Below are 72,089 nucleotides of genomic sequence, written 5' to 3' on the forward strand. Positions count from 1 at the left end.
ATTATCAAATACAAAATTATAATTTCAAACTAAAATTATACAACCTAATTATGTTTATGAATATAATTGGAGTACAACTAATAGTTATAAATGAAACTCATGCACATCATTAAATTAAAAAAATAATATTAAACGAATTCCATAGGCACCATTAAGTAAGAAAAATATATAATTCCAAACATAGGAATACAATTTTGCAAAGAATAATGCAAATTATAATTATAGTAATTCTAACTAAATAAATACAGAAATTTTTAAAAAAAATAGGAGAGTATATATAGGCGAAATAAAAACAAAATGAGGGTAATATAATACTCGCAAAGCAAAATATCAACAAACTGGAACCCGAAGAGACACAATAAGTTGTAGTCTCTAGTGTGCTACCATGAATGTGTCACTGTTATAAGCTAAAGGAAAATATTTATGTTTTCAATGAAGATGGAATGGTTCTTTAAATCAAAAAATAATCAATAATAGCACGTATCCTATAAAAGCTGTCACAATCATTAATAGGAAGATTACAACTCCGAGACATCGATTCAATGCGTAATCTTAGCATTCAATTTGTATTACTAAATAATCTCATTTTTCTTGTTCGTAGACAAAGATGATTCGGAATTGTCTTTACCTCATGGATGGATAGATAAATGTTTGGATTTTTGCGATTATTTTTTAATAGGAGTTGCTGAATATCAAAACTGTCAGGCTTTAGAGCGTATGAATCCATTGTGCCTTCCCCGGTGATCTTGCAATGAATTTATCTTTGTTCAAGAGCGGAATGAGACGACTCTTTCTTGAGTGTATTGATGAGGGTCTACGTGATACCTATCGAAATCCAATAGAACACTTTAGGAAAGCTGAAAATCAAGGTGTTTTTGGTAACCTGAGCCAAGCTTCAAAACGATTTACTGTAGCAAGAGCACAAAAAATTGAGCGTTTCTTAATAAGAATTAATTTTTAAATTGCTTTATCTATTTTCAATAATTTCTATACGTTAAAACAAAATGAACCCACATCTACTTGTATCCAAATATTTGTCTGGATCATCTGTTTAGCCAAAGATTACAAAAGAAACTTGGGAATTCATGTTTCTTGAATAAATATATCAATTACAAAGGAAATATAAATTTTATTTAAGTATAAAGATTTTTAAATTTAAGTAAATCAAATGCTTCTTTAAAGAGGCATTTTTATTAAAATTAAGAAGAAAAACATCTATCAATTCAAAATTTAAAAATTCAATCAACACAATTGTGATAAAATCAAGAAAAAAGACCGTACTTGAATATCACCTTGTTTTGCTGGTTGACAACTTGTTTTGTTGGTCGGAGTTAGCTTCTATGAATCCAAGACAAAGAATGATGAAGAAAATGAGATTTAACGTCTAGTTTTTGTTGTTGTAAAATTAAACGAATGAAAAAAGATAATTTTTGGTAGGAACAAAGAATGGTTGAATACCAAATGAATGAAAAAAGATAGTTTTTTTTTTCGTAGGAGTCAATTTCTAAAGATTAAAAGAGTTATAAAATTTAATAAAAACTCATTTAAATATAAATATGTAAATTTAAGGATTAATGTCAAAAAAATTCACGAACTTTACACGTTTTTTCATTTTAATCACGTAGTTTAAATTTTCTCATTTCATGCACGAACTAACACTTTTTCTCAAATTCATGCACAGTTCTGAGGTGGCACTCATTTATTGGTGTAAAATGACCTCAACCTCAGCTAATTGCACCAATGGAGCCGTGACACCTCAGCACCGTGCATGAATTTGAGAAAAAGTGGTAGTTCGTGTATGAAAATGAAAAAATTTAAACCGCGTGATTAAAATGAGAAAACATGTAAAGTTGGTGGATTTTTATGACATTAACTCTAAATTTACTAAGTAAATTAAAACAATTACAAAATTTAATTAAAATAAGTATTTTGAAAAAGATAGGAACTAATAGAAATGTTCTATTCGCTGAGAATGAATGAGAAGGCTCTGTTAGTCCTCTCTATTATATAATATATAAATTTTATAATGTATCTTATGCTTTTGTAAAAGCACTTTATTATATAGATTTACCCGTTGAAAATATTTATGAAAGAAATAATAATTAAAAAATATTTATTTTTTTATTTTTTATATGGTCCAGAATTTTAAAATCTTCAATTTTAATCAATTTTTAAAATTTGTAGTTTAATTCTAATTGAACAAAATAATTACTATTTACCTTCCAATATTAGATCATACTAGTTTTTTCTTTAATTTTTAGAAGTCAATTATTTGTTCCTAATGTTTAGGTATGTGCAAGAACCGAACTAAACCGTGAAACTGAACCAGATCAAACAACCGAACTAAAATTTACTCTTGGATCGGTTGTTTAGTGACGACAGTCTGGTTCAGTTATTAAAATAGAAAAGTTTGGTTATCGGTTAATGGTGCGGTTTAAAGAATTGATACATAGAACCATATGTTAGGAAAGTTGATATTTCCTCTTGTGCTGCTTTGTCCATACCATAGCCGTCCGTTAGGAAAGTTGTGGTTTAGGGTTTCATCTGAATCAATTAATTGGTAATACTTTTATATAGAACTGATTTCTTATATATGCGATTTTAATATTCAACTGTAAAAATGTACTCACTCATAAATACTTATATTTTTGACCCCTCCCTCCACCATAATGTTTTACCTTTCAGGTTATCGAGTTACGAGATCAAATTTCTATAATAATTCCGGAGGTCGCTAACTATATCTCTAGAGCTGTAAGTAGTTGAGTATCGGGAAGTATGTCTTTTTGTTTACAACACTATTTACAAAAGGTCACTATATTTTGATAAACTTTAATTTGAACTAATATATATGATCTATGTTTTGAAAGCTGCATGTTTATCTAAAATGCTTTGACTAGTTGTTAAAGAGTTACACTGGTTTTACGTCTTTATCACTTTAGTATTGTGTTGGAAATAGAGCAGGTACGTCATAAGAAATTGATATTTGCGCTCTGGTTTCTTGAGATAAATCAGGATTTTACGAACCCATTTTCAGAAATGTGTTTTCTTTAAACGAGAGAAAAAATTTAACGGGAGTTTCTGAAAACAGATCATATGTGATATATGATCTTGATTTGTGAAATATTTATAAAGATTTTTAGGTTTGCTACGGGTTTCAGAGCAATCACTCTCACTCTCTAGCGTCGTTCTCAGCTCGATATTTTAGATGAAATTAGGGTCGTGACAAAAAGGAATTAAGGTTTAATAAAAAATAGAGAGAGAAGAAGGGAAAAGTTGAAACTATAATTTTATAAATAGAAAAGACATGCTAGTATTTTTGCAAAAGTTAAAAGTTAAAATTATAAAAACAAAACTCATGTGGTATTTTTACAACTATCCTAATAGTATAAGGATTCTTTATTTATTTTTGAGGTTTTTAGACATATATCCATAAAATAGTAAAATATTCTCAAAACTTTTGGCTGACTATAGCACAAATACAGTTTGACCAACTTTTGGCTGACCATTGCAAAAGTATGATTTTTATTTGCAAAAATACAGTTTTACTAAAAAATACACAATTTGAATTTACCAACAGTTTATTAACAAATTATTAATGATTTACTTATACATGTCAAATTTATTGGTAAACCATTGCTCAAATTTAATAGGAATTGTCTTTTTTGAATCACAAAATACACAGCAAACAATTGGTAAACTATTCGTTTACACATAATCCATTCATAATCAAATAAAAAACAAGAACAAAGGTCTACAACAATAAATAAAGTCTATAACCGTTACTATTATTAAATCAAAATTAAAAAAATGAACAATTCACCATAGCAATAAATAAAAAATTGTTAATTAACATTTAGTAAGCTATTAAAATATCATATAAATCATTGGTAGAACTAAGGAACAATATAATTGATTAGTTCTCATCTAAAATTAGAAAAAACTACAAACAACAAATCATTATCATAGTTAGAACCTAATATTTGAAGAATGTTATCTAGCATCGTCCATGTCGGAAGAATTCATCATCTCCCTAACAAACATATCTACCTACTCCGCACCATCCATTGGGAGTTGTATTGTTGAAGCTGATGCATCATCAGTTAAGTTAGTTAGGGATTCAACCACAATATTAGGATCCAAGTTATCATTATCGGTATATGATTCCAATTGAAGCTTAGTTAAACTTTTGATTGCTGAATCTAAATCATCACCATATTCTTCTGATTGCTGAATCCAAATCATCACCGTGTTCTTTTGATTGCTGAATCCAAATCATCACCATCCACCACCATAAGAATCAGTCCCCGTTCCCAAGATTCACGGGTGCCATACCTGCAAATCTTCCAATGACATGGGCTTCAAGGTCCTTCTCAAACTCAGCGATGGTGGTGGCCTCCAACAGAAGATCCGACGACCTTCTTTCTTCTCTGGCCACTACAACCTATGTACTCCCCATCTCCGGTAGTTTTAAACCCACATCATCTTCTCTTTCTTTGGATCTGACGACCGTTGCTCCAAGAATCAACACGACAATTTCTTCTTCAGATCCGACGGTAGTTCCTTATTGTACTCCTAAGACAGCAGTTCTTCAAACAACGACATGGTTTTGGTATGGTCCGCAATTTGGTATGATTTAGCAATAAAAAGATTCATCCTCTTCTTCTCTTCCTCCGATGGTGAACAATACCGTAGTTGTCAAAAATAAAAGTAGAAAAATTAAAGAAAATTAAGTTGAATCGTATTTTTTGAGAATAAAATTGCCTCTTGTAATATTTTATGTAGTTTTCTCTTTATATTTAAAGTTTAAATGGGTTGGATTGAATGAGTATGTTGCTATTATTTGTTGGGTTTTTTTGACAAGTAACTATGTTGTAGCAAAATATTCTCAAGAATACTAGTTATACTTTCAAAATAGAAAAATACATTACCCATTTTTTTTTTGCAAAGTTATACTTTGTTAATTATAAAAATACAATAATCATTATATAAGAATGTAGTAGGATGAAAGTCAAGGTTCTCCTACAAATAAGATCTTTCCAAATAAATTAAAATCTTTTCAATTACGATTTTTTTTAAATGAAATCAATTAATATTTTTTCAAAATAAAACCAATTAAAAATCTTTTCAAATAAAATCAATTAAATATTTTCTAAAATTAAATTTAAATAAAATCAAGGGTAATATTTGGTAAACGTTTATCTTGATATATAATTAAAACTGATTATATTCAATATTCGAAAAATATACGGTTGGTTAACCAACGACATACGAACAGGTTACTAAGAGTAAACTTAAAACAAATTTTGTTTAAAACGCACAATTTAGGTTTACTAAAAAATTATTAATGATATACTAATTATTACTTAGCTATAGGTTTGTTAACAGTTTACTAACGATTTATTCAAAATAAACTTTATTACAAGTTTACCAACGGTTAATCCAACGTTTACTAACAGTGTACTAAAAATAAAATTATTGGTGTACCATTAATAAACCACCGGTTAACCATCAAACCATTAAAGATACATCAGTGAAAAAAAATTACATCAGAAAAATAGCAGAACACCCAATGGTTTACCTAAGGTTAACCATTGGTTAACCAACACTAGGGTGTGAATGAACCGAGCCGTTCGCGAGCAGCTCGGTGTTCGGCTCAATAAGAGCTCGGTTCATGTTCGTTCGTATTCTAAACGAACCGAGCTCGAACTTGATTTTATGTTCGTTAATATAAACGAACCGAACATGAACATAGTGGTGTTCGGCTCGTTTATGTTCGCGAACAGCTCGAATAAGAGTTCATGAACAAACTCGTGAACGAGCTCGATTAAGACTTCGTAAACAAGTTCATGAACGAGCTCGTATCTAGTTCACGAACAAGCTCGTTTAGAAACTCGATTAGGTGTTCGCGAACTAATTCATATTTAGATTAATTTGTATAATCATGTTTCTAATTTATTCAGCTCATATTCGTGAACGAGTTCGATTAGATTGTTTTTAATTTATTCAGCTCATATTCGTGTTTGTTCGTTTAAAAGTTTGTGTTCGTTCGTTTATCCGCTAAACGAGCGGGCTCACGAACGAGCTCGTTTAATACTTATCGAGTACGTTCGCGAGCTTGTTCGTGAACGAGCTCGTTTAGTCTTATCGAGCTCGTTCGTGAGCTCGTTCGTGAACTTGTTCGTTTAGCGGCTAAACGAACGAACACGAGCTGAACACGAACCGAACATGAACACTATAAAATTTAAACGAACCGAACATGAACACTCTATTCAAAGCTCGACTGAACATGAACCGAACATGAACACCTTGTTCACTAAACGAGCCGAACATGAACACTCCAAAGCTCGGCTCGGCTCGGTTCATTTACACCTCTAAACACTCAAAAACATTAAAAACATACAAAAGTAAAAGAAAACAAGAAAATCGAACAGCCACCGCCTTCATATTCTCATTTGCATTTCTTCAAACAATAAGAGTGCAACACTGAAATCCGACCACCACCGACAACCACCATCCTCCACAACCGTCAAATCGGACAGCGAATACAATCACAAAGATATTATATGAAAAAATTAAGAGGATCGTTATAGAACAGCCGCCTCCTTCATCAAAAAATTAGAACAGCCGCCGCCTTCCATCGGAAAATCAAAACAACTGCTGCCGCCATTGGTTGTGATGTTGTTGTTGATGGTGGATGAAGGTCGCGGGAAGAACGGACTCCAAACCCACCACCGCGCGCGACCTCCATGTCCGCTGCCGAAAAACGAAGGAAGCTGCGGATCTCTGGATCTGTTGTTAAGTGATGGAGTTTGTGGACATGGGAGGTGGAAACAATGTTGCCGCCGATGAAGAATGGAGAGAAAGTGGAATAGCTATTTTATGATTTAGTTTATCAGTTTTTAATTTGTAGGGTTTGAGGGGATGAGAATATTAAAAGTCTATATCTAAATAGAGGAAAGTTAAAATTCTAATCTAGAAAGTTTGTGTCGTAAATTTCAACTTTCAAAGTGTTGAGCGTAAATATGAGAATATTTTGGGTTGGAGCTGTATTTTGTGTAAATAACTCTTATTTGTTTTGATAAGCCCATTGGGCCTGAAAATGTGAAATTTTTCTTTCATTTTTTGTTTTTCTAATACCAAAGATGTCAAATAACTCCATCCTCATTTTCTCCAAATTGAGCATCACCTTCATAAAAGAGGACATACTTATAACAACAAGACCCAAAGGTTGCTTTCAGAATCAAATAATAATTTTATGATAAATTATTATAGAATTCAGTGAGGATAAGACTTTTGATAGATGAGAGAGCACATGGGCAAAGTTCAGAATTACCTTTGAAAATGCAAAGCTGGACTGTTTTATGCACATGCCTAAAAAAAAGCTCAATCATAATAATATGGGTGAAGTCAGAAAATGAAAAAGAAGAAACCCCACTGGCTTCTTGAGGGGTCTATAATAATATTTCTGTTCCTTACCTACTATGCAAACATTCAGTGCAGCTGATTTTTAGGTCATCTTACCTCATTATCCCTTCTTGCTAATTTTTATGGTACATGAAGGTTGTAATATAGTCGAGTCAACTTTTGAACTATTCGGAATTGACTTGATTAATATTGGATTGAGCTTGAATTCGTGCTACTCGAGTTAATTACTAAATCGAGTTCAAAAACTAAACTATGCCGCTCGATAAACTCGTCAACCTAATCAAGCTTCAGATAATTTTTTTACTATCTTTGATAATTATATATATTTGTAATAATACTTTTATTGTTATACTAAAATTTGATATTTAAATATTACAACAGATAGTAGTCAAACCGAACTCGAGCTTCAATTAATCTATCGAGTTTGAACTGTTAATATAGAACTCAACTGAATTAGAATCGAGTTTCATTCTCTAAATTTTAGAGTTGAATTGCAATCGAATTCAACAACATTTCAACTCGACTCGATTACGGTTATAAGTACATGTAAGTAAATGAGAAGCTCTCAATTCAATTATGTAGTCAAAGGAACACTGAGCTTTCAATGAATTAAAAAAAAGGCCATGAGAAAAAATTAGAAATTTATTTATTACTGTCAAAGGAAAAACTAATTGAAGTCAATATTAACTTAAGATAGGCGCACACAACAAAACAAATACCTCACTATGGTTACAACTTACAACTTCAAACAAATGTTTGGAAAAAGAAAACAAAAGGATATATCCAAAAAAAGGAAGCTCCCTTCACTTCTTTTTTCTACATTAGTTTCACAACCTATTGAATTAATTAGAAGCTAAAAAGCTATAATAATGGCAGCCACCACCGTGTTATCATTAATAAAAATCACCTCAACCACCGCCTAAGATCGGTGGTTGAAGAAGGCGAAATCTCACCACCTAGGCTGTCCGTGCAGCAAGATGAATAGTTAGACTGTTGTTCTATTCCTCCTAAGTTCATAACACTCTTAAAACTTGGACTCCTTAATCCATGCGCATATCCCATACCTACATTGTTGTAATTCGGATCCGGAACTGGATACGAAAGCCGTTTCTTTGCAGTTGCGGAACCTGCTCGGTCTCTCTCGGGCGTTGATGGCCTTTGTCTCGGTGCACTTTGTGATCTTGATCTCGCTTTAGCAGACTCCGTTGCAGCCATGTAATTAGGCAATGCAGCATTATATGTATTGCTATTACCGCTACCGCTAGCGCGTTGATGCAGATCGCCCGTGTAGTGATAAGTGGACCTTAGGCTTGGTGTTTGAGATGGATTGTAGATTTTATCTTCTCTTATGCAACGCGGGCTTGCTGACCGGACTTGGAGTACTGGTCTTGTTTTGGAGGGAGATGGTGTAATGGGAGAGTGATTGGTTCTATGTAGAGGAGAATTTGGCCGGTTGTGGTGCTGATGGTAGTGCTGTTGTTGTTGATGATGATGATGTTGATTTGTTCTTTTGAAGTTGGGTGGTGCTAAATAGGAGTAAGGCTGAGAAGTGTCGATTTCTACGGTTTTGATGGGATCTCTTTGATCAGTTGAAGCTCTTGCTCTTGTTGCCATATTCCATCGGTCAAGCCATTGCGGTTTTTCTTGGAGCTCATCCTCATTGCCTATTGATGGACTCCTACCAGTCCTCCAAATCTTTAGAATAGCAAAAATGGAACCAATCAGCTAAGAAAAACAGAGGAAACAGAGGATTTATGTGCAAGAAATGATCGAACCTGCTGCGAAAACGCGTGAGATAGCGTCTTTTCTTGCTTCATTGCGGCTGCTTTTCTGTGTTGTAACATGGCCTTCACTTCTTCAATTGTGTGCGGCCTCTCATCCCAATTATCAGCTATGCTACTTCCCTCTCTTGACTGCCACATACATTTAATTTGACATTACAATCTAAGCTCAAGATCTAACATTACAGCTAATTCATGTAGTTAGACAAAGAAATGAATCACTTAAGTTATTACCATTGATTTTCTGTCGGAAATGTCCTGAAGATATCGCGATTCGATTACACTATGAGTATCACTAAATGCAGATTTCCTGCTGCCTTCATGTGAAAGCCTTATGCGTTGATCAAGAACCCGAGCCTGCACTCTAACTAGCGCTTGCATGCATCTCAGCGTCATCTTGGCTTGTTTTCTCACGTTATGTCCCCTTACTAGAGCTTGCAATTTCACCAGCCCTTTAAGCGCACGCAGAGCCCTCCTTGCCTTTAACAATTCATTATTATTAATTCTCACAATCCAAGAAAATAAAAAATCTGAAACATGTATTATATATACCAGGTATCCTCTAAAACCGGTCTGAATAACAATGGCAGCATAGTGTTCTCTGGCCCGATACGTCGGCCTAGTAAGCCGAGCTACTTCTGCTGCTGCCTGAGCAGTAGCTACAGCTGCTTCAGCCGCAGCTGCGCTCGCCACGGCCACTGCAACGGCGTGCTTCTGATCAACGACAACACGGTCACCAACACCGGTAGCCTTGTTATTAGCTCCCGCCTTTGCAGGGCTCTGTTGCATTACAGATTCTTGACTCGAAGCTTTACGAAATAACCATCTCTTCTTCTCCCTCTTCTGCATAACACCACCAAAAAAAAAAAAACAAAACACATTAACATTACAGTTCATAACTGCATCTTCATTTCGTTAGAACATAATCTAATTAATTAAAACCTTCTCTTCATCTTCTTCTTGGTCAACATGGTCCTCTCTTCTTCTGCTGGTTCTCTTGTCAGAGTCTTTAGTTGGAGATCTAAAGGCCCTTTTCACAGCAGTCAACCATGAGCTACTACTACCCTTCTTCCCCATCAAAAAATAAGGCTAAACCAAGCTGCATTTACAGTGATAAAATGTCAAAAATTCAATGAGAGTGATTGCGTGAGATTGAAGAAAAATGAATGTAAGTTGGGGCAGTTTGTACAGCTAAAAAATACAAATTTAATAATGGAAATACTAGATAGAAGGTGATAATGAAATGATATGATATGGCAGTTCTATTAATTTAATTTTTGAGTGGCCTGGAGGACAGTGATGTCAGGAAGTGAATACGTTAAAATAATTGTTTAATCAAATTCTTTTATAAGATTAAGAAGTTAAAATATTAAAATATTTTAAGAGATGAGCAAGTTGAGAATGCACAGTCTTCTTTACCAGCCAAACAAAGGGTTATTTCTTTTTCATTTGGCTGTGTGTTGGCCACTAATAAAAATTAAAATAAGGGCTCAACTCGCATGCAGTCACGTGCTGCACCACTATATGTAGAGATAACATCAGGTGGTTGATGGACCACTGCATTGATTTTTAACTTCACGACTCCATCTCTATCACGTGCTTTCTTTGATTCGTTTTATTACAGCTTAAAAATTATCAAAAAGTTAACCAAATTGTGCCTTTTTCTTATAAAGATTGGTTTCTTTTCATTGATGAACATAAGACTATAAATTTTTTAGATTTATCAATAAAAATTGAGCTAGATAATACAGCAAAATAAAATTTCTTAACAATATTATGTTATGCAACTAATATAAACTTCATAAATCTAAATAATCATAATAAAGCTTAATCACAAAAAAAACCCCACCTTTTAGCCCCTTTTCAAATGCACCCTGACGTTGCAATTTTATCAGTTGCACTCTAATTCGCACCTTTGATTTTTAATTCCATCCTCAAGTATTAAATTGATCTCTTTTTCATTTGAAAAAAGTTAAAATAAATCATTCATTTTTTGCTTTTTATGTGAAAAAGAGTTCAAACGAGTACTTTATAAGGGTTTTTATGAAAATGTACAAATTTGTTTTGTTTATTGACAAAAATGTACAAATTTGTTTTGTTTATTGATAAAACCAAGACTCAAAATGTTATTTAAATCAATCAAGAAAACTATTGGAGAAGAACTATTGAATTTATCAAGATAATACGCCAGGTCCCGCTCGACTACCATAGAAAAAGAGACCACATTTTTATGAGAGTATTTATCCCATACATTGATAGTGTCATGTCATATTTATAACGAATGAACATTTGTGATAGAGAATCTTTTAATTATTATTTAATTTTTCATTATCAATTTTTTCATGTCTAACGTTGTATGAATGACGTGGCGCAACGGTTGCGTGCTTTGTGTAGTCTTTCTTACAAACAAAGAATCTCTCTTGACAGTCCAACTCCTCAACTAAATACGAGAAATACTTTTTTTATCATTAACCAAATGGAAAAAATACTTAATTAGATCATTGGATATGTTACACATAATCTGAATATTTTACACTTAAAAATAGAAAAGAGAGTGTATAAGTTTAAATAAATACTCTTTAAATATACATATCTTATTCTCAACGGTTTGATGTATTACACCCAATTTAGATAAATATTTTCTGACCAAAAAAACACTACTAATTGATGAATGATGAATATAAACTCCCATACTGTTTGACTTTTCTTGAATAAAAGGAAAAAGAAATATTTTTTTTTTAATAATTGGAGAGAACACTTGTGAGAAGAATTAATGAACCCGCAACCTATCAGTTTTCTGCCCGACGTTTATAATATTTGAATTATAACTCATTGCTAAGAATTAAAAACTAGGATTGATAAAACAATTAAAAGGCAACTAGAGGAAGAGTAGTGAAGTTTCAATTTATGATACCAATAGAAAGTTGGAAGAAATTGAGAAGGTATCATAATTTTCTAGGACAAAAGAAGCGTAGTTCAAGGAGTAGGGGTCCAAAGTTCTTCCTGAAGTTAAGGGTCCAGTTTCAAAGACACATCCGAAACACATCTAATGCATTTGCCTCCTGCTGAAAAAGATAGAAGCAGTGGTGGAATTAGGGTGCGGTGAGGTAGGATGGTCACCTCACCCCGGTTCCATAATGTCTAAGACCGATAAATACCGAACAATTTTAACGAGGATCAATAATTTTTTTAAAAAAGTTGAGCCAAACGACAATGTTGTTTGATCTTAAAAAAATAGCCGAACGACGTATAGTTCCACTAAGAAATATTCTGCCCCACCTTAACAAAATTTCTGGTACCCATTGGGTAGAAGACACATTGTACTATTACTGCAACACCACATCAAAATTTATAGAAAAGGACTAGTGCATGCACTTCAATGTCCGCATTTAATCTAAAGCTTCAGCTAAACTTATGTAAATTGCATCTTAATTTTCAAAGACATCCTTCATTTTAAAGCTCAGAAATACATCCTTAATTTGTTTCTTTTGATTGATTGCTTAGAAATGTTCTGTATGTGCGAGAATAAGCTAAGACAACTAAATTTCTTCATTAGATTCTGACCTTAATTTTCAACTAAACTTGTCACCAATCTATACAACGTTAGTAATTCTTTTCTACCAACATCTGTTAACAAACTTCTACCAATAGCAGATATCAAACACTCCAAGTTATTGAACTTATTTGTTATTATAAAAAAGGTATTAAACTTCATTTTGTTACAAAAAAGTCACTAAACTATACATTTTATAACAACGAGATGGTACTCATATAAAACGCACCGTTTTGACACTAAAAAGCACCGTTTTTGCTTATATGGCAAGCCAGAATCACAAATAGAAATATAACTCATTGACCTTTTTGTAATTCACGATAAGTTTAGTCACCTTTTGTAACAAAATTTAACCAAATCCGCCGTAGTGACCTCCCGTTGTAATTAAAGGTATAACTCAGTGACCTTTTTATAACAAAATGAAGTTTGGTATCCTTTCTGTAATAACAGATAAGTTCAGTGATCCAGGGTATTTAATATCCACCAGTAGCATGCATGCTTTAATCTGCAAATCAAGATAACAGTTCGAGAGCATATGCAACCAACAAATAAACATACCGTTGTGCTGAAGTCTGGAGTTAATCATTTTTTCAGCGAATCCACGCACACTGCGTTCTTGTTCAATCTTTGAGAGCACATGCACTCTTGACATTTTCAAGAATCTTATTAACAGATCTTGCAGCATCAACCTAAGACACCAACAGCCAATGATTTTTGATAAAAAATGATTGTCTGGGCTCTATATATAGATTGTCACTCCAGCATATTAAAACACCTAAATCAATATGGCACTGGCAAACCGCTTTTGGAGCATCAGTTTGATGCCAAAATATTATATGCACATGGTCAAGATTAATCAACTCATACAATGAGCAATCTCCTAAGTCCAAACAGCAAATTTTGAAAATGTCGAGAGTGCATGTGTATACCTAATTAGGACATTGGGTATCCGGTACCGCTTTCACTTCCTGGATCGCCTAACCGAACATAAACAAAGTTACAGAACTATGATGTTCGTAGATATGTGAAGCAGAAAAACGGCTGATTACCTAACATATAGAACTCGTCTTACAGCAACGAAATTACATAACCGGGATCATGTCAATACGAGCACAAGGTATAATATCATATAATAAAGATAGATTTTCCATCCTCCTTCTATGACTAAAAGTCTGCAACAGCACAATGTTCAATCACTAGAATAGTTTATGACAGACAAATATAATAGAAAACCATGATGACAAACAATATGAATGAACATAAGGAAATACACATATCATTCATTAAATATTCCAACTTGCAGAATGCAGAACATTTAAAGAATGAATGTGTTTCCAAGTCTGTAACTTCCGAAAGGACCAAAACAAAGTTCCTCAAACCTATAATTGACAGCACAAAACTTTATGAACAAAATGAGAAGCTCCTTGCATTAATCATTTATGCAGTATTCTATGAGCTTACCTAAAACAAATAAGATAGTTGTTTCATGTGAAATGATTTCATTTACATCCTTCCAAGTAAGGATTCATTAGAAGAAATTAAACAGTAACTAAAATTGAATACAAGGTGATAGTATTGGTCACATAAAACATATATGTAGAGCATGTGAAAAAAAAACTAAGCGTTCTGCACAAAAAATGACAAAAACAAATCTCTACTTAACTGTATGGGTTAAACCAGATAGGCGATGCAATAAAAAATTATGTATCCTACATCTAAAGTATCAAATGATTCAGCAGCAGCACATTAAAGCATACAAGATGAAGATCCGGTGACATACCGGATTTAATCTGATGCCAAAACCATTGATTGCTCTGATAAAAACATTGTAAGAATAGTAATTTGAAGATCAGGTCATCTATTGAGCAAGACTAAGCTTTCCACATAAGTAGTAATAAAAGTAAAACGTTCTCCTAATAGAAAATCATGGTACCTAACTTCCCCGTTTACTAAGTTGATCCCAATAATCCCTGTTGGGTATTCTGATTTCCTATAGAACAATTCCTGTCCTACACATCCTATCGGCATTGTCACTCCGATTCCTACCGGATGTAGGTGTCTCCCTTCTTCTCCCATAGTGAAAACCTTTATCCACGAACTTGACTCGCCGTAATCTTTCATTATCCATAAACGACAATGCTTATAATTATTATGCCGTTCTTTACAGAATATACCAATTGTTGAGTCATTGTATACCAAAACATTTAATAACATTGGATCAATTGACCGGGAAGCCAAATCTTGTGGTATTTCAATTTCCTGAAAAGTCTCATCTCTCGCATTGAACCCCAATAACACATTCGATTTATCTTGACGAAGAGCGTTCCAATGAATAATTCCATTAACAATAGCCTGGGTACCCGGAACAGAAGAAATCTTACAATGCGGTACCCTCGAAGAATCCATAATCTTCCATGAACCTGAATTGAGTGAGAAGACTTCAGCAACAGATTTGAAATCTGCAGGGTCAGGAAGATTGATCATCCTCAATAACTTGTAGTCGTCGCAGCGGGAATCGTATCCAAATCCAACAAAGCAGCGTTTCTTGGGGAAGAGGTTAGGGTTTGGAAGAATTATATATTTTCGAATAGATGGATTCCACAGGACTAATGTTTGGGGACGCGACACGACCTTCGTCGAATAATTATCTCCAACAACGCAAACTAAGCCATTGATAGAATCAGTAACTGTAAAGTGTCGTCTGTCATGTGCAAGAGGAAAATCTTGGATCCGGCGAATCTGAAAATCTGGGTAGACATAGTGAGTGTCGGATTGTGTTACTCTTGGCTCATAGTTTAAGTAATGGCGGAAAAAAAGGGCTAAGGGACCATCATTGCGCCTGTTTCGCAATAGATCGCAAATAAAAGCAGAATCTTTTATCAGTAAATTCCAGGATTTGCAGACACACGTACAAAGGACTAGGGTTTTCACCGGAAGCTGTCGGAAAATTTCTACTTTTACTTCTTCATCAAGGAATTCAAACTTGTTGTTATCATGTCGGCTTTTCGTCTTCATAGCTTCAAACAAACAGAGATACGAGAATGGCTGAAGTTTGGTAATCTTCGTTTGCTATTCTCTCACTCGGAGTTTTATATGCTTCAAAATTAATAAAATGTCACTTCACCTCCCAATTTGATCAACTATATCAAATACTAACATTTATAACTTTTTTGACAAATAAACCCCAATTTTGTCTCGTTTAAGTCGATTCAACTAAATATCCTTCTAAAGTAATAATTATATTAATTTTTTTTATAAATAAATAATATAACAACTTGTTTTCAATCTCTAACCGCGTCCATAACCGTCTCTCCCATCACGTCCGCCTAACCACCACTTCACTGCCGCCACCTTCGCTGTCGCTTTCTTGTTTGTGCCGCTACTCACCGTTTACTTCTCCGTCACTCCAATGGGTGCCGTCGCTGCCTTTTTCTGTGCAAGAGGTTTGTTGGAAGTTTTGTATGACTTTAATAAATTTTCATTACAAACTGTTCTTTCCAATAATACGATTCCTTAATTGAAATTTGTTAGAAGATATCATTCCTTCCTTTACATATTATATTCATCCACATTATAACTTCATCACTGCTTCAAAATTCCCACACTTAAAAAATTCATCACAGTTTATTTAATCTTTTTTCTAATTCAATTTTGTTTGATCTTAACAAGTGATTTTGTTCTTCCAGTAAATTCTTTCTAATTCTATTTTTGTCTTTTCAAATGTTCGATGATTAATTGCACTCTTAATGTAAAAATTCAATTTTATTGGTATTTTAAAGCAATTACTTCAAAATTCAATTTTCATATTAGTTCTGACTAGGGTCTCAATTGATAAAAAAATATTGCCGTATGATCAAACATCTTTCAATTTATAGAGTTTTTTTTCCTTCCTTCTCTCTTTTAAATAAAAAACTAAGTGATATATATTTTATTTTTTATTTTAAAATCTGGTTGCTAAGAATAAACATGCAAATTTTCTTGGACTTGTCTTTAACTTTCCTATGGAAGTTAAGATTGGCATATTTTTATTCAGGCAATAAAAAGCCATAAACTATTTCGATTTCAAACACAGAAACACATATGCAGGTGTTAGCTTGTTGTCATCTTAATTGTTTGAATGCATGTGACATCTTTAAATTTTTTACATGAAATGTTTCAATGTTTTTCGATTGATGATGGAAAAAACCAATAAAAGTCAAGAAATAAAAAACTATTTAGTGAATATTTATGAGATGAAAGATTTTTGAGGCAGCAATTTAATACCGATCAGTGACATCACTATTGCCCCGAATTTTTGCTACCGTCTCGCTCCTTACAATTCAGGTTTGTTTGTTTTTGGTATTTTGTTTTATGATTCAAGTTTATTAATTTTACTACGGTAAGTTAATGTATTAATAACTAAGCAATTATTTAAGTATTATTTTGTGATCTTTTCATTTTTTCTAAAAAATTCATCCCCTATTGGGCGTTTCTTTCCCCTGTATGGGTGTATATACCATGTAGATGACTTAATATTATGTATAATTTTTATGAAACTAGTATCGCTTTACGTGCTACGCACGTGGCTCGTAATGTGATATGTCGATGATGGTAGTATAATTTTTAATAATTAGATTAAAAATAATGTAAAATAATTATAATTTATTAATAATTTAATTGTATTTTTCTATAATTAATTATACTTAAATAGTAGTAGAAGTTTACTTTATTGAGTAATAGTTTATATGCTAATTTACAATTTATAATAATGAATATTAAATAGTATTAATTTATTAATAGGGTAATTATTATTTTTATAAACTATTATATTGAAGTTGTAGTAATATTTTATTTCATTTAGTATACCAATGGTATTTTAATTTTAATAATCAAAATTAAAATATAATTTATAATTAGCTTAAATTATAATTATACTTAAGTAGTAGTAGAAGTTTACTTTATTGAGTAATAGTTTATATGCTAATTTATAATTTATAATAATGAATATTAAATAGTATTAATTTATTAGTAGGGTAATTACTATTTTTATAAACTATTATATTGAAGTTTTAGTAATATTTTATTTCATTTAGTATACCAATGGTATTTTAATTTTAATAATCAAAATTAAAATATAATTTATAATTAGCTTAAATTATAATTTTTTTAGTATTAATTGTTTATGTAAAATATAATCATATAAAATATAAAAAAGTAAGCTTAATACTTGGCTCCAATCAAACTTTAAAACCATAAAACAACTTCTTTATTAATTCATTCACATAAAAATAAGAGTGCAAATTCTAAATTTATATCTAAATTAGCAAAACTATTGTTTGATATATAATTTAAGGAGATATTTATATTTTTTATTATGTTGAATTATAAATATAATCTCGTCCATAACATTATTGAGACTAATAATATTAGTCCAAAAAGTATTTGAATAATAATTTTACTTAAATAAAGATAGCAAAATTAACTAAAAAACGTATAATGTTAATTTAATATTTTCCTATTTTGTTTTAATAATATACTTTTTTTCTATTCAAATCTACCTGAAAATTTTGAGTATATATTTGTTAGAATATTATTTTTTAAATATGATTATTTAATATAATATGAAAATATATAAATAAAATTATAATTTATTTATTAAAATTTCTTAAATATAGTGGTTAATATTTACCAACATTGCTGATCAATTTATATATACACCATTACCAACACTTAATAATTCTCTAATCCTTATACAGGATCTTGAATATTGATTAGTTATTGCAATGGATGACACGATTATAAACGGCCACAATTAACCCAATTGTCACCAATTTTCACCGCAATTCGCAAAATTTGGGCGAAGAAATTTGCATTTGTTTCCATTGATAATAATTCTCTGATCCTTATATATGGGCATAGGCATGGGAAAAGAGCACATCTAACTAAGACATTAGGCCATTCCTATTAAAGGTTTCTTGTATTTTTGGTAACCTAAAATACGTTGTTCGAATAAGTAATAAAAATAAATTTGTTTGAAAATTAAACTTAGTAGTTCTTTATTCAAATTAAACTTGTTGTTTCCTTAGCAAACTAATATTCTAATTTTACAATTATTTATTAAAAGACTATTAAACCTTAACTTAAGTTATAAATTAGTAATAGATTATAAAGGGCTGCTTGGTAAATGTGCCTGTCCCCCTTCCCATCCGTGCTTTTATATATAGTATAGATTAATTTATGCAAGAGGGGCTTCTCATACGGCCCCTCTAGCTCACATCCTTCCTCGACTACCTCATTGGACATCGCCACTGTCAGGTAAGATTGAATTAAATTTTATTATTGTTCTTAATTTGAATGATCAGGTACGCTGTGTTGATATGGATTGCTTAAAATAATATGCCACTTCAACTCTATTTTGGCATAAACCTATAAGATGATGCTAAAAATATTTTACGAGTCTAAAATGTATGTACATTTCTACTTTTTTAAAATATAAATATCTGTTACCATATATTTAAGAAAATTATTATATAATAGTCATTAAGTCTATATATAATTTTTTGTTAGAGGAATGATTCATTACTTTCATGGAATGATTAATTTTCATATCTCTATATATTGTTATCTTTGAAAAAAAAGGACTAGGATGGGAGGAAAAAAGAATGGACTAGGACGGAATAAAATGAACATAACTGAAATGTGCTGAATGTGGTATTCAGTTTCTTTGTGATCGAGAAATTTTTACAAAGTGTAAACTTATTTTATTTTAATTTTAAATAAAATATTAAAGTAATGATTAGATTTATTAGACATGAATTATACATAACTTTAAGTGGGATAGACTTTATTAATATTCATAATATGACTAAAATAGAAACCCATCACAATTCAATTGAATCTAAATGGATAAAAATTAATGTACTTAGCATTTCAGAATATGCAACTCCATGATGACATATTTATTATAAACTCAATTTAAATAAATCACTTCAGGGACATTAATATTTCAAGTTTCTGTAAATATGGGAAATCAAGTGCTATTAGTATCTTCATTAATTTATATTTCTAATTTTTCCTGTTTTTTTTGGAAGAGAGGCCTTATAAGCGGTCTCTCTAACTCGCGCCACACGCCGTCGATTGATGAAACTCTTTTATTATCAGGTAAGTTTAAACTTAGTTTTATATTATTTTTTAATTTAAATGACCAGATACACAATGCTAGTGTCTTGGTCTGGATGATCCTAACTTTTCAGTATTTGCGTTTCTACAAATCAAGATAATATTATGTTACTTTAGTCGGTACCAGCAGTAAGTAATTTTTATTTTTATTTTTACTTTTTGATTATTGTTTCATATATATTGCTACCGTTCGTTTAGCAAATTACCCATGTATTGGTATTTTGATTTGTTAAACGAACGTATAATTGGATGGCTCAATTAGTAGCCGCTAAGTCCACATTTATTTTCTTTGTTCAAGGTGGGTTATTTTTTTCATGAGATGGCCTATCTTCTTATATATTTATAAATTATTATCTTTGGCAAAAAAAAAACTAAATATCCTTCTATGTTAATTTATTATTTAGAAAATGAAAAAAGTGAAAAACTATCGATTACCGTAATAACCTCTATATTACAGTATTTTAAAAATAAAACTAATATTTGAAGCGGTATGACCTCGTGTTTTCAGTTTAACTGTCAGTTAAATTGATTGAAAAATTTAAAAATAAAAAATTATATAAGTGTCACGACCCGATTTCTCGGATCGAGACCGACGCTAGAGAATAGTGTTTGCTCAGAAACCCATAACAAGCCTTACTTTTGCTATAAATTTTTCGCAGAATATAAAATTCAATTATAACATTTATGAGCGAAGAGGAGTTCGGGGCCGCTCACTCAGACTTATGGCAGACTTCGGGTTTGGAAAGATTTGAAAAATTGGAATCGCGAACTCATTCAATTAGGAAATTCCTTTTATACCGATTAGATAACCTTACTCGCTTTTAGGTAAGATTATCATACATCGGAACAAAAGACCAGGTTCGTGGACCTCACTGAGACTCATGTGCTTGGTTTATTAGTTACTGATTTATTTACTGGATATATTCGATTATCTCATCTCAACATTCAATGGTATGCCACAGGATATAGTGCTGGAAATGTAAATAAGTTTGAAAGCAGTAAGCACATAGACTCGCATGTGACTCAATTTGAACTGGCATTTAAGGTAAATAGCACTTACCCTTAAGCATACATCTAACCCTAGTGGTGTCTATCATGTATAAAATAATGGCCGGTCTGGATCGTTTTACATTGGCAGAGCCTAAATTGGATGTCTAAGTGTGGTTGCTTTTATTATTTAGTCATATTAAATAACCTATACAACCTCTTTTTATATTTTTCATGGAAGTTCTAACACGTTTAGGTGATTTGCTGGATTTAATTGATTTGATTTATTAAGTTAATGTTATTAGTCTTTTAACCTGTTAATATTTGGGTTTAGCATGCTTTTAGAAAGAGTTTTAAACAAGTTCAACATACACACAGGCATGTGGTAAACATGTAAGGTTATAAATACTTTTTAACCTCGTCGACCGAAGTATTTGGCACTCGATGCGATTTTACTATTAGTGTGGTCGGAACCGGGGCTTACAAAGAACACAAAAGTTCTTCGTCTCGTTGATACGGACCCACGAGTCTGAACCGGGATCGATTCCGTGTTCAAACGAACCTGGTATCTCTTACGGAAGTTTATGGTTTCATCAGTTGTGAGCTTCATGGCCCGATTGGCTTGGTGGGTTACAAATTTGAGTTTCGAGGCCCGAAATAAATAGGAAAAATCCATTACAGCAGGTATTATAAAAGTACAACTAAAATGGAGTCCAATTTCGAGTTCAAACGAGTCCAGAAACACAAAAACAAGTTTGGAATAGGTTCATGTACTTCCTAATTTTTGTTCTTATGAATTACTATGGTAAAAAAAGACACAAAAACCATTTTTCATTTTATATGTCTGAATTACAAAATAAGGTATTATTCAATATTTTTCTTCAACAAAAAATATAATTCAATACTCTTTTTATAATTAGTGACAATTTCGATATTTTTTTTGTAATGAAATTTAACGAAACTGGCAACATTCGGAGGCGTAGTCAGGAATTTAATTAACGAGAGCAAAATGTAATATTTTTCATATAATATATAAAATTAAAACTTATTACAGTTAAGCGGGGAAAAGTAATAGCTATTAATTGTGTTTTTTTTAGTTAAAAGGGGCAATTGTTTTTTTTTTGTAGTCTACGTGGCTCCACCACCGGCTATAGTGACCTTCCATTATAATAAAATGTATAATTTAATATTTTTCTAATAAAGTAAACTTTGTATGCTTGTTTACAATTCGAAAAAAATTTAGTTATCCATGAAGTTTAGGCTTAATTACCAAAACTCCCCCGATCTTTTAGTCCCTTTTCACTTGCACCCTGACGTTGCAATTTTATCTATATCACCCTAATTCACACTTTTCGTTTCCAATTACACCCTAAAAAACTAAATTAACCTTTTTTCACTAGAAAAAATGTCAATTTGATTCTTCATTTTTAATTTATTTTCTGAAAAGTATTTAATATACTAAAAGTGAAGGATCAAATTGACATTTTATACAAAAAGTGAAGGATCAAATTGGCTTTTTTAGTGAAAAAGGATCAATTCAGTTTTCAGGGTGTAATTGGAAACGAAAGGTGCGAATTAGGGTGATATAGACAAAATTGCAACGTCATGATGCAAGTGAAAAGGGGTTAAAAGGTCAGGGTTTTTTTGGTGATTAAACCTGAAGTTTAATATCCGAATTAAATCATAAATAGGGTGTAAGCAGCAAGAATCTTAATTTAGTCATCTCTAATGGGTATAGTCGTATTTAGTTGTATTTAGTCAACAACCCATGACCCACAGTGTTTCTGACAATATTGCATCGACCAATCGAACTACACTGTCTTTCAACCCCCGAATAAAACCAAGAAACCATGTGACAACTCAGGAATAATTACAAACATGACTATTAATCCTGATCATCATCTTAGAAAGAATTAGAATCTGCAATTATTACTTTGTTTTTCCTGATTAGCTATCACTAAGTATTTTTCAAAATAACAAAATTATTGAAAATTTGGTAGATTCATTGGGTATATGATAATGGTTGACAATGGCACAACATCTAAATAAACACTCGTCACTTAATTTATTCTATATCACTACATAATCAAGCTCTCTTCTTTATAACTTTCTGCAACCATATGATATGACTGTATTTCATATATATAAGCTATGTTTGGTTCGTGAATAGGAATGGAATAACGCAAATAGTAACCAATCCATATGGGTTAATTTTTCTATTTTTTGTCCATTTCATGAACCAAACATAGTCATAAAATTATTATAATGTTAAATATACTAGAACTCGGAACATAGCACAAAAAGTCCTATGACGATGAGGATCGATTGGTGAAATTCCATAGGTCAATCTCGTTGTCGTAATTAGATGGTAATGCGAATGATGGCTTTAGAGTTGGCAACTGAAATTCATTGTAGGTTTGGTTTATGGTGGGGTTACAGTAGGCCAATGAGGGCTCAACGAAACACCCGAATTGCCTTGAAGTTTCGGTTTCGGTTTGACCATTTAGTTGTGAAGCGACCAGACGGTCAAGGGCTGCCCAGTGGATTAAACCAGAGTCGGCTAAATATGAGTTAGCGGGTTCGACCATTGAACTCACCTGGTTCGATATTAAAGCTTCATTACTGCTGCTGGAGTTTGGGCTCTCTAAGCTTGGAAGTTTCATGATTTTATCATTTTCTTCTTTGCATGCCTCTTCCATGTACTGAAGTATTTGACCTAAAGTTCCTTCATTGCAAGAACTGAACATCTCATGGGTCCTTGCTTCTGCAATAATAATGGAAGATGAAATTAAAGGACTATCTAGGGTTTTATGGTGATTTTTCTTCTTGAAGATACGGCAGATCACCCATCCATCTTCTTGTGGTGCCGCTCCCATGACGTTGGAACCCTTCAACATCTATTAAATAATCAAATAATTAGTGTCAAGCTTAGTTATGCTCATTGAATGAGAATTAAATTATTACTAACTAATCATTGTCTGCTTACATTTGTTTCAACAATGTTGTCATCAAGTCGATACTCATGCATAATCCAATCAGATTTTTGGCCATGTGGGGCTCGACCTGCATAGAAAACCAGAGTCTTCCTCATTCCAATCCTCTTGCCATTGCCGTAAATCACCTTATCACGCCCCGTAGCCTTCCAAAACCCCGCAGCAGTCGCTCGATTTGTCCGCGAGCCTGTCGGGTATTTCTTGTCCTTATGGCTAAAGAAATACCAGTCGTTTTGCTGAGCAGTTCCAATTTGGCACTTCTCTGCAAAATCAATAATAATTATTCCATTTGCTAGCCACACAAACTATATAATATAATATATATAAAAAGGAACAGCATGCCCAACCTTGAATATCCCATGGCTCAAGCTTATTAAGATCCACATCACGAATTACATCTAAATCAATTTTCTCAAAAGAAACCTTCTTCTTCAAGTAATAATGCAAAAGCTCCTCTTCTGTAGGGTGAAATCGAAAGCCAGGAGGCACCTTTGATCGCCCATTTACAGAAATACTCATGTTGTCTGGCATTTAATTAAGAGAGATGAGTGAGAAAATTAAGGTACATGTATATATATTAATATTATTGTGATCTGTAATGAGGCTATGTCGTACAGTATTTATGCCAAAGTGAGTTCATATAATATGGTTAGCTATTTGTATATAAAACAAGTGTAGGGCTTAAAAGGACAAAGATGCGTATATTTAAATTCGAAAAGAGTATAATTAATTTTCATGTGGAAACTAATTGTCTGATTTATTTACATATTTTTTTTATAATTAAGGTGGGGGGCGCTTATGGGAGTAATTAAACCTACGAGCTATCAGATTACTACTTAACATCTATACCGTTTGAACTATAACTCATTAGTTGATTTATTTATATTTTAAACAATATGAAGACTAAGGTGTGCTAAAATCAAACCAAACAGACGAATTCAATTCAATTCAATTCGGTTTGATTTGATATTTAATTATTTTACTTTTTCATTAGATTCAGCATTAAAACTAAAAACATTTGATTAAATTTTAATATAATATTGAATTAAGAAAACCGGGACAAATATTTTTTATGATCATCAAACTATAACTATTTTGCAAAAGGCTTAATGTTCCAAAAAATCTTGGCCTTTCAGCCCTTCTAGTTTTATCACGACGTTATAAATCGTCAATTATATCCAAATTCACACTTATAGGTTTCAATTGTATCTAATTTTATAAATTGGACTCTTTTTCACTCGATTTTTTTTTCAAAAAGACCCTTATCAATGACTTATTTGAACTATTTTTCATTTAAATTTTTTAAAATGAATAACTTATTTGAATCTTTTTTCAATAAAAAAAGACAAATTTAATACTTGTGGTACAATTGAAAGTGAAATGTGTAAATTTGAGTACAATTGGCGATTTTACGACGACAGGATTGAAGTTAAATAAGGGCTACAAAGTCGAGATTTTTTATACATTAGGCCTTTGCAAAACGCAAATTGAATTATAAAAGCTACAAAACTAATACTCATATTTCTATAAAACAGTTATCAAATTATAAAAAATTACAAAATAATTTTTAGAATGCAATGTTTTATGGAACGGTTGACGTTTTATTGATGTGGACACCAACTTGTTTATCTGGGTGAGGCAAAACCAGTAACTATTTTATAAAAAATTACAGAATAATAACTGTTTTGTAAACATAATATTGTTTAGTAATCATTTTATATAACTTTTTATAATTCACAACTCTTTCGTAAAAAATTATAGTAATCATTTTATAACAATTAATAATTTAATAATCGTAAAATTTTAATTCAAAGAATCAAACCAACCAAACTGATCTAAAAATCAATCTAATTTACTAACTGGATTTGGTATGGTTAAACAAATGAAAATTCACACCCCTGGTGAAGACAATAGCTCGCAAGATACAGGTTCTGAAGTGGGTTAATTTTACTGTAGAATTGAGAAGAGCTAGCCACCTATTAAGATGGTGAAAGGGAATTATATTTGGAAATAGAAAAAAAAAAGGGACAATGTTTAAATGTAGGGTAAGAGATGTGCACATGGAAATTGTTAGTAACTAACAATAGAGAACATCAGGCAAGCCTCTTTCGTAATTACGACCTTTGATCTTATAAAATATCCATAAAATATCACCTCTTAAACTACCATAAAAAAGGAGGCAAAAATGTTTATATTACCCACAATTTTATCATATTCGCCAAATATATCATATTTTAAAAATCGTGTCATTTTTTTTTTACCTACCGAATATTGCTTACAATGACTTTGGACATAGTGTGGCACGATGCGTGAACATATAATAATAATAATTCATCTTACATAGTATAAAATTGCACCATGTCAGTTTAAAATCAATTGATAATATACTTATCAAAAATTAAAAAGATGATAGTATATATGAGATATAATACATTTAATAAAATAGTTAAATTTATAAATAAATATGAACATTTTGCATAAAATTAAAGATCCATTCTAGCTAGCTATTTATGCAACCACCACAACAAGAATAGTGATAATTATGAGATGTGGGTCTAGAAGCTAAACGTCTTGAAAATTTCTCATACTCACTCCATTTGGAATTGAAATACTTCTTAAAAATAAAAGATTTCAAACAATCGTTGCTTCGAGTGAATATCGAACATGAAAACATTAAAATCAAACAAAAAACCGTTCTTTAATATCAAAAATTACATATCAAAATATAAAGACATAATCCATTCTCAAATCCCTATACTTTTTATTTTTTGTTTGGTTCTTGGATTAAAGATTCTGAAGGTCACTCAACTTTTGCTAAGTTACAAAATGGTCACTGAATTTCAAAATGTTACAAAATGGTATGGTGATCATTTTGTAACGTTTTGAAATTCAGTGACTATTTTGTAACTTAGCAAAAGTTGAGTGACTCTCAAAATCTAACACTTAATTCTTTCTTAATCTACTTTATTTCTTTATTTATTTCTATATTTTCCATCGTCCTATATAAAATTTATTATTTATTTAGTTTTTTTAAAAGTTCATTTTTTATTTACGTGGACGAATTAAAGATGAAATCATTATGAAAATTAATTGTAGAAGGATGAAGTAACAAATTCTTTTAAAATGACCAAATGAAAATAATGAAAAATACAGGAATATGAGGATGGGTTGATGGTTCTATCAAATATGATTCTCAAAATTAATGAAATTTTAATATGAAATTTAACAAATACTTTTGTCAAAAATAATTAAAAATAGATGTAAATCGCAATTTTGATGGTCTAAATGATTGAATATTGCCCAAAATGCCATAGACATTATGAGTAAGTCGATATCGATTGTTTGTCCGTTTTTATAAAAATACTCATAAATTGCCTAAATCGCTTATCTCAAACTTAAACATACGAGACTGCATCTATGTAATTTTTTTTATCACTTTTATATTCAGTAAACAATATAAAGATCAAAAGTTTTATTTTTTCCCTAATTAATATGTATAATTATCTTAATTAAATTAAGTCTTTCACATTTCAATACAAAATTCTATAAAAAGGTAGTCATTAATATATTATTTATATATTTAATAGAATTGTAAAAAACTTATATTAAAAATATAAATAAATAAATAAATTTTAACAAATTTAATTATGTTTTTCAAAAGTTTATGTGTTTGTCCCGTGGCAGCCACTTGAGGAGTAAGAGGAGAAATTACCTCCCTTCACTTTTGCAATACATAATTAAATTAATTTAACTAATACTTTTTATATAGTTGATCTCTTTGATTTGTAAGTCAAAATTTTGCCCTTTTTATTCTGAATTTCTAGCTACGCCCTGCAAGAAACCAAATAGCATGAGGGGGATGAGTTATATCTATACTATCTATACTATATATAAAAGTACGGATGGGGGGGGAACAGGCAAATTTACTGAATAATCCTTTTCATTTAAAACTAAATAAAGGTTTTATAGTCATTAACTAATTAGTTATTTAATTAATCACTATTGTAATTAAAGTCCTAATTAAAATAGGTAGTTAAATTATCTCCAATTTAGTTTTTAATATGTAAAAATAACTAAATTGTCTCCAAATTAGTAGGAATACCTATCTTTTAGCTTGATTGAACTATAAAATTAAAATACTGTATTTGGTCAATATATTATTATTTAAATTTCTATTTTATTATTTTTAAAGATATTATTAATAAAATTAAGTTAATTATTTAATTATAGTTATTATAAAACCAAAAGAAGAATAAATACAGTATGGAAAAAAAATTTAATAACCGAATATGTTATATTTATTTTTATAAAAATTCTTAAATAATTTAATATTAATTATAAATAAAAAATTGATATAATTATAATAAATTTACTAATATGTATATTGACGAGTTACGTTACGAGCCACGTGCATAGCACGTAATGCGAAACTAGTATATATAAAAGCACGGATGGAGGGACAGGCAAATTTACTGAATAATCCTTTTCAGTTTACTACTAAATAAAGGTTTTATAGTCATTAACTAATTAGTTATTTAATTAATCACTATTGTAATTAAAGTCCTAATTAGAATAGGTAGCTAAATTATCTCCAATTTAGTTAATATATAAAAAATAACTAAATTATCTCCAAATTAGTAGGAATACCTATCTTTTAGTTTGATTGAACTACAAAATTAAAATACTATATTTGGTCAATATAATATTATTTAAATTTTTATCTTATTATTTTTAATGATATTATTAATAAAATTAAATTAATTATTTAATTATGGTTATTATAAAACCAAATTTTTATCTTATTATTTTTAATGATATTATTAATAAAATTAAGTTAATTATTTAATTATGGCTATGACGATGAGGATCGATTGGTGAAATTCCATAGGTCAATCTTGTTATCGTAATTAGATGGTAATGCGAATGATGGCTTTAGAGTTGGCAACTGAAATTCATGGTAGGTTTGGTTTATGGTGGGGTTACAGTAGGCCAATGAGGGCTCAACGAAACACCCAAACTGCCTTGAAGTTTCGGTTTCGGTTTGACCATTTAGTTGTGAAGCGACCAGACGGTCAAGGGCTGCCCAGTGGATTAAACCAGAGTCAGCTAAATATGAGTTAGCGGGTTCGACCATTGAACTCACCTGGTTCGATATTAAAGCTTCATTACTGCTGCTGGAGTTTGGGCTCTCTAAGCTTGGAAGTTTCATGAATTTATCATTTTCTTCTTTGCATGCCTTCTCCATGTTCTGAAGTATTTGACCTAAAGTTCCTTCGTTGCAAGAACTGGACATCTGGGTCCTTGCTTCTGCAATAATAATATTAGAGGGTGAATTTAAAGGACTATCTAGGGTTTTATGGTGATTTTTCTTCTTGAATATACGGCAAATGACCCATCCATCTTCTTGTGCTACCTCTCCCATAACGTTGCAACCCTTCAACATCTATTAAATAATCAAATAATTAGTGTCAAACTTAGTTATGCTTATTAAATAAGAATTAAATTATTAACTAATCATTGTCTGCTTACATTTGTTTCAACAATGTTGTCATCAAGACGATACTCATGCATAATCCAATCAGATTTTTGGCCATGTGGGGCTCGACCTGCATAGAAAACCAGAGTCTTCCTCATTCCAATCCTCTTGCCATTGCCGTAAATCACCTTATCACGCCCCGTAGCCTTCCAAAACCCCGCAGCAGTCGCGCGATTTGTCCGCGAGCCTGTCGGATATTTCTTGTCCTTATGGCTAAAGAAATACCAGTCGTTTTGCTGAGTAGTTCCAATTTGGCACCTCTCTGCAAAATCAATAATAATTATTCCATTTGCTTAGCCACACAAACTATATATATACATACTAGTTTCGCATTACGTGCTACGCACGTGGCTCGTAATGTGATTTGTCAATTTTCATATTAATTAAATTTATTATAATTAATATTAATAACAATTTAATTATAGAAATAAATATAGTACTTCAATTTGTTAATTTTTAAAATCAATTGACGTTAATATTTTTTATTTATAATTCCTTATATTTATTAGATTTATTACAATTATATCAATTTTTTATAATTAACATTAAATTAGTTATAATCTAAAAAAATATTTTTATTAGATTAAGACTATTATTTATATTAATTAATTATACTAATAAATAAATAGTAATAAGTATAATATTATATTATTTAACTAACAGCAATAATTAAAATTATAGTTTATTTAAAATAGTTTGTCTTGGTTAGTATTTTTGATAGGAAAAATAAATCAAATACATTAAGGGGTAAAGGTTAATTGTTTATCACGTACTTATCAACTATAGCGTTAATTAGGTTGGGTAAAGAATATTCTTAGTAGTTGTACTATATATGTTTGAACCACCTCCATAAATATTAAACTTTTACGTTCATAGATTCATGCCTTAAATCAAATTTATATCAAATATAAACTCTTATTAAAATTATTCTCTTATTTGATTATATAAATAGTTTTATTTCATTGGAGTAACACTTACTCTTTGGCTCAACTTAAAATTCTTGTGGAAGTCAGAGTCATTACTTCCGTTTTTTAACTATTGACTTTATATTTTAACTTTATAAGTAATTATGTAATTACCAGAAAACCTCTAATTAACTAATGAAGTAGTCATAAATTAAAAAGGACAATTAGGTAAAAGTGCCTGTCCCCCCATCCGTGCTTTTATATATAGTACTAGTTTTTCGCCACGTGCTACGCACGTGAGCGACACTTATATGACCCGTTATACTTATTAAATATTAATTAAATAATTTTTATTTTCAAAAATTTAATTTTTTTACTTATTTTTAAGTTATAACTCGTGGGTTATATTTATATGACCCGTTATATACATCAAATATAATTAAATTATTAAACATAACATTTTATTTTTTAATCGATTGTTAAAATATTGTGAAATTAAATATTTTTTAATTTTTATATATCTCAAATCTATATGCATAAGTAAATTGTATAATAATTAAGAGTTTAAATTTAATAATAAAAATATTCATGTAATTAAGCTCATCCAAAATTCATTAAGTTAGTTTTAGTGGATTTTTCAAAAACATTGTAATCTTGATCATCATACTTTATTAATTTATTTCCGCTAATTTCCGCTTAATGTGGATAACTATCTTAATATGGTGTCAAAAAAAAACTATCTTAATGTGAATTTTTTTTGTTTGAATATATAAGCAATTATATGTTCATATTGGACTCTTGTTATATAATAAAAAAACGGAGGCTTATGCTACTATATTTTATGCAGTATGGACGGTTATCCAATTGAAATGAAAACTCCTAATAATTTGACATTTTCTAATGACTTAATTTTATAATTTTTAATATAAATTATATTTTTAATTAAATATATTATTATAATTTTGTATGTTCCTCCCTTCACATATTGCCCATGTGCTATGCATGTGAGCGACATTCATATGACCCGTTATATATAAATGTTAATTAAATTGTTAAATAATATTAATATGACCCGTTAATATATTAAATATAATTAAATATTTAAATTAAAACAATAAAGTTATGCTACTCAAAATTAAATATAATTGAATGTTGATTGTTGATTGTTGTTAATTTGTCAAATTGAATTAATCATGTCCATATCCATTGGGCTATGTAAAATTATTGAAGTAATATTTATAAAAAAATAATTTATTAAATTTAACCATGTAACTGATTACTTTCACGAGAATATGAATTGATTGGCCGTTGTTAATTATAGATAGTACATAGTGCTATTTGTTCACTAATTAGTGTTTGAAATTGACACAAATGTCAATTACTGTTATGGAGTTTGCTCCTATCTTTAATACTCTCTAATATCTAAATGAGTAAGTTGACTAAATTATACTAAAATCAAACTCTTACAGATTGAATTATTTTTATTTTTACGGGTAAAAAAGTAATTCTAAGTCAATTACAATTCCATCAAGAGCTAATTTCTATATTATTACCTTAACAATTTTTACATTCGTAATTTTTTTAATTATTGAAGGCTAATATTGTAAATTTGCCTGTCCCTCCCCCTTCACTCTTATAGAATAGTTATATATATATATATATATATATATATATATATAAGTAACAGCATGACCAACCTTGAATATCCCATGGCTCAAGCTTATTAAGATCCACATCACGAATTACATCTAAATCAATTTTCTCAAAAGATACCTTCTTCTTCAAGTAATAATGCAAAAGCTCCTTTTCTGTAGGGTGAAATCGAAAGCCGGGAGGCACCTTTGATCGCCCATTTACAGAAATACTCATGTTTTCTGGCATTTAATTAAGAGAGAGATGAGTGAGGAAATTTAGGTTCAAGTATATATATTAGTATTATTGTGATCTTTAATAATGAGGCTATGTCGTACAGTATTCATACCAAAGTGAGTTCTTATAATATGGTTAGCTATTTGTATATAAAACAAGTGTGGGGCTTAAAAGGACAAAGATGCGTACAGTCGACCCTCTAATAATTAATATACACGGTGGATTAAAAATTTATTAATTATTAGAATTATTAATTTATTGAATATTAAATAAGACGTAATATTGAAGTTGGTTTTATAAAATTTTATTAATTATTAGAATTATTAATTTATTGAGTATTAATTATTAGAGGGTCTACTGTATATTAAATTTTTTCTTTTCTCAAAGATATATTTAAATTAGAAAAGAGTATAATTAATTTCCATGTGGACACTAATTGTCTGATTTATTTACATTTTGAATAATATGGAGACAACGGTGTGCTAAAATCAAACCAAACCGACGAATTCAATTTGGTTTGATTTGATATTTAATTATTTTTATTTTTTCATTCGATTCGACATTAAAAATAAAAATGTTCGATTAAATTTAATATAATTGAATTAAAAGATCGGGTCAAATATTTTTGTGATTATCAAACTTTAACTATTTTGCGGTTATCAAATTATAACTATTTTGCAAAAGGCTTAATATTCCAAATTCGATTCGGCATTAAAAATGAAAATGTTCGATTAAATTTAATATAATTGAATTAAAAGACCGGGTCAAATATTTTTGTGATTATCAAACTTTAAATATTTTGCGGTTATCAAATTATAACTATTTTGCAAAAGGCTTAATGTTCCAAAAATTATCGACCTTTCACCACCTTTCAGTTTTATCTTAACGTTGTAAAATTGCCAACTGTATCCAAATCCACACCTTTGGGTGTCAATTGTATTCAATTTTGTAAATTGGATTGTTTTCCATTCAAAAAAAAATTCAAAAAAACTCTCACCAATGATGTATTTGAACTTTTCATTTAAAAAATTGAAAATAAATGACTTATTTAAATCTTTTTCAATAAAAAAAGAGGTCAAATAAGTACTTGTGGTACAATTGAAAGTGAAAGCTATAAATTTGAATATAATTGGCGATTTTACAACGTCAGAATGAAATTAAAAAGGAGTTAAAAAGTTGAGATTTTTTTGGACATTAGGCCTTCGCAAAATGCAAACTGATTTATAGAAGCTACAAAACTAATACTCATGTTCTTTTTTTTTTTGAATCATAATTGTTCATTCAATTAAAATGAGCTGCAATATCAGCCATTACATAAGAGTGAATTTCTGGAGGGACAGACCCTCTCCAGATAGCATAATCCAATTGCTCCATAAGAGCTTTCCTGGCCAAATAATGAGAAGCTAAATTGGCTTTCCTATTTAAATGAAAGAAACCTAAACAGCAACCATCTTGCACCATATTCAAACAATCTCGACCTATCAGACTAAGATCATTGCAAGGCCAATCTTTATTATTGAAGATGTCTACTACACTTTTAGAATCAGAATTGATTATAAAAGGAGTTAGATTTTCTTCTTTAGCCAGAGCAATTCCATTCCTAACAGCCACAGCTTCTCCAACATCTACTTCTGCATTTCCTTCGTGACTCCACATCCCTGAAGCTCTCACTTTACCCTGCCAATCGATAATGATAGCTCCAGTACCATACCTTCCATTTCTCACATCAAATCCAGCATCGACATTAACACAAAAAGTATTAACTCTTGGTGGAACCCATCTTCTATCTTCCTTCATTTTTTGATTCTTCATATCACCAAGGTTCCCTTTCTTGATCTTACTCTGAATTTTCTGATAGTTTTCAATAAAGTCAACAGACCACTCAACCACATGTTCAGTTGGTTTTCCTTGCTTACCAAATAGACAATTATTTCTGTTATTCCATATACTCCATAAAAGAGTAATAAACATACAGAAATCAGATTTTTGCAAACTTCTGTAAGCTTGAAACATCAAATCTTTAACATTCCAATCAGCTGCAGGCATAATTCTATCTGCTACACTCCAAGTCCTCCAAACCTCCCTCGCTTTCTCACAAAACCAGAAAGTATGCATCACAGTCTCAATTTCTGACTTACAACAAGAACAAGTAACCTCAATCTGCATTCCCCGTCTATTTAAACAAGTCTTAACAGGGAGCCATTCGTGAAATAATTTCCAGGCAAAGATTTTAATCTTTGAAGGTACATCCATCTTCCAAAAGTACTTCCACCATCTGATATCTTCCCTTCTATCCGAGCTAGTTGCCCTTTTCTTCATCTCAGTAGCCACAAAATATCCACTTCTAACAGTAAACTTTCCTCTTTTATCATAATGCCACCTCAGAACATCACTTTGAGGAGTACTGGCTAAAGGAATGTTAGTTATACAATCTGCATCTTCTAGACAAAAATGTTCAGCAATCAACTCCCTATTCCAGCTCCCTTCCACTGTTATAAGCTCACTTACTCTAGCCTCTACATCCATCTTTGGATAACTGAAAACCTTAAATGTAGTTTCTCTTGGTAACCATCTATCTGCATAGATTCTAATGTTTAAACCATCCCCAACCCTCCATCTCAGGCCTTCCATCAAAACTTCCCTAGCCCAAACTATACTCTTCCAGACGTATGAGCTAGTTCTAGGGCAAGTAGCATGAAAAAAATTACTATCCTTGAAATACCTCCACTTAAACATCTTAGCTAACATACTATCTGGATTTATAATAATTTTCCATCCTTGTTTAGCCAACAAGGATTTATTAAAACACTCCACATCTCTAAATCCCATCCCACCATAGCATTTTGCTTTGCATAACTCACTCCATTTCGACCAATGAATCTTTTTTTCCCCATTCGAACTCCCCCACCAGAATCTATTGCAAATATTTTCAATTTGAAGAATTAGACCTTTAGGTAAACGAAAACAACTCATATAATAAGTGGGGATAGCCTGAATGATAGCTTTCAGCAAAATTTCTTTACCTCCTGCTGAGAACAGACTACCTTTCCAAGATTGAAGCCTCTGATTAATACTGTCTAAAATGGATTTGAAACTGTCTTTTTTCCTCCTTCCCACTGAAGATGGTAATCCCAAATACTTCTCATGACACTTTACCACCGAAATTTGCAGAATCTCTTGAAGCTCCTCCTTCAAATCATTATCAATACCTTTACCAAAACACAAAGCCGACTTATCCAGATTAATAATCTGTCCAGAAGCATTACCATACACCTCTAACAGATTTTTTATCACAATCACTTCCTGCACTGAAGCTCTTCCAAAAAGAAGACTATCATCTGCAAAAAAGAGATGCGAGATATGGCATTGATCTCCAAATTCTATCCCTTTCAGCTTTCCTTTCTCAACAGCATTGTTAATCAAACAGGATAGACCCTGTGCACAAATTAAGAAGAGATAAGGGGATAGGGGATCCCCCTGTCTAAGGCCTCTTCTGGGTTTAACTTTTCCTTCAACAGCACCGTTAACAAGAAAAGAAAAATTCACAGAGTTTATACAGTTCATCAATTTATTCACCCAAACAACACTGAAACCCATACTAATCATCATAGCTTCTAAAAACCTCCACTCAACTCTATCGTAAGCTTTAGACATATCCAGTTTAAGAGCTAAGGGAACTTTAGTCTTACGTTTTGAACACTTAATGACATGAACACATTCAAAACCTATAATAGCACTATCCAGAATTTGTCTACCAGGCACAAAAGCACTTTGAGCACAATCTATAACATCGTTCAACACATACTTAAACCTATTAGCCAAAGCTTTTGATATTATCTTGTACACAACTGAACAAAGACTAATAGGCCTAAAATCTTTCATACACACAGATTTTTTTATTTTAGGTATAAGGGCTACTAAGGTCTCATTAATACATTGCAAATCTGAATTGCCATTAAGAGTTTTTAAACAAACCTTAGTGATATCTCCTCCCACAATCTCCCAATATTTCTGAAAAAAAACCGCTGGAAACCCATCCTTTCCTGGTGCCTTTGTTGGACCCAACTCCTTAAGAGCTTGATACACCTCTTGATCTGTGAACTCAGAGCACAGGTGTTTGTTCATATCATCTGTCACAGACATTTTAACATGCTTAGTCACTGCTTCAATATCTGTTACCTGAGGATCAGCCGTAGAAAAGAGATTTTTAAAATAATTCTGAATTATCTCCTTTATATCCCCAGGATTCTCCTTCCAGCTCCCAAACTCATTATTCAACCCATGAATCGTATTTCTAGCCTTTCGGTTAGAAGCTTTCCTGTGGAAATACTTGGTGTTGTTATCCCCGAAAGCCAACCAATCAGCTCTGGATTTCTGCTTCCACATAACCTCCTCTTGAAGCATTAATTCATCCAACCTTTTCTCCAAGGTTCTCATTTGATCAGCAGAAACGATATCACCTCTAGAATCTAACAGAGCTAACAACTCAGCCTTTTTTAGTTTTATTTCTTTTTGAACATCACCCATAGTCTCTCTCCCCCATCTTTTGAACTGCACTTCGCAAAACTTTAACTTACCTACCACATCAGTTAAAGACTGAACATCATTCGCTGCAGTCCAAGAATTCTTAACAATCTCTCTGAATTCTTCCTTTAGAGTCCAACTTTCTTCAAAGTGAAACCTGTTTCTCCTCCTTCTTTCACTTCTTTTTTCTGCCTCTTTTTTACTACTCCACAACATAATCGGCTTATGGTCGGAACCCCCAATATCTAGCTGCTCCACCAAACAATTTGGATATAAATTTTTCCAACTCATATTAATAAGAAATCTATCTAACTTCTCACGAACCATCCCATTTCCTCGATTTCCCCACCAGGTGAAACCTTGCATATTATGCCCAGCATCAAACAAACCACAATCATTTAATACATTTTTGAAATTTTGTATTAAATAATTTGGTTTTTCTGCTCCCCCTACCTTCTCCGAACTGTCAAGTATCTCATTAAAATCCCCACCACACACCCATGGACCACTGAACATATCATTCAGGCGCTTTAAAAGAGTCCAGGAATGAACCCTCTGGATCTGAATTGGATTACCATAAAAACCCGTAAATCTCCACTTACACAAATTAACATCTTGAATTAAAGCATCAATGTACCACTTCGAAGAACTGACAATAGAAACTGAGATTGAATTATCCCAAAACAGAGCTAACCCTCCCCCCTTTCCTTCACTGTCAACCCCAAAACAACCTTCCATCTTCATCTTGCGTTGAAAGTCTACCAAACACCTTCTCTGCTTACGTGTCTCCATCAGAAACACTAAATTAGGTTGAAATTTGTGAACATGCTCACAAAGTTTTGAGAATGTCCTTGGGGAACCCAACCCTTGGACATTCCAACTGAATGTTTTCATTGTGATCGGCGGACCTGCTCAGCAGGTTCCACCGTTGCCTCAAGCATGTTTTTTCCTCCATTAGAACAGTCTTCCTGGCAAGATAGTTCTCCTGGAAATTTGTTTTCTTTTTCACTATACTCGAAACTCTTCTTCTCTGCAAATAAACCATTATCACTCACATTGGTTATATCGAGTAGAGGTAACAGACTTGAAAGACTTTTTCTGTTCTTTAGGCCTTTTTTAAAAGGGCCCGTGTTATTTCCTAACTTCATCTTTGCTTTAGGCCCAGACTTAAGCCCATCTTTACTTTTTAAATTTTGCTTATTCCGCGCCATACTTCCCTCTCCCTTTTCTTCATAAATCTTTTCTATATTAACTTCCACCAAATCTGATATGGTAACAGATTCCCCTCCTTTTCTCCTACTACTTTCCAAATTCAAATTCAAAACATCTGAATCTGAACACATTTGATTTGCCCCTTCACCAATCTCCTTCAATCTCGGCAAATTATCAGCTTTCCTAATCTTTTCTATCTTCTCCCCCACACCTTGAGCCTCCATCAATGGAATATTTCCAGTTCCATGAATCTCAATCCTCTCTACTACACCTTTGATTCCATTAGTCCTGGAACGTTTACCCCTCACTCCAATATTCTGAATTATTCCAGCACGAATAACATCAGAATATTTATAATCTTTCCCATTCATCTCCATATGACATTCAAGGACTGGATGTCCTAAAATCCCACATTTATAACATAATTCAGGTAGTTTTTCATACCTCAAGGCTGCCACAATCGTCGTCCCTTTATCATCCACTCTAACACGCAAACCCCTTTTTAGAGGTTTAAGGATATTCACCTTGATTCTGACTCGAATATACTTTCCCAAGCAATCCCCAGTTGCACCAGGATCCACTTCCTCCACATCCCCAATCTGTGAACCCATAGATCTACCTGCCTCGATATTCAGACACATGAGCGGTAAATTATGAATCTGAACCCAGAAAGAAACAGCTCCGAAACTCGCACTTCGATAGTCTCCCAGCCCCACCGGTTCCTCTAACACAATCAGATAATCCTGAAAATGCCAAGGACCTCCCTTCAAAACTCTTCGTCTGTCTTCCATATTTTTAAAATGGATAACAAAAATATTGATACCCACTACCTCCACCACCAAAGGTTCTTTGGTTCTCCATATGAAACTCAGAGTATTGAGTAAACCTTCTCTATTTACTCTTTTGGTAGATAAAATCTTCCCAAACAATGACAAAGCCACTTTCTTTTCTCCTACCGACCTCGCTGCCACACCAAGATCGCACTCCACTATATCATCATCATCGGATAATGATAACGACTGACACAATTCTGGTAGATCCATTTGGAAAAAATTCTCCCCAAAAAACTAGAGAGAAAAAGCTATTCTTTTCTTTTTAGAGAGAAAAAACTAATACTCATGTTCTTGTAATACAGTTATCAAATTATAAAACAATTATTAGAGTGCAATGTTTTATGAAACGGTTGACGGTCTATTAATGTGGATATCAACTTGTTTATGTGGATGTGACAAAGCCAGTAACTATTCTGTAAAAATTATAGGTCGGGAATTGTTTTATGTAACTTTTTATAATTCACAACTGTTTCGTAAAAAATTATAGTCTAGTAACTATTTTATAATAATTAATAATTTAATGACCGTAATATTTTAATTCAAAAAATCAAACCAACCAAACTGATCTAAAAATCATTCTAATCTACTAACTCGATTTGGTATGGTTAAACAAATGAAAATTTGAATTACATTTGGATTGGTTGTAACCAAATTCACACCCCTGATGAAGACAATAGCTCGCAAGATACAGGTTCTGAAGTGGGTTAATTTTACTGTAGAATTGAGAAGAGCTATCCACCTAAAAAGATGGTGAAAGGGAATTATATTTGGAAACAGAAAAAAAAATGGGACAATGTTTAAATGTAGGGTAAGAGATGTGCACATGTGTAGAGGCCACGGCTCAGGTGGTTGTTCATGGTAATTTGGGGAATTGTAGTACTCCTTTTTCTCTGATTTGGAAGTCTCAAGCACGTCTCCTGTACAATTTTTTATTTGGACTGCTTTGCACAATAGAGTTCCTACTCCTGATTTTTTGGCAAAGTGTTTTATAATTTCTTTTGATAACTTGATGTGTGCCAGTTGTGACGTAGTAAAAACGCAATCATATCTTTTTATGCACCGTGATTTTGCAAGAAGTGTGTGGTGTGGAGTGCTTCAACGACTCGATTTGATTTGGGTAGCTCCTTTTTCCTTTGAGGATTCCATGATTTAACGGCATAATATAGTTCCGAGGGGTCCTTTTTGAAAACTCTGGCAGATTCTTTGGTGTCTTATTGTTTGAGAAATTTGGAAGTGCAGAAATGGACGAGTCTTTCAGAATATGAAATTAAATAAAGACGCATTGATCTTTAATTGTTTTATAAAGACCGCTTTATTTTATAAAACTTGTAATAGGAGTTTTTGTTTTTCGGGTATGGATTTCTTTCGAAATTTTTACTGTGTTCTTTTCTCAGACATGATGTAACTTTTTGCCCCATTTCTTTGCTTAAGCTTCTAGTATGCACTATTGTGTGTGTCACTTTTTGTGCGAAAGTTTAGTTTTGGGATTTTTGCCATTTTTTGTGACTTTTATATATTTTTTTTCATTAAAAAAAGATGTGCACATGGAAATTGTTAGTAACAATAGAGAACGGCAGGCAAGCCTCTTTCGTAATTACGACCTTTGATCTAAAAAGTATCCATAAAATATCACCTCTTAAACTACTATGAAAAACAGGCAAAATGTTTATATTACCCATAATTTTATCATATTCACCAAATATATCATGATTTAAAAATTGTGTCAGTATTTTGTTTCTTTTACCTACCGATTATTGCTCACAATCACTTTGCACATAGTGTGGCGCGATGCGTCAATATATAATAAAAATTCATCTTACTTAGTATAAGCATATCAGTTTAAAATCAATTGAAAATATACTTATCAAAAATTAAAAAGATTATAGTATATATGAGATATAATATATTTAATAAAATAGTTAAATTTATAAATAAATATGAACATTTTGCATAAAATAAAAGATCCATTCTAGCTAGCTATTTATGCAACCACCACAACAAGAATAGTGATAATTATGAGAGGTGGGTGTAGAAGCTAAACGACTTGAAAATTTCTCATACTCACTCCATTTGGAATTGAAATACGTCTTAAAAATAAAAGATTTCAAACAATCGTTGTTTCGGCTGAATATCGAACATGAAAACATTAAAATCAAAGAAAAAACCGTTTCTTAATATAAAAAATTACATATCAAATTTTCAAATCCTTATATTTTTTATTTTTTATTTAGTTCTTGGATTAAAGATTCTGAGGGTCACTCAACTTTCGCTAAGTTACAAAATGGTCACTGAATTTAAAAACATTACAAAATGGTCACCGTACTCATAATTAGAGAACTTCCGGTGGTTCCTAAATTATTTCCGTTGATGTTTGTCCTACGTGGCTGTCGGATGCTGAGTCACGCTTCCCTCCTTCGCCATGTCATCCAACAATATTTCAAGACGTCTACATCATCTCTTCTTGCCTAATTTTTTTAATTATAATTTAATTTCTAATTATATCCTAATTAAACTAATAAAACAAAACTAACACTAATTAAACTAAAAAACACAATTAATCCTAATTAAATTAATTTGAACCCTAATTAAATTAAAGTTAACCATTCAAAAAATATTACATTTAAAAATAATCTACCAAAAAACTGCCACCGCCGCATATCCTCACATCGTCTTACATCGTCCTCCGCCGCCTATCCTTACATCGTCTTTCCTATCTGCCATGGTAAACCATCTGCCTTCGTTGCTGCAAAATGAACGAGCAAAAGATAAACTCTACAGGAGCAGATGTATTGAACGAAGAGCAGCGGTTAACGGCCCCGCGCAACAAGTGTGTTGAACGTGGAGCAGCGTTGAACGAAAGTAGCAACTGTGGCGGAGGAGCAGTGTTGAGCGTCAGAAATAGCAACGAAGAACGACCAATGGCGGAAGGCGGCAAGACGAGCACAAAGAAGTTAGGCGGGAAGAAGATGATCGTCACATGTTTTTGGAATTTAATTTTACTAGTGACTGTGTGTGGTTGCTCGTAGCTATGGGTGTCGTTCTGGTTGTTGGTTGCTGTTAGGGTGGTTCTGGGTGATTTTTGGTGGTTGTGGGTGGTTGCTGGTTGCTGTTAGGGTGGCTGTGTGTGGTTGTATATGGTAGTTTTGTTGTTGTGAAGAAGGAGAAGATGGCGTGTAAAATGAGTGAGAAAAAAAATGACAAGTAAAATAGAGAATGGAGTGACACAACTTCTAGTGGCCACGTGTGATTACTAATGCAAGAAATCATTTAAAGACTATCAGAGGTTCACTTAATAAGAGTATGCTGACCATTTTGTAACGTTTTGAAATTCAGTGACTATTTTGTAACTTAGCAAAAGTTGATCAGTGACCCCCACCCTTAGTTCTTTCTTAATCTACTTTATTTCTTTATTTAGTTCTTTTACTTCTATATTTTCCATCATCCTATATAATTCTTTTTATTTATTTAGTGTTTTTTAAAGTTTATTTTTTATTTGCTTGGACGAATTAAATATGAAATATTGCGAAAATTAATTGTACAAGGATGAAGTAAAAAATTTATTTTGCAATGACCAAGTAAACAAATAATGAAAAATACAGGAATTTGGAGATGGGTTCTATCAAATATGATTCTCAAAATTAATGAAATTTTTAATATGAAATTTAAGAAAAATTCTTGGCAAAAATAATTAAAAATAAAAGTAAATTGCAATTTTGATGGTCTAAATGATTGAATATTGCCCAAAATGCATTATGTTATACTATATATTAAACGTAAGGAACAAACGACATTAAGAACAAACGGCAAAAAAACATTAAAGGAAAATGGATATGGTGCCCATTTAAATGGGAAACGACATAGTCTGAGAACTTTGGCCTGGTTGGCAAAGCTCCTAAGACATCCTTCCGAAGTTCTGGGCTGATTTAAAAAAGGAATGTATATAACCATAACTAACTCCCGCTAACCCCGCTAACAAGTAAAGTAGGTCTATCTTTGGCAAAAAAAAGAAGGGAAACGACATATAGATTAGCCATAAAGTCAACATTTCCCTTTTCTTATCAAAGCCAAAAGCCTAATAAGTCAAAAAAAGGTGGAAAAGTTTATATTTTAACTTCCTTAATGTATTAAAGTTACATTTCAATCTTCAAATTTTATTTTTCAACAAATTAATTATTTTAAAAAAAATGAATAAATAAATAAATAAATCTATTTTTCTCTCTCATGGTGCTCTCAAGCTCTTTTCTCTCGGCGCACGGTAAGCTTATCTGCTAACCTACGCTGTCTCTCAAAAAGGGAAGGAAGGCTAAGAAAACCAGCTACACGACTCCAAAGCAAGTTTCTAATCTGAAGTTGCAGATTGTAGATGAAGTTCTGGAGAAGGAGGAGGGGGAAAATGCTGAAACAAGTAAAAACAATGAATCAGTTGTAGATCTGTCGAACATAGATATGTTGAATGTAGATCTTCTGAATGAAGATGATGGAAATGGACAGAAAAATGATGGGAGCAGAGAAGATGTGGAGAGTGTGAAATCAGTAGTTAGTGAGAAGAGCATAAAAAGCAATACCCAAAAGATTGCTAGATTTTCCCCAGTTGATGAAGCAGTAGAAGAGGAAGAAGCTCCTAAAGAAGAAGGAAAAACTTGGAGATCTCTGTTCACATCTAATAGAACGAGAGATAATGGAGCTAGACTGCAATACTCGGCCCCTGCAGTGAGTAATGGAAAAAGAATAGTAAAATTTCACTCTAAGGATGTTAATGAAGAGGAAAATAGATGGAAGGATTCTCTGATATGCTCGGTGATTGGAGCTGAACCAAGATTTTTCAGACTTCAGGGGTTCTTAATGAACAGATGGAGGAACATTGGGCTTAAAGAGGTAATACAGATTAACTCTAGAATGTTTTTACTTCATTTTGATGATGAGGATGGCAAAATGAAAGCATTATCAGATGGACCTATCTTTTTTGATAAAAGACCTGTGGTTGTGAATGAATGGAAAAAACGGATGAAATTTAAAGTGGATGAACTATTGAGAGTCCCAGTGTGGATCCAGCTTCCTGACCTTCCATGGGAGTTCTGGTCCCCACAGATGTTAAGCAAAATAGCAAGTATGTGTGGTAAGCCCATGTTTACTGATCAATGCACGAACAATTTGTCCAGACTATCATATGCCAGGGTTTTAGTAGAAATGGATGTGTTTGGGGAATTTCCTATGGAGATTATTTTGGAGGATGAACTTAGGGAGCAACTTAAGCAGAGAGTACTCTATGAATGGAGGCCTCAGGCGTGCACCAAATGCAAAACCCTAGGACATAATGCTGGGATGTGTAATGATAGTCCAGTACAGAAAACCTGGGTTCCTAAAGTTGTAGAACCTACTGCTCCAAGCAAGGAAGTGAATATTGCAGTTCAAAAAGAGATGGCAAATCTTGGTAATAATACTATTGAAGGGGACAAACAGAAACATGTGGAAACTCAGAGCAAAGCAGTGGAAACTCAGAGTAAAGTGGTGGAAATCCAGAATAAAGCAGTGGAAACTCAGAGTAAAGGAGGAGCAAAGAGTAATGCTATCTCAAAAGGAAAAAACAAGATGCCAGTTCAGAATGTTACTCCAGGGTTAGCAGCAGCCTAGGGATGATAATGGACAAACAAAGTGTGTTGAAAGTTGGCATAATAGGAGACAATAGGCAGAGGAAGAACTATATACCCCCCGACAGGGGTAAATGATAGGCGTTTGGAATATTAGGGGTCTTAATGACCCTATAAAGCAATATGAGATAAAGAACTGGATTGCTAAAAATCATCTGTCTCTTATTGCAGTTGTGGAAACTAGAGTAAGGAGGGCCAATAAGAATAAAGTATGGAGGAATATGAATTTGCATGGTTGGAAAATGATTCATAACTATGATCATGGTGAGTTGGGCAGGATATGGATTATATATAAGGAATAAACTGTTAAAATTGATGTGGTTGGGAGTAGTGAGCAGATGGTTCACTGCAAGGTGAATATTGGTGATAGAAATTTCTTTTGTACCTTCATTATGGTGCGAATGATGTGGTTAACAGGAAGAATTTGTGGAAGAGCATATGTGATAACTCTGTTGATATTCACATCCCTTGGGTATTGCTGGGAGATTTCAATGCAATCCTAAGAGAGAGCGAAAGATGTGGTGGTGTCCCAGCTTCTTCCTCTACTAGTCAAGATTTTCAGAATTGCATTGAGGAGGCTAACTTAATAGAGCTGAATTGGAGTGGGAATTTGTTCACTTGGTCCAATAATCAGGGGGCAATAGCAGAGTTTGGAGGAGACTGGACAGAGTCCTTGTGAATGAGGTTTGGGTGAATTCTTTTGACAACACAGAAGCCAGAATTCTGCCTCAAGGTATTTCTGATTATGCTGCTATTATTGTTGTGTTCAATGATATTAGATTCACTAAGATGAGACCTTTTAGATTTTTTAACATGTGGGTTGATAATGATAATTTCTTGGAGATTGTTAGAAGTGTTTGGGATAAGCCTATGTAGGGTTTTAACATGTTTAAAATTGTCCACAAACTTAAGCTGTTGAAGTTTGAGTTAAGGAAACTGAATAAGACCTCGTTTAGTGATATTTCTAAAAAGGTAAGAGATGTTAGAGCCTTATTAGAAGATATTCAGGTCAAAATTCAGTTAGATCCTATGAATTCTGATTTGCTTGATGAAGAGCAAGCCATATCCATTCACTTTAAAAAATGCTTGAGGTGGGAAGAGAGCTTTTACAGACAAAGATCTAGAGTCCAATGGATTGAGTTAGGAGACCAAAATACCTCTTTCTTTCACAAATCCCTTAAGCAGAGGCATTCTAGAAACAAAATTAGTCATCTGAGAATTGATAATTCCATTTGCACTGAACAGGAAGTTATTGTGAGCAGTATTATTGATTATTATAAGAACCTTTTTGGGAAGCATAAACCTAGAGATATGAGTATTGATAATACTATTATGGCTTCTGGTAATTATGTGAAGGAGACTGATAGGGTGATGTTGTGTAAACCTATCACTAAGAAGGAAGTCAGAGATGCTATGTTTAGCATAAATAGTGATAAGGCCCCTGGCCCTGATGGCTACAGTAGCTTATTCTTTAAAAAGAGTTGGGGAATCATTGGCAAAGAGGTTATGAATGATGTCATTGACTTTTTTGAATCTGGTAGATTGCTGAAACAATTAAATGCTACTATTATCACTATTATCCCTAAAACTGAAAATGCAGAAACCTTGAGTGATTTCAGACCTATCTCTTGTTGCAATGTGCTATACAAATGCATCACCAAAATAATCTCAGCTAGGCTTAGAAGTGTCCTGGGATACCTTATAGACAAAGCCCAATCAGCCTTTGTTCCTGGAAGGAAGATTGCTAATAACATTTTATTAGCTCATGAGTTAGTCCACAATTACCACAGAAGTAAGGGTAGAGGAGACTGTGCCATGAAGATTGATATAAGGAAGGCTTATGACTCTATTAACTGGGATTGCATTGAAGAAGTCCTCTTGAGCTTGAGTTTCCCTGACAAGTTCATCAGATGGATTATGACATGTGTAAGAACTCCAACCTATTCCATCATGGTTAATGGCAGTCCAGAAGGTTTTTTCAAAGGAGCTTGTGGTATAAGGCAAGGAGATCCTATGTCCCCCCTCCTTTTTGTCTTAGTCATGGAATATTTGTCCAGGTCCTTGAATCAGTTGGATGAGAACTGTTTTGATTACCACTCAGGGTGTAAGAGTTTGAAGGTAAATCACATGTGCTTTGCTGATGACCTCTTTATCTTCTGCAAGGGTAATATGAGAAGTGTTGATAAAATTGCTGAGATCCTGGATACATTTCACAAAACTTCTGGTTTGGAAGTCAATACTAACAAGAGCTGTGTCTACTTCTGTGGAGTTGACAGAAACATAAAGGATGATATGCTGAACAAATTGGGGTTCACAGAAGGTAACCTGCCTATTAAATACCTTGGGGTCCCTCTAATTAGTAAAAGACTTTCCAAAGAAAACTGCAAGAGTTTAATTGAGAAGATAACCAGTAGAGTTTCTCATTGGACTGTCAGACACCTCACTTATGCTGGTAGGCTTCAATTGATCAATGTTGTGTTGTTTAGCATGCAAGTCTACTAGTGCTTAGGGCTGTAAATGAACCGAGCCGTTCGCGAGCAGCTCGGTGTTCGGCTCGATAAGAGCTCGCTTCGTGTTCGTTCGTATGTTAAACGAACCGAGCTCGAGCTTGATTTTATGTTCGCTAATTTAAACGAGCCGAACATGAACACTGTGGTGTTAGGCTCGTTTATGTTCACGAACAGCTCGATTAGTGGTTCATGAACAAGCTCGTGAACGGGCTCGAATAAGAGTTCATGAACGAGCTCGTCTGTGGTTCACGAACAAGCTCGTATAAAAGCTCGATTAGGTGTTCGTGAACTAATTCTTAATTAAATTAATTTATATAATTATATTATATAATTTTGCAATTATAACATATTATCAACAAAACTACGTAGTTTTAACAAAACTACTTAGTTTTAATATTAGAAAAATTATAACCCTAAATGAATGATATACTAAAATTCCAACCACAATCTTTAGTAACCCTAATCTGATGTCCTTCCGCCTCCAACTCCAAAACTCCCAACTCTCACTCCCTCTCTTCTTCGACTTTTCATTCTCTGCTCTTCATCACTACGCCTCCAAGACTACAACTCCGGTGCCCTCTATACTTCGTCTCAACGTTGCTGCTCCTTCATTTTGGTACAAGAAGACGGTTTGTCTCTGCTGTTTCAACGTTGCAGATCCGACGACCGCCACTGCTCCTCATCTTTGAAGATCCGACGAACGCAACTGTTGCTCCAAGCCTCCAGCGTCGACTCCTCTACTTCCAGAAGGTAAGTGATTTTTGTTTGGATTTCTTTATGTTACCGTATTCTGAGGTTTACATATTATGTTTAGTTCTAATTATTCTAAGGTTTACCGATTTAGGAGTCTTTGTAAATTAAAATGCTTAGTTTGTGTTTGATTAAGAGTGGATGTTTTAAAGTTTGTGTTTAATTTTAGTTTTTAGTTTCAGATTAGGTTAAGAATTGATGTTTGAGCAGGTGTAAATTAAAATGCTTAGTTCTAAATGCTTAGTTTTAAATGCTTGGTTTCATTTCACTTGCACTTCAATTCTGTTTGCTCAATTGCTGGTGTAAATTAAAAATTGCAGGTCTAAATAAAAAAAACGCAGGTGTAAATTAAAAAGCCACATTTAAGCATAAGTAAATATATATAGAAAGTGCAGGTGTAAATTAATCTAGTCTAGAAATTATGTGAAAGCTTAATGTAGTTATTACTATTTTTTGCTGTAAATCTGTTTTTATTACTGTTTAATGTTAGTTTGTTATCATGAATCTGTTATGAAGCTTAATGTTAGTTTGTAAATAACTGTTTAATGATAGTTTGTAAATCTGTTTTTATCATGAAGCTTAATGTTAGTTTGTTATTTCATTTGTAACAGAATGTCGAATGTCAATGAGGGTGCCATTCAAATACAGTTGACTCAAGACTCACAAACAAGCCCACTTTTGGATAATATTGCTGAAAATGAAGTGGATGTTGCTTATGCTTTTAGTATTTTATGTTTGGATAATAGTTTGTTTGATTTATTGGTTTTATTTTTAAATTGGAAATGTGTTAGGGAAAAATATCATTATCAGGTGCTATTTTTTAAACTTATGCAAATTGTTCGCGAGCCCGTTCGTTTGACGGCTAAACGAGCCGAGCTCGTGTTTGTTCGTTTAGATGTTAAACGAACACGTTCGCGAACAAGCTCGCGAATAAGCTCGTTTGGTTCTTATCAAGCTCGTTCGCGAGCTCGTTCGCGAGCTTGCTCGTTTAGCAGTTAAACGAACGAACACGAGCCGAACACGAGCTGAACATGAACACTAAGAAATCTAAACGAACCGAACACGAACACCCTTGTCAAAGCTCGAACGAACATGAATCGAATATGAACACCTTGTTCGCTAAACGAGCTGAACATGAACACTCAAAAGCTCGGCTCATTTACACCCCTGGTGCTCTATATTTGTGCTACCTGTTGCAGTCATAAATGGTGTGGAGAAGATTTGTAAGAATGTTTTATGGAAGGGATCTGCAGACTATAAATCTGGGAACATGGTAGCTTGGTCTGAGGTCTGTAAACAGAAGAGTGAGGGTGGGCTTGGAGTGAAAAATCTGAGCATTTGGAACAAGGTTGCTGTCATTAGACATATTTGGGACTTACTTGTGATAAAGGACTCCCTTTGGGCTACTTGGATAACCAAGAACAAGCTTAAAAAGTTAAGCTTTTGGGGCATAACTAAACCCCTAGATGCAAGCTGGAATTGGAGGAACTTAACCAAGATGAGGCAGAATGTCAAGAACTGTTTCAAGTATGAGATGGGAAAAGGTTTATGTTCTTTCTGGTTTGACCCTTGGTTGAATGGAGAGGCTATTTGTGATGCTTATCCAGATATATCCATTAGTGATGCTGATATTAACAAAAACACTTGTGTGAAGGATCTTTGGAGAAGAGGAAGTTGGAGGCTGCCAGACCCTATTGATGATCAGGTTGATGAGCTTTGGGATAAAATCAGAAGAGACTTTGCAGTAACAGAAGACATGGATGATAAAGTGTTATGGAACTTCAGTAAATCTGGGGATTTCTCAATCAAGAATGCTTGGGATCACTTTAGAGATAGGTTTCCTAAAGTTACTTGGTGGAAAGTGATATGGAGCCCGGGCTGCATTCTTAGACAGAGCTTCATAGCTTGGCTAGCTGTCAAGAAAAAGCTGAAAACTAGAGATAAATTGAAGAAGTGGGGCTGTGTGGATAATGAGAATTGTGTCTTCTGCAATAATGTTCCTGAATCTGTGGAGCATTTATTCTTTGATTGCCCTGATCTGAGAAGTATCATTACTGATGTGATGAATTGCTGCATGATTAACAGGGATTGGAGTAATTGGAGGAGAGAATGGTCTTGGTATAGTAAAAAGGCTACGGGAAAGAGTCTGCTAGCAAGGGTTAGAAGATTAGCCTTTATCTGCTCTATTTACAATGTGTGGAGGGGCAGAAATAGCATTATTTTTGCTAATGAGAAGATCAATGCAGGTATGATTAAAACATGGATCAGAGGTGATATGCTGATGAAGCTTTTTGCTAGAAGGAACAATCCTGAGATTTTTCTTAAACTGTATCAGAATTGGAATAGGCTAGCTTAAGTTGCAATTTTGCTTTTTGTTTTGCTGACTGCTGTTTTTCAGCTGGAGACTTGAGTTGTAAATAGTCTGAGCTTTTATATCCCTTTTGGTACATTTTACCAAAAAAAAAATAAATCTTTTATTAAATAATATTTTCTACAATTTATTTTATTAATTAGGGGTAGAAAAAAAATGCAATAGTGACTATAAAAATATTAAAATTATGAAAGTATTCATATTTTATTTTGAATTTTATGAAAATATTTGTTATACATACATGCATTATGTGTATTTGTAATTTAAAGATATTTGGTGTAGTAAAATAAAATAAAATTTTATATATGTAAATTTTAAATTAAAATGATAAAGTGAGCTTATAATTAAATTTTTTCTTTTTCAACGTAAAATATAATTATTAACTTAGATATATAAAGAATAAATTAATTTATATGTTACAACTTAAATATAAATATCTTTTTCATATTGCTAACATTTTGTCTTATATTACGTAAAAAATATTAGATGCAATAAAAAAATTTGTTGCATAGCAACATAAAAAAAATTTATCATAAAAAGTATCAACATCATTGTATAAGTATTATTTAAATTATTAAAAGATAATATTATTTTTTGTGCCAAAAAATATATTTTTAATTTTTAATTTTTATATTTAATAATTTATTTATTTATTAGAATATAATTATTTAATTTGATCTATAATTATTTTGGACAAAATTATTTTAAAGTTTAAATATTTAATTTAAATTAATAATTTTAAACATGATACTTGGATAAAATAAATGTTTATTTGTATTAAGGTACATAGTTATAGTTTAATTGAGTGATACAATTTCTCAAATTAATGTTGTGTAATTATTAAAAAAACTAGAATGCTTTTTATTTTAAATAACATATTATCCGATTTTGATTATTTAATCGATGATAAAAATAAAAAAAAGTCAAAGCTTGACCATTTTAGGAATATTGTGGTCAAGATTTGCGTATATCTTTACTTCACAAATTTAGAAATTGAGTTAATATAAATTTTAAAAATAAAATAGAATTTTAAAATGAAACAAAATAAAAAATTAAAGCGAGATTGAAAAACAGTATCCGTTCCTACAATGAATTTTAAAATGGTAATTAAATTTAACTTTACTTTTATTTATTTAGTGGTGAGACGACTTTTTTTTTATTATTTTCATCATTATTCATTTTTTAAATCACAAATCTTTTAATTTTAAGTGATTAAATTATTAAATAGATAAATTATTATATATACTTTATCTACTTTTTTAATGTAGAAAATTAATAATATTTTTATTATATTATTAAATAAGTTAAGATTAAAAATAATAGATTATATTAATATTTATATTTTTATAGTGTGATAAAATATTACTTCCTGCGTTTAAAAATAATAGTACCATTTTTCATGCAATAAATTTAAATGGTGTTAAATAAAACAAACTTTTTTGTTTTTTTTTTCATTTTAAACACAAATTACAATTTGTCTCATCATTTAGCACAACATTTTTAAACTTTTTACTTTTATAGTTTGATTTGTATTTATGCTTTTTTTTTGATAATTATTTATGCTTTATTTTTTGTAAAATAACATCGTATTTGGCTGTATGATTACTAAAACGACGTCGTTTTAAACATTTATTCTATATATACCTTATAATTAAAAATTGTGCTTTTAGATAAGACGTTTTATAATTTGTGCTTAAATAAAAAATACGCTAAACACCGTGCTATATAGTAATATTAACCCATAAATATATTATTAAATTTATAATAATAATAATATAAATCTTAATAAACCGCTGCAACGCGCGCATAATATGCTAGTAGACATTATGAGTAATGTTGATATCGAGAGTTTGTCCGTTTTTGTAAAAATAAACTCATAAATTGCCTAAATCGTTTTTCTCAAACTTAAACATATGAGACTCCATCTATCTAATTTTACACACAAACCTACTTCAACATGCCACTTCATTTTGTTTATTGTCTCAAATTATACACCGCTTTTATATTCAGTAAACAATATAAAGATCAAAAGTTTTATTTTTTCCCTAATTAAAAAGTATATTTATCTTAATTAAATTAAGTATTTCACATTTCAATACAAAATTCTATAAAAAGATAGTCATTAACATACTATTTATATATCTAATAGAAATTATAAAAAAATAACATTTAAAATATAAATAAATAAATTCATTTAACAGATTTAATTAAGTTTTTGAAAAATTTATGTGTTTGTCTGGTGGCATAGCCACTTGAGGAGTAAGAGGAGCAATTACCTCCCTTCATTTTTGCAAAATTACATAGTTAAATTAATTTAACTAATCTTTTTTATATAGTTCCCTTTGATTTGAAAATCAAAATTTTGTCCTTTTTATTTTGAATTTCTAGCTACGGCTGCAAGAGACCAAATAGTATGAGGGGGATGAGTTATATTTATATGAAATTAATTAATGATAGCATATGCATGTAAACTTTTTCAGTTCAATCACCATGAAGAAAAACATTTTTAACATCCATCTGAAAAAGTTTTCATTTTTGTACTGCATCAATAGCTAAGAATTGCGGGCTGATGTAAATCGAGCCACTGGGGCAAAGGTTTTTTCATTGTCAATTCCATGCTCTTACCCTTCAGCCACCAAACGAGCTTTATAATGTGCAATTGTTCCATCAGAGCGAGTCTTGATTTTATATATCCATTTACAACCAATAGGGTCTTATTAGGAGGAAGATCAACTAAATCTCAAGTATTAGTTGTCTCTAGAGTCTGAAGTTCTTCAGTCATAGCTTGCTGCCAAAGAGGTATGTACTTACTTTACGTAAGAGTGAGGTTCATGAAGCGTTGCAATAGCAGAATAACAGTGAAATTCAGAAAGGTGATGGCGAATTTCTCGTGCCCGGGTAGAACGACAAACACTATTGTCAAGGGTTGGCTAATATGCAGTGTATCAGAATCATTTGTATCCATTACTGGAAATAACTCAACTGAGCAATCAGTAATGAATAAAGAGTCACTATCGACAAACTGGTGAAATTTGGAAAGGGAAGAAAACATTATGTTTTCCCAAAATGTAACATTACGAGAGATGTGCAATCTATTGAAAATAGGGTCCTAACAACGATATCCTTTGTGTTCAATTCCATATCCGAGAAAATAACATAAACGAGCACGAGGTTCCTATTTTGTATGTTCATGAGGCAGAAAAAGAAGAAAACAAGCACATCTAAAAGGTTTGAGCATTGAGTAGTATTGAGGCTTACCAAAAAACTTTTTGAAAGGAGACAAATTATGTAGAATAGTAATGAGCAATTGATTAATAGTACAAATAGTATTAAAAGAAGCTTCTGCTCAAAAAATTTCTGGACACGGGACTGAAAGAAGAAAAGTACATACAGAATCAAGTATATGACGATGTTTACGCTCTGCTCGTCCATTTTGTTGAGAAGCATGAGGGAAGAACGTTGAACAACAGTTCCTTGTCGATTGAGAAATTGAAGTAAAGAAGAATCTTCATATTTCATTGGATTATCTGTTTGGAGAACTTTAATAGAACTAGATAATTGAGTTTTTATAAATTTGTAGCAACTCAAATATATGCTTCAAAAAATATATCATAGTGAAGCGTGAATAATCATCAACGAATATCACAAAATAACAAAAACCATTTACTCATGAAACAAGAATAGGACCCTAAATGTCTGAATAAATTAATATAAAAGGACAATCTGAAATATAATCATTATTATTAAAAGATAACGTAGGATGTTTAGCAAGCCGACAATTTAAACAATTAAAAGACTCAAACTTTGTTGATCCTAACAATCCTCGAGAAATTAAGGACTGAATTTTTCCAGCCGAGGCATGCCCAAGACGTAGATGCCATTGGTAAATGGAAGAATTGGTTATTGCAGCAGTTGACATAAGTTCCTCAGATAGATGAAGAGATTCAAGTTTAAATAAACGGCTCATCTTGCAACCCGTCCCAACAACCCGTCCCGTTTGTGGATCCTATACTTGAATACCAAAAGGAGAAAAGTTAACATGTAGTCCTTTTTCATATATTTGACCAACTGAGATAAGGTTGAGTGCTAGGTTAGGGATATAATAAGTTTCGGGAAGATTAAGATTTGTAGCAATTGCAGGACCAGTATGATTAATGTTCATTTTAGTACCATTTGTAATGCAGATTGGTGGTAATGAAGATAATAGCGTTGCAAATGACAAGAATTTAAAGTTAGTATTCATATGGTTACAGCAGGCAGAGTCAAAAAGCAATGAGAGTTACCAAAAGTTGCAGACATGGCGGTATGAAAACTGGAAAAGATAACTTGTTTGAGTAAAGCCTCGAGATCCTCCATAGTGATAGTAGTAGAGTTTTCAGTCGCATCAACCACGGTGATGGAGGAAGATTGAAGATATTCTATCTCTAATAATAAGCCAAGGGAAGAATTTAATTCTAAGAGGAAAATGCCATTTTCAAAAAGCTGGAAATTAAATGTTACCTTGTAAAGAACTACCATTCATTGTGAAAATATCTTAAAAATGAGCTGAAATATCCCTACACCAAAAATTATCAGCCTGCTCCTCCAGATTTACACATTCTGCCGGTTTTGAGAATAAGAAAATTCAGCAGTTTCTGCCTTAAGAGATGCGAACTGCTCTTGCTCATTTGACCCGAGCCGGCGATTCCAAGAGAAAGCCCGATCAGTGACTACTCCTCCACGCAGCTGCGAACTCACATAAATATCTTTTGTCCTCGAGAAATTATATAGCACTGGAAACCAAACAGCAAAAGGATTCAAACCTGTCCAAAAATCCCGCTAGAAGCTAATCCCATTGCCATGCCCAACATTAACTGTGATCTAATCATTAAAAAAATCCTAAAGAAAAGAATTTGAAACACAAGTTTTATGAATAGATTTCCAGAGATGGGATACGAGATCAACATTACAAGAATTTAAAGTCACGCCAATAAGCAAGAGAGCAACTATTCATCACCATGAAAACCAAAGTGAGTTAGTATCGGTTCTAAACATTCACAACCACTTGCATAGAAGACTTTGGTTTTTCAATCTCAAAGGAACCAAATTCAGCCCCCCTTTTTGTGAGGGAGACACACCGATGCCAAGCAACTTTATTAATACCTCTACCATCCAGATTCCCACACCACAAAAATTTCTCATATATCGGTTAATAACCGACTGGGGAATATAAAAGGAACCCATGTAATACACAGGAAAACTATGCAAAACAGACTTAATTAAAATCATTCTACCTGCCGGAGATAAAAGAATCCCTTTCCAAAGGGCTAAGTTGTCCGAAAACTTTGGCACAACCGACCTCCAAAGAGCAGCTTTCACCGGTTTAATGGATAAAGGAAGTCCCAGTTAAGTGATGGGAAAATGATCTACTGAGCAATTAAGAATACTTTAGGCATGATTCAAAGCGGCATCATCCACATTAACTCCCAAAATTGAGCTCTTATGATAGTTAATTGACAATCCAGAAACCAATTCAAAGCATCTCAGGACCCTGAGCAGATTTCTCAGCAAATCAAAATCCTGTGGGATAAAAATTAAAGTATCATCCGCATATTGCAGGATCAAAATAGTGTCAGAGTAATCCTCAATATAAACACCATCTTACAAGTTTCTCTGAATAGTTTTGGAGATCAAGGCTTTTTGACTTTCCACTGCTAAAACAAACAACATAGTCAAAAGAGGATCGCCCTGTCTCACACCTTTCCCAATAAAAAATTATTTGTTGACTGCCATTGATAAGAACAGAAAGCTGAGAAAAATCAAAAATAGCTCTAATCGAACCAAGCCAAGTGGAATCAAATTTCATTCTAGCCATCATTTTAAGAATAAAATCCCAAGAGATACTATCAAAAGCCTTTTTGAAATCCAATTTCAAAAAAAAAATTTATCCTTCCTCCTTTAAGTAATATGAAGGATTTCAGAAGCAATCATGTGACAACTATGAATACTTCTACCTCTAATAAAACCAAATTGATTCTCTGAAACAATCAACGGCAGAATTGGAGAGAGTCTATTTGAGATCAACTTAAAGATACCATTAATAAGGCTAATGGGTCTAAAATCTGAAACGTTAGTAGCCCCCTTAACTTTCGAAATAAGCACTAGAAAAGCAGTATTAATACCAGAAGGAAAAACTCTTGACCTGTGAAAAGTAGAAAAAAGATTAAGAATATCTGGCTTAATAATACTCCATGCTCTCTTATAGAAGAAATAATTATAAAATCATCAGGTCCTGGCGCCTTATTTTCCACACAACCCATTAAAGTTCGAAATATCTCCTCTTCTGAAAAAGCTGCTGACAAAACCGCAGCCTGTAAATCAGTAAGGCAACTAACTGAAATCCCATCCAGAGAATGAGGAACTGGATCCAGCTTCCTGTACAGCTTCTTGTAAAATAAGTAAATCTGATGCTTAATATCATTAGGAGAGACATACCGAATGTTATCCATACAGATCTCCGTAATCAAATTATTCCTATAATGAGCAGATGCCAAAGTATGATAAATTTTTTTATTTTTATCTCCCTTCAGATTCCAATTCACTCTGGATTTCTGTTGCCAAAGAGATTCAATTTTTTTTTAAGACACGAAAGTTATCAGAGTACAAAGCAAACAAAGCCACCTTATCAACATCACAGAGATTAGAGAGATTGGCCAAAGACTCCAAAGAATGGTTGGAACTATGAATCAATTCCAAGCTATTGTTCAAGTTACCAAAACCGTCTTTGTTCCACATTTTAATTTTACCTCTGAGATCCCGGAATTTACTAACAATGCCATCAGTGTTAGAAACTGATAAAGAATCCCATGATGCCGCAACAAAGCCTTTAAATTTCTTATGCTCCCACCAAGCATTTATAGACCGAAAAAGCTTAGGACCCCAATCAATAAAAAAACATTAACTATATTTTATTTTAGGCTTAATGTCTTAAAAAATCCCGACCTTTCATCCCTTTTTTAATCCTACCATGACGTTGAAAATTTGCCAATTTTACCCCATTTTGCATTTTTTTCATTTCAATTGTACCCTGAAGTATAAAATTGACCTTTATTTATTTGACAAAATTTCAAAAGAATTCTTCAAAAATGGTTGATTTAATATAAAAAGTTAATTTAATGCAAAAATGATCAATTTAGAGAATTTTTCCCAAATATAAAAAGGTCAATTTTATGCTTTAGTAATTGAAATGAAAAAAATACAAAATAGGGTAAAATTGACTAATTTGCAACATCAGAATAGGATTGAAAAGGGGATAAAAGGTCAGGGTTTTTTTAAAACATGAGACTTTTATTTTATATCTATCACCTCTAGATAAAGTATTAATTATTAATATTTTATCTTATGTCTTTCACCCCTGGATAAAGTATTAATCTCTGATATAATAATATCAACAATCTAAACAATGAAAAACATTTTATTATTATTATTATTATTATTATTATTATTATTATTATTATTATTATTATTATTATTATTATCGTCTAAGTCAATATCATCTGAGTATAATCGATTAAAATAATAAAATATTTTAATTTTTTTAGATTATTAGATTATTAGATTTTTTATTAATATTTCTATGCTTTTTAAACAATATCTCTACACCCTTTGGATTAAATAAAAGTATGAGGTTTGCCCAGCTTCATATATCTTTGTTTCAAACTTCTATAGTTTCTTTTAGGCAGAACGTAAAAAAGTTCCTTCAAATTATTTAAAAAGAGTACATTAATTTGTTTTGTTTTCTTTAGCCATTTAGATTCTCAATGTTTTTAAATGTTAAAAATAAACTTTCACATTTTTAAAAAATTAATAAAATATCTAAAAATAGAAGGTAAATATTTAAAAAATAAACTAAAAAAAATCTCGATAGTTTTTTAAAAAATCTAAAAAACAATTACAACATTTAGACACATTAAGAGCTTAAGTGAAAAAAAAAACATTCATATACTTTTTTTCAATTATTTGAAAGTATTTGTTTTACCTTTCGCTTTCCATTTATGAGGGGTCAAGTTATTTTGCTTCTGTATATGCTACTGTTTCTTTTTTCTAATTGTCCATTTTAAAAAATTGCATATTTTTTTTGTCTTAAATTATAAAAAGAATTCTAATATAAGCCTATTAGTTAATAATTATAAAGTAAAATATGGAGTCATTAGGTATGGATAAATTTGGTATATAAAAATTAAAATCAACATAAATCTCTAAATGGACAACTATTTATAAACAAATAAAATTAGTTAAATGGACAACTAAAAAAAGAGAAAGTGTAAAAAAATTAATTTATTAAGGTCAGTTGAAAATAAATTTTATAAAATAATTTTATTATAACTAATATTACATAATTTTACTTTACTTTTAATAATTTATTGCAAGACAGGATCTAATTGACTATATTTTCATATTAAAAACAAGTATATTTACATTTACATAAAAGATTTAACATATATTAAAGTTCATGTAATTTTCATTTTTTCACTTTATCCCTAGGCATTTTATTTTTTTACTTATAAAAACAGTTTTATAAAATCTCTTTATTTTTTTACTTAATTCTTTTTTTTTTATGAATAATATGTATATTAAAGCCACAAGCAATGGCAAAGCCTAGTTCTAAATTTTCGCACAAGAAGTGGCATGCTCAAGGCGGCACACTAAAGGCTACGACTTAGAGAAAAGGCAAGAAACATCACGAACCAGAGAATAAAATACAAGCGGGATTTCGAAAGAAATCCAAACCCGAATACGCAAAATTCCTATTACAAATTTTAAAAAGAAAAACAGAATGAGAAAAGTAATGAAAGATGACCGAATCTACATTCTTGTCCTCCTTCTGGAAAATCCTCACATTCCTGCACTTCCAAATTTCCCACACCATGATGAACCATAAAAGCCTCCATAATGTCGAATAAGGACCTTTGGGGATAATATGATTCCATTGAACCAAGAAATCCACAAAATTATTTGGAAGACACCAATATACACCAATTTTCTGAAGAACTATAGACCAAAATTTCCTTGCAAAGACACAGTGAATAAAAATATGCTCCTGCGTTTCACCCTCTCCGCATAAGGAACAAAGAGAATTATCCATAGAAATTCTAATTTGAATGTTAGAAATCAAAGCTTGTTATTTAAGTGGATTTGGAAGTTGAGGATTGGCAATAAAAATTCTCTTTGGTTTAAAGTCGTGGCTAGTAGCTCAAATGTGGTTGATTGGGATTCTTTATACTTTCAAAAAAAATATTATTTGATCTCCAACACTTTCGCATTTTTATTAACAAAATTAATAGCTGTTTTTGAAAGTATAAGGACTAATAAAGAATAAATAATCCTCAGAGACGAAATAAAAAAATAAAAAGTAAAAAAAAAATTAGGATTGATTTTGCCTAAATAAAATTATGAGAGTTTATGATAAATCTATAAATATTTTAATATTTTTGAGATAAATAACATGTATATTCAGTCATAAAAGATGGCCAAAGCTAGTTTAAAATTTTCGCACAAAAAGTAGCACATTTAAAGTGGAGCACTAAAAGTTATTACTAAAAGAAAGGCAAGTTTCAGAGAAAAAAAAATAAGAATTTTGAAAGAAATCCAAAACCTGAATATGAAAACTTTATATTACAAAATTTGAAGAGAAAAACTGCCTTTGTAAAATAGCTAAAAATAACACCATCCTTATCTTGTGACTTATTCTGAAAAACTCTTCTATTTCTACATTTTTAAATTTTCCAAACCACAAGTAACCATAAAATTCTCCACAGATACCAATAAGAATCTCTTGGAATAATATTCTACCATTGAAATATAAAATCCACAAATGAAAAAGGGAAGATCGAAACTATATTAAGCTTCTGCAAAATAGCACATCAAATGTCTAGTGAATAAAAATATAGTCTTGCGTTTCCACCAGACTACAAATAATGCATAAAAAGTTATCAACAGATATAATTGAGCATCGCGCCAAAAAGTCAAGCGAAGGAACTCTTTCATGCAAGCTTAACCAAATAAAAAAACTTAACTTGTAGCGGCACTTTTGAATTTCAAACTTGCATGAGCGGAGCCAAAGTTGCCGAGTTTTTCACTCTCAAAGCCTCAGTATTTACATCCACTTCAGCGCCAACAGATGAAGAAAACTGACCAAAAATAACAACTGGAACTGTCAACAAATTCCTGCAAGAAACAGCAGTAACAGCTCCATAAACACACTGGCAGAAACAATGGCATCCCTAGCTGCACCAGAAAAACAAAGACCAGCAGATGAAGTTGAAGACCTATTAGCCCCCTTCCACACTACTGTTAATAGCTAAAAACTGGCAAAATGAAGTTGCCCACTCAAAATCCACCAAATACTGTCTAGATGATCCAAAGGCTGAGAAATCCTAGTTAAAATGGGACAATAAATCATTATGCAAAAGCAACTCAGCTCCTCTCAAACGACGTCTTCACAGCCACCCTTCCTTCCAAACAACACTAATGATAACTTGTTTTTGATTCGAACGATTAAAAAGGCGGTGGAACAAAATGCAAACCGGACCGTATCCGCTCCAATTGTCATTTCAAAGGGAGATTGAACAACCTTCACCAACATTATATTTCAAGTTGCTAATAAAGACACCCCAAGCATGTTTATCATTACAAGAAGCTTTCTTGATGCATTTCCAAATAAATGACATTTTTTTAACATCACCACACAACAAGAGTTCCAATCAACAATGTTGGAGAAACTTGAAACAATATTATACCAAAGCGACTCTCTATTATTAATTCTCACTTTCGACATCCATTTAAAAAACAGACTCTGATTCTAGCATTAAGATTATAAATACCCAAACCTCCATTCTTAAAGTCTTGACAAATATCTTTCTGAGAAACTTTACTCAATACCTGAGAAGAAATATCACCCTTCCACGAGAAACGAATCATATACGACTCTAACCGTTTCTGAACTGATCCAGGCATACTAAACAACGACATAAAGTAGACCAGAACACTGAAAAGAATTGATTTAATGAGAACTACCCTTCCTGTAGGAGAAAGAAAAGAGCCCTTCCACAAAGCCATGCGTGATTTGAAACGCTCAACCACATAATCCCAAGAACAAACGGAGAGTTTCCTATTCATAAGAGGTAGACCCAAATATTTGATTGGAAAAGAATCAATTTGGCAGTCAACCGTTTGTGCCGTAGTTAACAAATTGGCTTCATTTACATTAATCCCCATAATAAAGTTTTTATGAAGATTAATGTGCTGACTATATATCAACTCGAAACAGCGAAGAGTCCGGGCCAGGTTTCTAAGTTGATCAATATCATAAGGCAAATACAGAATGGTGTCATCTGCAAATTGTAATAAAGAGATAAGATCATGGTCGGCTGAAAAGACAGATCCCTCCGTGAACCCTAACTTCTCATATCAACTCAAGATACGATATAGACCCTCTATAGCAATGAGAAACATATAAGGCAAAATCGGATCCCCTTAACCCACACCTCTCTTAAGCGGAATCAGATCAACATAACTACCATTAACTAGCATAGACGTGGTCGCTGAAAACAAACAGCATGATATCCACTCAATTCATTTTGCCGGAAAATTCATACAGCGCATAACCGAGAACAAATACTCCCAATCTATAATTTTGAAAATTAAGCTTAAGGACAAGTAATTTTTCCTTCTGTCTGGGAGCAACATAAATCAGTTCATTTGGTATTGTAGAACATTCTGAAATCCTTCCACCCTTCAAAAAAGCATGTTGATTGTCTGAAATCACATCAGATAGTAAAGGTGCTAGTCTCCGAGAAAGCACCTCAAAAAGAAACTTGTAGATGCATTAACTAAGCTAATCGGGCGATAATACTTGATATTAGTCAAACCTGTCACCTTTGAAATCAACACCATAAAAGAAGAATTAATACATTCGGATAAAGTATTAAAACGATGAAAGTTTAAAAAAGCTCCATAATTGTCTTCTTCATCACAAGCCAAGTTTTTCAAATATTCTCCCTGCACATGATTGATCTACTCAAAATTGAGACCGGAGATATCAAAACCAACTCCCTCCTGCCGACTATAGAGTTCACTATAAAACTCTCTGATGTAAAAATGGATATACTTGACTATGAAAATATAGTACCATCCACTAGAATAGAAGCAATGTAGTTGTTCATATAGTGGGTAGAAGTTATACTGTGAAAACTTCATGTTCTTATCACCTTCCAAATTTCACTTTAACTTGGAATTCTGAATACAAAGAGATCCTGCTCTTTTTTTCACCTCATATAAAGCTGTTTTGAGATTACTAAAATCAGCCTTTTCCTCTTCTGTCAATAAGCCTGATTCAGCAGCTAAATCCTGAGCAAATTTTTTATAAGTGAGTTCCTGATTTTTTTTTATTTTGATCCCCGGAGACCTCCGAATTCCAGATTTTAATCTTTTTCTGAAGATCCCTAAGTCTTTGAATAAGATATGGAGAATTATCACAAACCGTATTGCAGCTGACATTTGGAAAGCTGCCGAACTCATTATGATCCCACTAGGTATCCACCGTATGAAAAGACTTTGGCCCGCAGTCAAAACCATTATCGGATCGAGAACAAATCGGAAGGAAAAGGCTACATTGTCTCTTTAATTTCAAATTTATATTATAGAAAAATATTATTAATTTCTAGATCTGAGCCTTTCCAATTTATATATTTTCAGTTATTTTACATATTCATAATAAATAGGCCTAATCACTCAAAAGCCCTCCACCTTTATTTTTTTTTTCAATTGCATCCCGACGTTGGAAAACTCTCTCAAAACCCTCTCACCTTTAAATTTCATTCCAATTGCATCTTGACGTAGGAAAATCCTCTGAAAATCCCCCCACCTTTAGATTGTTTTTCAATTGTACCCTAAATTGGAAATTTTTTATGGTTTTAATTTTAAAAAGTTATTGGATGTAATTTTAGAAAGAATGATTTTTTACATTATTAATAATATTAGTGTTTAATTAGAATATAGATTAAAAATAAAAAATTATTTTAAATTTTTTTTCATGTGAAAAGAGGTTAATTTAATATTTTGGGATACAATTGAAAAAGAATCTAAAGATGGGGGGTTTTGAGAGAATTTTCCTATGTCAGGGTACAATTGAAAAAAAATTAAAGGTGAGGGGCTTTTAAGTGATTAAGCCTAATAAATATGTATGTATCGTACTAGCAGAGGACAAGAAAGAACACCAAAATACCAACAAGATCTATAAGCTGCAATGTCACTGTCCATTTGTTAGCACTGAATTCCAGTATTTTGAAACCAAAAATAGTTACTCTAACCATTCGTATCATTTGCAGTTGAGATCACAGAAAATGACAACAACTCCTTTTATATAGTTTATACTTTATAGTAAGATGTTTTAACAAGAGACTAGCCAGTTTAAAATTATTCATGAAATGCACGTATCATATTAAATTGCAGTATTCTACACAAACTTTAAGTTGATACCTAGTAGGCAAAATTATTGTTTAAATTTAAATTTTTGTATTTTTTTGAATTAATTACATTCAAATTTTTTAATAATTATATCTCGATTTGAAAGATTTTCTCTGATTATGTCCAAAGTTTTAAGTCTTTTTTTTTTAATCCGAACCTTGTCTTTTATCATCATAACAAGATTTGGTTTTTAATTAAGTTAAACTTTTTATGTTTTATTCAAATCAAATATGCCACTTTCTTATTCATCAAAAAAACTATGCTACCTTCTTATTGATGTACTCAAAAGTTTGTTTTTGATGAATAATGTACTCAAAAGTTGGATCACAATTCATCATCTCATAAAAGACGCTCGCTTCATTCCGTAAAAATAAACAATGTTTGTTTTGTGAAAAAGAAGGTCTAATTATTTAGAAAAACTCAACCTTATAATTTTTTTTCGTTTATATTCCGATTTAAAAAAAATTCATTTGTACTCTTTTTTGGATTTTACGTTTTCAACTGTAACATTAAATTGAACTTTTTTCATTTAGAACAAAATTTAAAATAGTCCTTTATTTTTTAACCTATATTCTAATTAGATTTAATGTTATTAATGGTAGAAAAATACCTTCTTCTTCATAAAATTAAACTTTAAATTATTATTTAATTTATATTAATTATCAATAATTTTTAAATACAAAACCGTAAAAATAAATAATTTTAAATAAAAAAACATTTCCGACTCTCCGTCCAAAGAGGAGCCCGCTGCTCCTACTCCATGTGAAGTAGGAGCATATCTGCTCCTCCTCCATGTGAAGGAGGAGCAGATCTCCTCCTTCACATGGAGGAGGAACCCGTTGTGGAGGAGGAGCAGCAGCTGCTCTTCCTCTCGTGAAGGAGGAGCTCCTCCGAAAAAAAATTAAAAAAATTATTTATTTTTCGTAAAAAATATTTATCGGATTTTGGTAGCGGATTCGTAATTTGAAGGAGTATAATGGTGAGTCGGAAGTTTTTTAAATAAAAAATTTTAAAACGATTAATTTTTAGGATTAATTTGAATAGTTTTAAAGTTTAAGGATTTGTTTATATTTTTACCAATAGAAAAAAAGTATAATATAAACCTTCTATTTAATTGATTTAATATTTACATCCTTTAATTAATTAAATTGTCAAAAAATTAAATTTTGGGGGTACAGTTTAAAACGAAAAATCAAAAAAATGGTACAAATGAATTTTTCCTAGGTCGGTGTATAAACGAAAAAATGTTACAAGATGGGGTTTTTTTAATAATTAGACCGAAAAAAGTGGTTGATTTAATAGAAAATTATTCTGAAGTCCTCTATATATGTCATAATTCACGTTTTCGTCCCTCCTGTTTTAAAATCAAACGATATGGTCCAGCGCTTTTGTATCCGTCAACAATTTAAGATTAAAAAGTATTCTTCAAAAAGCATGATATTGTGGCTTTATTGGCGAATTCAGTTTTTCAGGTCATTTGACCTGATTTCCCTACTTTAGTTTGCTGATGATAACAAATTATATCTGTCGTTTGATCTTCAGCAGCTTAAGTACCTAACTCCGAATTCTTCGTTGCCTTGAATTAATTTACGGTTTAAAGATTAACTTTAATAAACGTTCTTTACTCGGGGTTAACCTGCATAGGTGATATGGACCTTGCCCTTGCTTCTCAGATTGTTGGTTGTAACCAATTCTTTTCCTTTAAAGTTTTATTAGGTTGCTATTATCTAAGCGGAAAATTCTAGTGGCTAATCGGGATCATGTTGTCAATCGTTTTAAGTCTAGGTTGGTTCTCATAAAATTTGTTCTTTTCAGTATATCTATCTATATTTTATATCGGTTCATAATATGACAGTTGTTGTTCAAACTCAGCTTGGATCTTATATGAGGTGATTTCTTTCAAAAGGAGATGCTTCTTTGAAAGTTTTATGTAAACTCTCTTGGGAGGTGATTTTTTCGGGATTTTAATATTGGTGGTTTCGACATTTGTAATTTAAAATTAGAAACAATTTTTTTATTTTTATCGGAATTGAGATTGTATTTTATTGGATTGATGTAGTAATCTTCTTTCTGAGAGGCTACAAGTGTGCGTAGCTTTTTTTAGTAGTAAATTTTTACCGATTCTCATGACTTTTTCATGCAGATTAAATTCCTAAATAATGTAGGGAGAACATGTTAATCAATGAAATCATTGTCTATAAGCATAATTTTTAATCAATTATAAGTCTATGATTTCGAAAGCTTAACGAACTGAGGAGCCAGATTTAAACTCATTATTATCATATTTAATTTTAGAGGAAATTAGGTGTAGCACTTATTTTTATAAAATAATAACAAAAATACGTGCATAAATTATTAATTGCAATAAAAGTTTAAGGTTTGCCACGAACACGCGATGGGCTACTTTAATTGCTACAAACACGTGGTGGACTATTTTCGCGGTTCCATAAGGGTAAGAATCTCGACCCAAAGTTTTATTTACTGTTCTACCCCCATTTGGTATTATTTACACGTGGTCGACCATTACCGCTCTTACAGGCTTTGTTGCCTATTTACACTTTATTGTTTTTCAATCTGGATTAGAAATTAAATAATCCAGTGATGATGATTCTAATCAACTATCATAAGCATTTCTTTTGTAAGAGTGATGCATAAGAATTGACTTGAATTTTTGCAAAATCATGTCAATATTTCAAACCATGATTTTATTATTTTTCGCAATTTCAGACTTTTCAACATATTTGTTTAGATAGATTTTTGTAATTTGCTTGTTTTTATTTCAATTATTTAATTATTAAAACTAATAAATTTTCCAAGGAGGAGAAAGGGTTGTATCAAGTTTGAAAAATACATTAAAGTACTTATTTAATTTATTTATTATATTTTTTTGTATATTTTTTAAAACATTAATGTATTTTGGTATACTTTTCTATACACTAAAATAATTAATTTTAATATTTTTATTATATATTTAATATATTAAAATACTTATTTTTAATATAATTTTAGTATATTTTTTGTATATTTTTTAATAAATTAAAATAATTGATTCTAATATAAAATTTCAAGTATTTAGTATACTTTTCGTTTTTAAGAAATAAAAAATATATTCTATGTATATTTTGTGTATATTTTATAATTATTTTTGAATAGATTTGATACTTTTTTAAAAAAATAATAAACATATTTTGTGTATATTTTACGTATACTTTATAAAAAAATAAAAAATATATTATATGTATATTTTGTGTATACTTTATAATTTAAAAGTAACCGAAACTTTTTTTCTCTCATGATACCTTATGTCTTCTTTTTTAGGTCTTCCTAAAGCAAGTTTTCCGTAAGGTGGAAAAAAAGTCTGATTTTACCATTATAATGGATGATAACTGCTATTGATTCCATTTTTTATCATTAAGAAAAAAAACAGAGCAAGTATACAGAAAATATACACAAGATATACAAAACATTGAAAACAGTAATAAAAGCAACGCAAGATGTACGAATATACAACAAATATACAAAAAGTATACAAGGATGTTGTACACAAGATTGTACCAATAGAGAATTTAATATTTGCAAGAATACACAAAGTATACATAAAATATATAATAAAACTGTAAACTATAGAAAAAGATATAAGATTGTACTTTTCGTTGTTTACATGTCAACTATAATCAATCAATCAATCACATATTATGTAATTACAGTATAATAAAACATACAAAAAGTATGCAGATACACTATAATCATCTGAAATTTTATATACTATTAAGTATATTATTTTTAAAATAATAATAATTAATATACTTTCTGTATACTTTATAAGTTTAAAATAATTAATTTTTATATAATTAGTATACAATAGTTTCATATCTGTAATTTGTTTAAGTTGAATCCTATGGAACAAGAATTTTGTTGGAAATAAATAATAATATTATATTTTGTGTATATTTTAGTATATACTTTTAAATTTTAAAATAATAAGTATACCTTATATATATTTTGTATATAATTTTTTATTTTAAAATAACAAGTATATTTGTGTATATTTTTTAAAAAACATAATGAGTATATTTTGTTTATATTTTGTGTATTACTTTTTTATTTTAAAATAATAAGTACACATAGTGTATTTTTTGTGTATGCTTTGTGTATATTTTTTAATTTAAAAATGATAAATATACTATGTGAATTTATTGTGTATACTTTGTAATTTTAAAATAATAAATATATTTTATATATACTTTTTGTATACTTTTAAATTTTAAAATAATAAATATATTTTGTGTGTTTTTTTTAATTTTAAAATAATTAATTTTGATATATTTTTGAATAGATTTTGTACTTTTTTTTTAGAAAATAATAAGTATAATTTGTGTATACTTTATAAAATAAATAAATATAGTCTATGTATATTTTGTGTATACTTACGTAATTATTTTTGAATAGATTTGGTATTTTTTTAGAAAATAATAAATATATTTTATTTATTTTTTGTGTATACTTTATAAAAATAAAATATATATATATATATATATATATATATATATATATATTGAAAATAAATATATTTTATGTATATTTTATGTATTATTTTTCAATTTAATTATAAAAAATATTTCTAATTAATTAAAATCATAAATACAATTTTAGAATTTGAATTAGAGAGAGGAAAATAATTATTTTTAATACTAAATCAAAATCATGATAACAATAAACAATAAATGAAAATCAATAAAGTAACCGGTCAAATGAAATTAACCAATCATGAATAACCAACTTTAAGAAGAAGCTAACTTCTTCAAATCATTGACAAGCAAGAGAATTCAAATCCAACATTACAGCAAAAAGGGAATCAACAGGTATAGAGGATAATGACCACATATATATTAGAGGGAGTTTGCGAAACTTTTCTAACAAAATTAGACCCTGATATTAGAACAACTAATCCAAATTTCAAAACTTTAGCTTGTACAAACTAGCATCATTCTACTATTTGGGTTGACCGCATCGATTAAAGAATAAACCAAAAGATAATCATAAATAAATCGTATTATTAATGCAGAATGACAATCAAAAGCAGCAACAGCCATAAAAACGCAGCATCAGCCATAGAGTGTAGCAGCAGCGACAACAAATAAATGCAAAAGTAAAAACGACAACAGTAAAAACGCAGCAGCAGTAACAATAACAAACACAGCCATATAATATAAAACAAAAAAATCAATAAAACCATCAGAAAATATACAATCCCAAAGAACTAATTATAAAAGTAGAATTTCCATTAAAAAAGGCAACTGGAGAATAAACAACCGCCGACAGTGACGACAGGGACGACATACTTTTTAATCTATTTCTTTTCCCGTGGCAACACAGACACAGTGGCCTATAAAGAAAGAAAAAAGATGGCGGTGGTGGTGATTTTGACCGCACAATACAACTTTTACACCTGCAAGGCTGCAACTGATCACCGACTTCCTCTATAAAACATGTCAATATTCTTATATATGAAAAAGAATTACTTGATCCACTAATTTCTTGGATTAACTTGAGAGAAAGTGGAGAAGTTTTATTTTTTGGTTCACGTGTTGGTTGAGAATGATATGAGAAAATAAGTGCTAACTTTTATTTAGGAAGTTAATTAAGTGTTGTTCCTAATTAAATACAAACATGCGTAATTACGGGATTATTTTCCCCCTTTTCAATATTTTTCAATTTTTCTCTTAATTTTAAGTATGCTCCAAAGTGCACATGGAAATATAAAAGCTAATAGTAATTCATAATATTTATTAATTTCTCATGAAAGCTCACTCGTAAAAAAATGACAAATTACGTTACGGGTCAAAAAAGCAACAACAAAATTTAATTCAGACCCAATTGTTTATTTCAGTTCATTTTCAAATTCATATAAAAAATTGAACACATTTAATTTCATTTTATTTGATGACTAGCTAGCTTTGGTCGTGAATATCGTGTTCCACTAGTTTAATCGTTTCTCTTATATTTGTTTTTATTAATTTCATATATGGTTAAGCATTGCCTAGTTGTTATCCTGTTCGAGTTTTTGTAATGAATATCCGGAGCAAATTTTTTTATCTAGACCGAATTTAAATTTTATTTTTGAATTAAATTATTCAAATGTTTTATATATATATATATATATATATATATATATATATATATATATATATATATATATATATATATATATAAATAAAATAGGGTTTATTTTATTAAAAATCACAATCTTTATATGAAATTCCATTTTAATTACGACTTTTAAAAATTGTCACATAAAACCACGACTTTTTATTTTTTTTCAAATATCACCAAATTATTTTCAGTGTATTTCTGCTGAATTGGCCACCGAAATCCGAGAAATTTGGAAAAAAAGAAAGTGAAAAATACATCAGAAAATATGGACGTGTCAGATTTAAAAAAAAAGGTCATGATTTTATATAACAACTTTTGAAAGTCGTGATTAAAATGAAATTTCGTGTAAAAGTCGTGATTTTTTGTGCAATTAACCCTACTAAATATGATAGGTTTGATGGTTCAAAATGCCAATTTTTTTTCTTTTTAAAATATATTTTTAAAATTAAAGTCTGCAAATCTATCACAATTTGACTATTTAACCGTAAATCTTTCTAATTGTTTTTAAGTATTTTAACTATGTTGATTTTTTTTCTTAGTACCAAATTTATTTGTCTCTCCTATTCATTTTGAGCTTCTGGCTTGCTTCTTTCTTTTTAGAATTTCAACCACTGAAAACTCGAGAATTTAAAATTGAATTTTGATGTAGTCTGAATTCTTTTTGGATTAGAAGATAAATTTTGCAGTTTTATATATTAACTTTTGTATAGTGATAAACTTTTTTTGTATCATTGAGACGAGGAATTTTAGCATTTGTAGAAAAATTTAATCTTTCAAATTTCATAAAATTATGTCTAGCATACATACCAATTGAACTGAAACTCACTGGTTGTACAATGATAAGTTAGTTTTTGGACTTTTAATCCAATTAAAATTAGGTAAGAGTTTTTAAATTCTCATTTTAATGATAAAAAGATCCATAATTTAGTGAATTGTTTTTCAGTAATGACGTTTAAACATCCTATCGGGAAACAAATTTTGTGAATTTTTAATACGCATAAAAGGTTAGTTAAGGTTGCCCTCAGTATCAGCAAGCTCCTCCGCCCAACTTAATCAAAATCAACACCGATGCAGTGATGGCAGATCAAAACAATCTGGCGGCTATTAGCGCAGTCTGTAAGGATAATTCAGGTGCAGTGGTAAAGTGTGGAGTGGCTATTTTGCATGGGGTTGTTGACGTAGAATTAGCTGAGACTTTGGCGATTCGTTTGGGGTTACAGATGGCTACTACTTCACGGGCTAAGGAACAGATAGTTGAGTCGGATGCCTTGCTGTTAATAGACGTCTTCAGCAGCCAAGTAAATCCATTGATTATATCCAACTGATTGTCGAAGACTGCCTTGTTATAGCGTAGGATAATGACGTTACTTATCAACATGTTCGTAGAAGTAGCAACCATATTGCTCATGTCCTTGCTAAATAGGGTTTTTTATCGGAAAAGATTGTATGTTTGACGATGAAATTTCTTTCCTGGTCAATAAACTTTGTTATCACTTAATAAATAAAGTATTTTTTTTCCTCTCAAAAAAAAAGGTTGCCATCAGTATCGTTAAGGAAAAATTATAAAATGAAGTCGCTATTCAACATAAATAATACATGACATGCAATCCAATAAAAGCATGCTAAGAAAATAATTGATTAAGATAATATTACAAAACAATAAATAATTTATATGATCTCTCAAATCCATTTACATGAAAAGTTTAGCCATGAAATTGTTTTCTCTAATTACATTTATACTTTAAAAATTGTATATTTTTAACTTTATTTTAATCTTTAGTCATAAAAATATTAAAAAAACACCCGAAACACTAGAAAAACAACATATGAGTCTCGCCAGATAATATTTTGTCCGGTGGTGGACGATGCAGGTCAACGGTGGTCAACAACGTGGTGGTATGTGCACTGCTGACTAGTAGACTTTTATTTTTGCTGATTTTTTTTATGTATGAGTGGCTTTTCAGTGTTCTTTAGGTGTATATTAAGTATTTTATTAGTGATTTTTTAGTTTCTTCACTGTTTTTTTTTCCTGTGTTTTTGAGTGTTATTTTTTAGGCTAATCCCCTGAAAACCCCCCACCTTTCAATCCCCCTTCTTTTGCACCCTTACCTTTCAAAATCCCCAATTTTACCCCAATTTCGACCTTTCAACTTTAATTGTACCCTAAATAAAATCTGTACGGGTTTTCTACCACCGTGGACGACATGTCACCTAAATCCTTGCAATTACCATCTTTCCCATGCTGACTCAGCGCTGAGTTGGACTAACCATGGCTGGGTCTCATGGTTAAACAAAACGAATCGTTTTGTTCTTTTTATCAGAATTCAGAAGAAAAAAAACCATAAGTAAAATTACACAGCCTCCTTACACCTAAA

The 72,089-nt window shown here is 31.4% G+C and overlaps 3 protein-coding genes and 1 pseudogene across 3 annotated transcripts; all 4 read right to left on the bottom strand.

Annotated features, from left to right (window-relative positions):
• Positions 1–8,049: 8,049 nt before the first annotated feature.
• On the bottom strand, positions 8,050–10,507 carry LOC126688174 (protein IQ-DOMAIN 17). The gene is made up of 5 exons (XM_050382781.2): positions 10,149–10,507; positions 9,759–10,049; positions 9,441–9,686; positions 9,201–9,338; positions 8,050–9,120 (listed from the first exon to the last, which is right to left on the bottom strand). Exons 1-5 carry the CDS (start codon positions 10,281–10,283, stop codon positions 8,329–8,331), a joined length of 1,602 nt encoding a protein of 533 aa, XP_050238738.1. The 5' UTR covers positions 10,284–10,507; the 3' UTR covers positions 8,050–8,328.
• Positions 10,508–14,502: 3,995 nt separating this feature from the next.
• Positions 14,503–15,801, bottom strand: LOC126653767 (putative F-box protein At3g16210). Its single transcript, XM_050347702.2, has one exon. The coding sequence runs from the start codon at positions 15,772–15,774 to the stop codon at positions 14,614–14,616; it is 1,161 nt and encodes a 386-aa protein (XP_050203659.1). The 5' UTR covers positions 15,775–15,801; the 3' UTR covers positions 14,503–14,613.
• Positions 15,802–23,153: 7,352 nt separating this feature from the next.
• On the bottom strand, positions 23,154–24,464 carry LOC130014614 (NAC domain-containing protein 43-like; annotated as a pseudogene).
• Positions 24,465–28,749: 4,285 nt separating this feature from the next.
• LOC126688169 (NAC domain-containing protein 43) lies at positions 28,750–32,246 on the bottom strand. Its single transcript, XM_050382775.2, has 3 exons — positions 32,036–32,246; positions 29,427–29,695; positions 28,750–29,340 (listed from the first exon to the last, which is right to left on the bottom strand). The coding sequence occupies exons 1-3, from the start codon at positions 32,217–32,219 to the stop codon at positions 28,750–28,752; spliced, it is 1,044 nt and encodes a 347-aa protein (XP_050238732.2). The 5' UTR covers positions 32,220–32,246.
• Positions 32,247–72,089: the final 39,843 nt, after the last annotated feature.

This window comes from Mercurialis annua, linkage group LG6 (genome assembly GCF_937616625.2).
Source record: "Mercurialis annua linkage group LG6, ddMerAnnu1.2, whole genome shotgun sequence".
In the NCBI taxonomy this organism is placed as follows: Eukaryota; Viridiplantae; Streptophyta; class Magnoliopsida; order Malpighiales; family Euphorbiaceae; genus Mercurialis; species Mercurialis annua.

Bases quoted from the DNA above. Each gene is read 5' to 3' on its own strand.
- LOC126688174 (XM_050382781.2), bottom strand. From the start codon at position 10,283: ATGGGGAAGAAGGGTAGTAGTAGCTCATGGTTGACTGCTGTGAAAAGG. The intron at 10,050-10,148 runs GTTTTAATTAAT...GGTGTTATGCAG, and splicing joins AAGAAGAAGATGAAGAGAAG to AAGAGGGAGAAGAAGAGATG. The intron at 9,687-9,758 runs GTATATATAATA...GAATTGTTAAAG, and splicing joins CCGGTTTTAGAGGATACCTG to GCAAGGAGGGCTCTGCGTGC.
- LOC126653767 (XM_050347702.2), bottom strand. From the start codon at position 15,774: ATGAAGACGAAAAGCCGACATGATAACAACAAGTTTGAATTCCTTGAT.
- LOC126688169 (XM_050382775.2), bottom strand. From the start codon at position 32,219: ATGCCAGAAAACATGAGTATTTCTGTAAATGGGCGATCAAAGGTGCCT. The intron at 29,696-32,035 runs GTTGGTCATGCT...TTGATTTTGCAG, and splicing joins TGAGCCATGGGATATTCAAG to AGAGGTGCCAAATTGGAACT. The intron at 29,341-29,426 runs GTAAGCAGACAA...ATTATTTAATAG, and splicing joins ACAACATTGTTGAAACAAAT to ATGTTGAAGGGTTGCAACGT.